Below are 66607 nucleotides of genomic sequence, written 5' to 3' on the forward strand. Positions count from 1 at the left end.
GTAGATGTAGGCAATGGTCGAAGAGTGGCACAAAAGTAGCCATAAAGATTCTTCGTTATCTCCCATTCATCAAAAGAATCCAGCGGCTTTACATGTTCGAGGAGACTGCCAAGCAGATGACATGGCATAAGACCGGGATAAGATTGCAAGACGAGAAGAAACGGGTACCCATGGTACATCCATCTGATGGTCAATCATGGAAGCACTTCGATGAAAAGCACCCAAATGAGGCAAGTGAGGCTCGGAATGTTAGAATTGCGATAGCAACCGATGGATTCAACCCATATGGTATGTCGACTGCCGCGTACAGACTGCGGCCCGTGTTTGTTATTCCGCTCAATCTCCCTCCCGGAGTCGTAATGCAAAGGAAGAACATATTCTTGTCGATGATCCTTCCAGGGCCCGAATATCCAGGGAAGAAATTGAGTGTCTTAATGCAACCACTTGTGGATGATTTGCACCACTCGTGGCATCACGGTACATTGACATACGACCGAGCAACAAAGAGAAACTTCATCATGAAAGTTTGGTTCCACTATTCGATGCATGACCTACCCGAGTACGCCCTATTCGTGGGCATAGTACATACGGGTAAGTTTCCATGCCCAAGTGTGCGTGCACGAACTAGAATTCAGCACCTAAAAGCTGGACACAAATATGTTGCCTTTGACAAACACCGCAAGTTCCTCGATCCAGGGCATCGGTTCAGATCTCGACAAGAAAAACTTCACGAAAGGCGTAGTTGTGCTTGAACATAAAGAAATACCAAAGTTCGATGGTGCAAGCTGTTGATGCCGAGCTACGTGCTCTCCAGCCTAGTAAGGAACCCGGCCACCAATTTGAGGGATATGGTAAAACGCACAACCTGGACTCACATAGCAGGCATAACGCAGCTCGAGTATTACAAGGACCTTGAACTTCCCCATAATATCGATATGATGCACACCGAAAAGAATTGTGGGGAGGCATTCCTTAACACCTGCCGCAACATACCAGGCAAGTCAAGGGATAATGTTTCAGCTAGAGTCGATATTGAGGAGATATGTGACAGGGTGGCTCTACACATGCAGCCTCCTGAGGGCAATCGAAAAGGTTGGTTAAAGTCGCATGCCAAGTACTCGTCTTGATAGCGCCGACAAGAAGGAGGCATTTACGTGGCTCAAATATGACGTGATGTTCCCCGATGGTTATTGTTCGAATATGAGTAAGGGAGTCAATCTTGCTACAGGAAAAATAAACGGGCTCAAGAGTCACGACTATCATATATGGATTGAGCGGCCGATGCCGGTGATGCTTCGAGGGTATCTCCCCGATCATGTCCGGCGAGTGCTTGCGGAGGTGAGCCATTTTTTCCGCACGGTACCGTGCTAGCGGATATGTACCGAGGTGATTGAGAAGCTGCGGAGCAAGTGCCGGACATGCTATGCAAGTTAGAGATGATATTCCCCCAGGCTTCTTCACTCCGATGTTACATCTCATCGTGCATCTCGCCAACGAGGCACTCTTGGGGGGACCGGTGCAGTATCGTTGGCGCTTTGTATTGAGAGGGAGTTCAAGTATATTCGGTACAAATGTGGAAACAAAAATAAGATTGAAGCATGCATAGCTGAGGCAACTCTCCTCCATGAGATGGCAGACGCCACGACAATGTACTATGCCAATGATGTGCCCACTAAGCATAACCCGGTCGCTCGGTACAATTCCGATGAGCCCAACCGTGACCCAAAGCTCTTGCTCTTCAAATATCCCGGTGGCAAGGCCGGTGCCTCAAAAGTGGAGAACATTTCGCCGAAGAGAAGGATTGCATAATGCTTTACGTGCTTATGAACATAGAGGAAGTGGTCGATTTCATGAGGTAAAATGATGAACCAATTACTTTGCAACCAAGTAACTTGGTTTTGGTCTAATACGTATTTTCTCCTTTCGACGAATTCCATGATGAAATGTGGTCGGAAGAAATGGTCCCACTCCCACGCAGTGGTACACTCTTCCGAAAGAGGGTGCCCCGCCCTTAAATAAAAGCTTCGTGAACTGGTTCCATGAAAAAGTAATTTCTCAAATGTTCCTCTTACTTTGCAATCCGTGACTTGTCTTATTACACGTAACTAATGCACAAAATAATCTGAACTCGAACTTGTAGGGAGCCGATCCCAACGTTGAGATGACAGATGAGTTGAGATGCGTTTCCCGGGGTTTTAACCGTAGAGTCCATACGCATGAGAAGTATGATGTAAATGGGTATCGCTTCCATACGGAGTTTCACCGAAGAACCGGCCTAATGCAAAAACAATAAATACCGGGGTCTACACCCGCGGAGCCGATGATCTTGATTACTATGGAAGGTTACAAAAGGTATACGAGTTGACGTTCAACAACGCAAACATAGAACTCAAGCTCTTTGTGTTCAAATGCCACCGGTTTGACCCACACGGTGGAATGAGAAGCACCCCTTCCATTGGTTTAGTTGAAGTTAGGCCTACAACCACCTACAACGGATCCGACGTCTATGTTGTGGCTCACCAAACCAAGCAAGTTTATTATTTGTCCTACCCATGTCGAATGAGGAACTCATGGGCTGGGAAGTCGTGTTCCGTGTATCGCCACATGGTAAGCTACCCATCCCCTCCGAGGACGATTACAACAACATTGACCCGGTAACATATGAGGGAATTTTCTATCAAGAGGAAGAGCAGTTCGGGGCTCTTCAAATAGACATAGGTCTTCGAGATCTCCACAACGATGTACAAATGCGTGGTGAGACCGTGGTGGACCCGAAGGACATAGCTATGCTCACCAAGCGCCATGCGAGCAAAGACAACATTGTCGAGACTCAACCGGAACCCAATGCCGACCATGAATACTCATATGATACCGATTTTGATAGTGAGGCTGAGAACCCAATGCCTAGAGATGAGAGTGGTGATGAATGGTGAGGGTCTTTTATGCTTAGTACCTACATTATCATTATGCTTAATACATACATTTGTCATTATGCTTAGTACCTACATTATCATTATGCTTAATACATACATTTGTCATTATGCTTAATACCTACATTTTTCATTATGCTTAGTACCTATATTTGTCATTATGCTTATTAATTTTCAACATGCTTATTAATTATTTTCTCTTTTTCTTATGCAGGTAATTGCCCAATATGAGCGGACGGAAGGCATCATCGAGCTCCTTGCTTGATCGATGCATCAGCGGAAGCCGTGGTCGGGTGCTTCCGGACGGAGTGGAAGACCCATTGTTCCCACCCGGCGTTACGAAGACGCGGACGGAGGGCGGGGAGGACGAGGGGGAGGACGAGCCGGAGGACGAGGGGAGGACGAGCCGGAGGACGAGGGGGAGGACGAGCCGGAGGACGAGGGGGAATGCACAGCCTCCTTCTAGCCGACATTCCTCTCGCTTCCGGCTCGCGTGGCTTCCGCGCCTATGGACGAGGAGGATGACACTAGGGAGGAGGAGGAGGACACTAGGGAGGAGGAGGAGGAGTCTAGGGACGAGGAGGCTTCGACGGAGATGGCTCCGAAGAAGTTGCGGATTCGTGGGGAAGCGCAGGTTCCCGATGAGAGTAAGGAACCCGCTACGGAGGATGAGAAGTGGCTCCTTGTCCCGGAAAGACAGAGTAAGTAGTAAGGTGATTTCATTTTCGTTATGACACTTAGCATTTTCTAATGTTTGATAATTGTGCAGGAATTTCACATACACGGGGAATGTCCGCGTGCCGGGAGTCCGATTGGAGCTGCTATTAGGAAGTACTGGCCGGGGATGTACACTCCGGTCCTTGGGGGCGAGTCCAAGCTAGCCTACACTTGGGAAGACTTTGAGATAGCGCCTTACCCCGGCTTTACTTCCACCGCCGACGCCGTGATCAAGAAGTTTTGGGTACGTAATGCATACTCTTTGGGTTTCGTTCATATGTAGTTGATAACCCCACCGTGATAACTCATGCCTCTCACACTTTCTGTTATGCTTGATTGCAGCCGCAATTATAGGGTGGCGACCGAGCATAAGGAGAGGGCGGACGTGATCCTCCGTAGCATGTGTCGGAAGTTGACACGGCAGCAAGCGGTACAACCAGAGGATCACGTGCATCGGCCACTTCTATGCTCGAGCGAGGCGTAAGGTACACAAAGCCCGAGATTGTGCAGGGACTCGCCCGGCTATGACGATAGAGCAATTCATGTCGGTAAGTAATTGTCAATGCGATTCTATGTACTCGCGGCTAACTTGCAATCGTATTGTTTGTTCTTCAAATGAGTTTTGATTTTGCAGAGTTGTACCACATTGGGCTGATAATAATAAGAGGGCCGCCTTCATGGAGTTGGTCAAGAATTGGGTCGGCGAAAACCCCGATTTCAAGGCCGTGAGCGACCGGAACAAGGCCAACCGTGGGAACCAGGGAACACACAGCAGGGGGAGCAGCAAGCACCGATCGCTATCGGGAGCGTCTGGTACATATAAAAATGGAACAAGCTGCATTTTTTTGATTTTCGATGATATGCATAACATTTGTTTTGTGATGCAGGGGAAGAAGCTCGGGAGGGAAGTTGGTGAGATGGAAGCGTGGACGCACATGAAGCCGGTGACGCCCGGTCCGAACGAGCCTCGGCCCGCGCCCGAGAGGTACTACGGCAAGGCCAAAGAGAGCAAGGAAAGATACCGCGAGGAGTACGCCAAGCTCCATCCGAGAGGTGGAGGACCCGATGACCGAGCCGGCCGACGAGGTGGCGATGATGTCGGCGGGGTACGGCCAGCCGCATGGACGTCTCCGCCCGCCTTGTCGGGGGTTTCAAGCCTCGGAGGAACTTCACGCAGATCAAGGCTACCCTCCCTCCGGCAGCCTACGCTACCTCCTCGCGGACTACATGCCGTTCTCGGTAGAGGTAGATGTAAGTCATCCACACTTTCATCCTCTCGTTTTGACTCTTGTTCCCGAATGGCTATGTTGATGAGACGCATTATTTCGAAATTGTAGACTCAGCTCGAGGAGGCCTATGCAGTAGCTTACGAGGAGTATCTCGAGAAGATTAAGGAGCATGACCTTGTGAAAGATGCCTATGTCCAGTGGACGAGCAACCGGATGGCGGTAAGTTTCAATCTCTATGGTTGCAAAACATCATAAGTCCCCATGTTTGAATCCGAGCTATTTCTCCCGTTTCTTGCGAGTTTCACTCGGTTCATGATGACCGGAGTGCGAGAGGAACCACTCCCGGAGCCACCTCATCCGGGGCCGACGCCGTTGTTCCCGTCCAAGGAGGAGTTCTATATCATGTACAAGCGTCGCCGTCGCTGACCCCGGTAAGTTGCTAACTTGGCTAAGTTGCTAACTTGGTGTGACATGGCTAAGTTGCTAACTCCCTCCAACATGTAGGGATTGGGAGAATCCGGGAACGACACTCCTTGTGGTACGCCGATGCACCCCGGTCGCCATTCTCCCGGTGCTTCGCCGAACCTCGGCATTTTTCTCGGTTCCGGTGGCTCTCGTCGTGGTTCTACCTCCCCGAGCACCGTCGAGATACAGCGGCCTCACTTCACCGACTCGGAGCTAGCTCGTCACCGTAGCTAGATCGTCACTCGGGTGGTGCACCACCATAGTTTCTACATTGTACTAGCACATGATGACACGCTCCATCTTTGTAGTGGATCCGGTGTATGTACCATGGTCTTGTATGCTATATTTGTGCTATTTGTGAGATTTGATGCTATATTTGTGAGATTTGGTGCTATACGGTGATATCTTTGTGCTATATGGTGCTATATATGTTACTGCATATTCAATCCTATAATATGTGCATTTTGTGCGATTTTTCCGAGCAAATGAGGCCAAATTGGCAAAAAACGAAAAAATCGAGCTGGCCGTGCCGACGGTGTCACCGTCGGCACAGGCCCGTAGCTGTGCCAAATGGCAGGGTCTGTGCCGACGGTGACACCGTCGGCACAGCCAGGCCTTTCGCGCGTTTTTTCCAGTTTGAATGCCACCGGTTTGCCGCCAGTTCTGGGAAAAAAAAAGGAAAATTGTGCCGACGGTTACACCGTCGGCACAGCTGGGGACGTTGACGGCGCCGGCGTGACGGCTGGTTGGCTGTGCCGACGATGAGGCGGCCGACGGCCACCGTCCAGCCGTCGGCGTACGGCTGTGCCGACGGTGACTTTCTCGTGCCGACGGTGCGCGCGCAGACCCCGACGCCGACTGTGCCGACGGGGAGACGCCGACGGTGACCGTCGGCAGAGACTGTGCCGACGGTGATCATGGTTGTGCCGACGGTGCGGGGCCGTCGGTGTAGCTGTTCGTCCCCGTAGTGTCTCGTTATTGTTGGGTTTGCCGAGGACAACAATGTGATGCTGGTATGGACAGCTAGTGGTGTCTTCATGGTTGATATCCAGTCTACGAAGATTGAGAAGCTATGTAATAACTCTGACCAGCAAGATTTTCCTGACCGCTTTTACCCACTTGCAAGTTTCTATGGTGCAGGTAATAGCATGCCTTCACAATAGTTATACTTTGCAGTGCTCCATATATTTCCAATAAATGCCTATCATATCCGTCAGTGGCGTACCTATCCCATATGGATATCAACTCTTTTATTTTACTGCTGGATAATTTGTTTTAATAATATAACAGAACTAAGTGCCATTGTTTGTTGTCTATTGGCTTTATATAGTACAAATTGTGTCATGGCAGTATTCATGTGTACATGGCTGTAGTACAGATGTTTTAAGAATGGCAGAACTGAATGATGTTGTTTGTTGTTGTTGCTGTGTTATTGGCTTTATATGCAAATTGTGTCATGTCCATATTCATCTGTGAATGGTCGTAGTGCAGATTTTTTCAGTGGATACCAGTCGAAATACTACCCCAAAAGCTAAGCCTGAACTAATTCGAATGTTAAACGAGCAAGTCATTTAGCACGTTTGGATTTTGGATCCTCGATCCATCCTTTCACATGTTCTTATGTATGCATGTGCCGCTTTTGATATTAGTCTTGAATCCACGATGATAATAGCGGATTGCTTGGAATCGTAACCATCACTTGTTGAAGAGCCCTGCTCAAGTGTCCCTGTAAGAAAAAAATAAATTGATTTTTTTTCTCTTAGCAGGCTAAACTTATTTAAATAATACCCATGAATACATATCCGGATATCCCTTTGTTTTTAGATTTAGTAGTCCATGCGGAAAAGCTGTAGACAGTATCTTACTATTGTTATCAGCTAAATTCTTATTTATGGGGAAATGCTCATCTGATCCCGAGCATAGCTGCTCCTGGAACGATGACCAATCACATCGCGTAGATCCTTGTATTTTTCTTTGTATCTGAGATAGCTGTGTGACATTTGGTACAGTGGCATGGCTCATGTCTGCCAAGAAATAAATGTAGGAGAGCGGAGATGCCGTCTCTCACGCCGTCAGCCTAAAGTTCATCTCATTCTTGGTCCCTCTACCGCTGCCAATCACTTCAGCTACTCCCGTCTAGTAAGCCATACTCTCAAGCGCTCGTCGGCCCGTGCTATCTCATTCTCAGCCGGTATAAGTTTAGCCACAGGTCGAAAACAATTGCGCCGCATGTTAACACCGGTAGCCGGTTGGCAAAGCTGGAGTCGCCGACGGTCTGGGAGGACTGCCGCTAGCTACCTGGTGCTCCCTTGCGTGTTGGGGTCCGCTCCAAGCTGGTTCTTGAGCTGAAGTGTTCTGTTGTGGTCTCCTGCACCTGGACAGATTGGAGCAAGAGCAGCTCGTTGAGGATGGATTTTATGGAGTCCATCGAGGTTAGATCGAAGCCTGCCATGGCAAATTCTGGGCACGCCCGACTGCTCTTGGAGGAGGATGAAAACGCTTGTTTGAGCCCCACTCGAATCTGCAGACCCAGGGTTGACTCTGCTGCCACCACAATCTCCTCCACGACAGCGGCCGTATGCACGCCGCACCATCCTGTCCAGTTCCATGGGAGCCAAGCTCTCTCCGGCGGTTTCGTAAACCGGTATCTTGCTACAGAATCGTCAGACAAGCTCCATTAGCCCTAGAACATCTGCCCGAAACCAACCGCATAGCAAAATTGCAGCGCACATCAAGATACCTGGCTACTGGATTCAGAGGCAAATGCATCTGCTTTCCCTCCCTCCGCGGTGTTCTCCAGATCGCCTCCTCCGCCAGCCGGAGCTAGGGGAACTTTCCCCTGCCGCTCAGATTCATTCTATGCAGAAAACCGACCATGGGACCCCGCCTCCACTAAGAATCCAGATTCTGTACCACGGGTCCATCATCCCAGCTCACTTGTACCACCCGAACAGATCAATCACGTCTATGCCCCGCTCCACTGTAGCCCATCGTAACCTACGCGTATCGTCCTGTCTCTCCCCTTTTCTCAGGATGTATCTGACATTTTCTGTGCCTGCAGGCACACATCTCCACAAGAATGGACGGTCCAAAAACGTGTGCAGTTGAGCCCGGGACCAGAAACACCTCGTCCTTATTTATGAGGTAACTTACTTATGACCTGATTTTTTTCTGTATATATTTCTAGTACGGTATATCAAAGTTTAGTTGTTTTGTTCAAAGTTCTAGATGTGGTTGAACCATGTAACTGTTTCCTTTTGTTCTCTATTTACTTAAAGGTTTTACTCATTGCTTGACTTGTATTCTTGTAGGTAAAGGCACCGCTGGTATAAATGATGGAGATGCATGTTGCGCAATACAGGAGGGTTAGATGTGTTAACATGCTCTATTAATTTAACAGGTAAGGATGCATCCCTAATATTTTTTGAGGATTTATTTTTTGAAACAAGACCATCATCGTCCCAGCTTATATTGAAAGCTTAAAGTAGTATCTTACAAGAAAAAGTAAAGGATCATCTGCAGTTTCTACAAATAAGAAGTCAACTAAGCCTCACACTTCAGACCGATCTCGGTGAGAACACTGCTCACAAGCAACAGAGTAAAATGCCTCAAAAGGAGAGAAACAACATAGAAAGAAAACAGCTCCGACGGCTACACTATTCTACACCAGCTCGGTCTCCCGCAGCCTACCGCACCCAGCTCCCGTAGTTTACCGTCGAACTTGGCTAGGACTTCTTTCGGCCGTAGCAAGTTGTTTAGGCGTGATCAAGGGCTTCCACCGCAACATGAGAGAAAAGGCTATGTAAAGCGGATGAAGAGGATTAAACAACACTTTATGCTGAAAAATCCTCTCATTTCTAGTCAGCCAGAGAAACTAGGCAACAACAGCAAACCAAAACCATGCTACCCCGTTGCATTTAGCCTTCCATGCAATAAGAAAAGTTTCAGTAAACTCTCCTCTCGAAGTAGGAACAACATTCACTCCAAAACAGTCCCTAATGAGCTACCAAACGTATCTGGCAATGGGGCAGTTGAAATTGATGTGATCAACATCCTTCACCACCCCACAAGACACACAAAACATATATAGACCTGGCTGATTTCTGGCCACCAGCTGCATTGCAGACTCGGATTGGACCTCTCGAAACACAACCAGATAAAAAATCTGTTTGAGAAGGCAATTAGCCCTCTACATAGCCATCATACTCAAGTCCCGAATACCAGGATTAAGGATGAACCTGTAAAAAGCTTAGTAGTAAATATCGTACTTTTCTCCAAGTCACAATGCACGATATTGTTTAGCAGCACATTACTTACTAAATTATTCACCACATTACCATGGCTCATCAAGACCATCGTACCATATAAATAGTGTTCAGTATTTTATGTTGACACTTTACAAAGTAATAAACTGGAATCCCAATAATAAGCTGCAGGAGCAAGTGCCGGACATGCTATGCAAGTTAGAGATGATATTCCCCCGAGCTTCTTCACTCCGATGTTACATCTCATCGTGCATCTCGCCAACGAGGCACTCTTGGGGGGACCGGTGCAGTATCGTTGGCAGTTTTGTATTGAGAGGGAGTTCAAGTATATTCGGTACAAATGTGGAAACAAAAATAAGATTGAAGCATGCATAGCTGAGGCAACTCTCCTCCATGAGATGGCGGACGCCACGACAATGTACTATGCCAATGATGTGCCCACTAAGCATAACCCGGTCGCTCGGTACAATTCCGATGAGCCCAACCGTGACCCAAAGCTCTTGCTCTTCAAATATCCCGGTGGCAAGGCCGGTGCCTCAAAAGTGGAGAACATTTCGCCGAAGAGAAGGATTGCATAATGCTTTACGTGCTTATGAACATAGAGGAAGTGGTCGATTTCATGAGGTAAAATGATGAACCAATTACTTTGCAACCAAGTAACTTGGTTTTGGTCTAATACGTATTTTCTCCTTTCGCCGAATTCCATGATGAAATGTGGTCGTGAAGAAATGGTCCCACTCCCACGCAATGGGTACACTCTTCCGAAAGAGGGTGCCCCGCCCTTAAATAAAAGCTTCGTGAACTCGGTTCCATGAAAAAGTAATTTCTCAAATGTTCCTCTTACTTTGCAATCCGTGACTTGTCTTATTACACGTAACTAATGCACAAAATAATCTGAACCGAACTTGTAGGGAGCTGATCCCAACGTTGAGATGACGGATGAGTTGAGATGCGTTTCCCAGTGGTTTTAACCGTAGAGTCCATACGCATGAGAAGTATGATGTAAATGGGTATCGCTTCCATACGGAGTTTCACCGAAGAACCGGCCTAATGCAAAAACAATAAATACCGGGGTCTACACCCGCGGAGCCGATGATCTTGATTACTATGGAAGGTTACAAAAGGTATACGAGTTGACGTTCAACAACGCAAACATAGAACTCAAGCTCTTTGTGTTCAAATGCCATCTGGTTTGACCCACACGGTGGAATGAGAAGCACCCCTTCCATTGGTTTAGTTGAAGTTAGGCCTACAACCACCTACAAGCGGATCCGACGTCTATGTTGTGGCTCACCAAACCAAGCAAGTTTATTATTTGTCCTACCCATGTCGAATGAGGAACTCATGGGCTGGGAAGTCGTGTTCCGGGTATCGCCACATGGTAAGCTACCCATCCCCTCCGAGGACGATTACAACAACATTGACCCGTAACATATGAGGGAATTTTCTATCAAGAGGAAGAGCAGTTCGGGCTCTTCAAATAGACATAGGTCTTCGGGATCTCCACAACGATGTACAAATGCGTGGTGAGACCGTGGTGGACCCGAAGGACATAGCTATGCTCACCAAGCGCCATGCGAGCAAAGACAACATTGTCGAGACTCAACCGGAACCCAATGCCGACCATGAATACTCATATGATACCGATTTTGATAGTGAGGCCGAGAACCCAATGCCTAGAGATGAGAGTGGTGATGAATGGTGAGGGTCTTTTATGCTTAGTACCTACATTATCATTATGCTTAATACATACATTTGTCATTATGCTTAGTACCTACATTATCATTATGCTTAATACATACATTTGTCATTATGCTTAATACCTACATTTTTCATTATGCTTAGTACCTATATTTGTCATTATGCTTATTAATTTTCAACATGCTTATTAATTATTTTCTCTTTTTCTTATGCAGGTAATTGCCCAATATGAGCGGACGGAAGGCATCATCGAGCTCCTTGCTTGATCAGATGCATCAGCGGAAGCCAGGGTCGGGTGCTTCCAGACGGAGTGGAAGACCCATTGTTCCCACCCGGCGTTACGAAGACGCAGACGGAGGGCGGGGAGGACGAGGGGGAGGACGAGCTGGGAGGACGAGGGGGAGGACGAGCCGGAGGACGAGGGGGAGGACGAGCCGGAGGACGAGGGGGAATGCACGGCTCCTTCTAGCCGACATTCCTCTCGCTTCCGGCTCGCGTGGCTTCACAGTCTATGGACGAGGAGGATGACACTAGGGAGGAGGAGGAGGACACTAGGGAGGAGGAGGAGGAGTCTAGGGACGAGGAGGCTTCGACGGAGATGGCTCCGAAGAAGTTGCGGATTCGTGGGGAAGCGCAGGTTCCCGATGAGAGTAAGGAACCTCGCTACGGAGGATGAGAAGTGGCTCCTTGTCCCAGGAAAGACAGAGTAAGTAGTAAGGTGATTTCATTTTCGTTATGACACTTAGCATTTTCTAATGTTTGATAATTGTGCAGGAATTTCACATACACGGGGAATGTCCGCGTGCCAGGGAGTCTGATTGGAGCTGCTATTAGGAAGTACCGGCCGGGGATGTACACTCCGGTCCTTGGGGGCGAGTCCAAGCTAGCCTACACTTGGGAAGACTTTGAGATAGCGCCTTACCCCGGCTTTACTTCCGCCGCCGACGCCGTGATCAAGAAGTTTTGGGTACGTAATGCATACTCTTTGGGTTTCGTTCATATGTAGTTGATAACCCCACCGTGATAACTCATGCCTCTCACACTTTCTGTTATGCTTGATTGCAGCCGCAATTATAGGGTGGCGACCGAGCATAAGGAGAGGGCGGACGTGATCCTCCGTAGCATGTGTCGGAAGTTGACACGGCAGCAGCGTGGTACAACCAGAGGATCACGTGCATCGGCCACTTCTATGCTCGAGCAGGCGTAAGGTACACAAAGCCTGAGATTGTGCAGGGACTCGCCCCGGCTATGACGATAGAGCAATTCATGTCGGTAAGTAATTGTCAATGCGATTCTATGTACTGCGGCTAACTTGCAACTGTATTGTTTGTTCTTCAAATGAGTTTTGATTTTGCAGGTTGTACCACATTGGGCTGATAATAATAAGAGGGCCGCCTTCATGGAGTTGGTCAAGAATTGGGTCGGCGAAAACCCCGATTTCAAGGCCGTGAGCGACCGGAACAAGGCCAACCGTGGGAACCGGGGAACACACAATGCGGGGAGCAAGCAAGCACCGATCGCTATCGGGAGCGTCTCGGTACATATAAAAATGGAACAAGCTGCATTTTTTTGATTTTCGATGATATGCATAACATTTGTTTTGTGATGCAGGGGAAGAAGCTCGGGAGGGAAGTTGGTGAGATGGAAGCGTGGACGCACATGAAGCCGGTGACGCCGGTCCGAACGAGCCTCGGCCCGCGCCCGAGAGGTACTACGGCAAGGCCAAAGAGAGCAAGGAAAGATACCGCGAGGAGTACGCCAAGCTCCATCCGGAGGTGGAGGACCCGATGACCGAGCCGGTCGACGAGGTGGCGATGATGCCGGCGGGGTACGGCCAGCCGCATGGACGTCCCGCCCGCCTTGCCGGGGGTTTCAAGCCTCGCAGGAACTTCACGCAGATCAAGGCTACCCTCCCTCCGGCAGCCTACGCTACCTCCTCGCGGACTACATGCCGTTCTCGGGTAGAGGTAGATGTAAGTCATCCACACTTTCATCCTCTCGTTTTGACTCTTGTTCCCGAATGGCTATGTTGATGAGACGCATTATTTCTGAAATTGTAGACTCAGCTCGAGGAGGCCTATGCAGTAGCTTACGAGGAGTATCTCGAGAAGATTAAGGAGCATGACCTTGTGAAAGATGCCTATGTCCAGTGGACGAGCAACCAGATGGCGGTAAGTTTCAATCTCTATGGTTGCAAAACATCATAAGTCCCCATGTTTGAATCTGAGCTATCTCTCCCGTTTCTTGCAGAGTTTCACTCGGTTCATGATGACTCGGAGTGCGAGAGGAACCACTCCCGCAGCCACCTCATCCGGGGCCGACGCCGTTGTTCCCGTCCAAGGAGGAGTTCTATATCATGTACAAGCGTCGCCGTCGGCTGACCCCGGTAAGTTGCTAACTTGGCTAAGTTGCTAACTTGGTGTGACATGGCTAAGTTGCTAACTCCCTCCAACATGTAGGGATTGGGAGAATCCGGGAACGACACTCCTTGTGGTACGCCGATGCACCCCGGTCGCCATTCTCCTCGGTGCTTCGCCGAACCTCGGCATTTTTCTGGTTCCGGTGGCTCTCGTCGTGGTTCTACCTCCCCGAGCACCGTCGAGATACAGCGGCCTCACTTCACCGACTCGGAGCTAGCTCGTCACTGTAGCTAGATCGTCACTCGGGTGGTGCACCACCATAGTTTCTACATTGTACTAGCACATGATGACACGCTCCATCTTTGTAGTGGATCCGGTGTATGTACCATGGTCTTGTATGCTATATTTGTGCTATTTGTGAGATTTGATGCTATATTTGTGAGATTTGGTGCTATACGGTGATATCTTTGTGCTATATGGTGCTATATATGTTACTGCATATTCAATCCTATAATATGTGCATTTTGTGCGATTTTTCCGAGCAAATGAGGCCAAATTGGCAAAAAACGAAAAAATCAGGCTCGGCCGTGCCGACGGTGTCACCGTCGGCACAGGCCCGTAGCTGTGCCAAATGGCAGGGTCTGTGCCGACGGTGACACCGTCGGCACAGCCAGGCCCTTTCGCGCGTTTTTTTCCAGTTTGAATGCCACCGGTTTGCCGCCAGTTCTGGGAAAAAAAAAAGGAAAATTGTGCCGACGGTTACACCGTCGGCACAGCTGGGGACGTTGACGGCGCCGGCGTGACGGCTGGTTGGCTGTGCCGACGATGAGGCGGCCGACGGCCACCGTCCAGCCGTCGGCGTACGGCTGTGCCGACGGTGACTTTCTGTGCCGACGGTGCGCGCGCTGTACCCCGACGCCGACTGTGCCGACGGGGAGACGCCGACGGTGACCGTCGGCAGAGACTGTGCCGACGGTGATCATGGTTGTGCCGACGGTGCGGGGCCGTCGGTGTAGCTGTTCGTCCCCGTAGTGTCTCGTTATTGTTGGGTTTGCCGAGGACAACAATGTGATGCTGGTATGGACAGCTAGTGGTGTCTTCATGGTTGATATCCAGTCTACGAAGATTGAGAAGCTATGTAATAACTCTGACCAGCAAGATTTTCCTGACCGCTTTTACCCACTTGCAAGTTTCTATGGTGCAGGTAATAGCATGCCTTCACAATAGTTATACTTTGCAGTGCTCCATATATTTCCAATAAATGCCTATCATATCCGTCAGTGGCGTACCTATCCCATATGGATATCAACTCTTTTATTTTACTGCTGGATAATTTGTTTTAATAATATAACAGAACTAAGTGCCATTGTTTGTTGTCTATTGGCTTTATATAGTACAAATTGTGTCATGGCAGTATTCATGTGTACATGGCTGTAGTACAGATGTTTTAAGAATGGCAGAACTGAATGATGTTGTTTGTTGTTGTTGCTGTGTTATTGGCTTTATATGCAAATTGTGTCATGTCCATATTCATCTGTGAATGGTCGTAGTGCAGATTTTTTTCAGTGGATACCAGTCGAAATACTACCCCAAAAGCTAAGCCTGAACTAATTCGAATGTTAAACGAGCAAGTCATTTAGCACGTTTGGATTTTGGATCCTCGATCCATCCTTTCACATGTTCTTATGTATGCATGTGCCGCTTTTGATATTAGTCTTGAATCCACGATGATAATAGCGGATTGCTTGGAATCGTAACCATCACTTGTTGAAGAGCCCTGCTCAAGTGTCCCTGTAAGAAAAAAATAAATTGATTTTTTTTCTCTTAGCAGGCTAAACTTATTTAAATAATACCCATGAATACATATCCGGATATCCCTTTGTTTTTAGATTTAGTAGTCCATGCGGAAAAGCTGTAGACAGTATCTTACTATTGTTATCAGCTAAATTCTTATTTATGGGGAAATGCTCATCTGATCCCGAGCATAGCTGCTCCTGGAACGATGACCAATCACATCGCGTAGATCCTTGTATTTTTCTTTGTATCTGAGATAGCTGTGTGACATTTGGTACAGTGGCATGGCTCATGTCTGCCAAGAAATAAATGTAGGAGAGCGGAGATGCCGTCTCTCACGCCGTCAGCCTAAAGTTCATCTCATTCTTGGTCCCTCTACCGCTGCCAATCACTTCAGCTACTCCCGTCTAGTAAGCCATACTCTCAAGCGCTCGTCGGCCCGTGCTATCTCATTCTCAGCCGGTATAAGTTTAGCCACAGGTCGAAAACAATTGCGCCGCATGTTAACACCGGTAGCCGGTTGGCAAAGCTGGAGTCGCCGACGGTCTGGGAGGACTGCCGCTAGCTACCTGGTGCTCCCTTGCGTGTTGGGGTCCGCTCCAAGCTGGTTCTTGAGCTGAAGTGTTCTGTTGTGGTCTCCTGCACCTGGACAGATTGGAGCAAGAGCAGCTCGTTGAGGATGGATTTTATGGAGTCCATCGAGGTTAGATCGAAGCCTGCCATGGCAAATTCTGGGCACGCCCGACTGCTCTTGGAGGAGGATGAAAACGCTTGTTTGAGCCCCACTCGAATCTGCAGACCCAGGGTTGACTCTGCTGCCACCACAATCTCCTCCACGACAGCGGCCGTATGCACGCCGCACCATCCTGTCCAGTTCCATGGGAGCCAAGCTCTCTCCGGCGGTTTCGTAAACCGGTATCTTGCTACAGAATCGTCAGACAAGCTCCATTAGCCCTAGAACATCTGCCCGAAACCAACCGCATAGCAAAATTGCAGCGCACATCAAGATACCTGGCTACTGGATTCAGAGGCAAATGCATCTGCTTTCCCTCCCTCCGCGGTGTTCTCCAGATCGCCTCCTCCGCCAGCCGGAGCTAGGGGAACTTTCCCCTGCCGCTCAGATTCATTCTATGCAGAAAACCGACCATGGGACCCCGCCTCCACTAAGAATCCAGATTCTGTACCACGGGTCCATCATCCCAACTCACTTGTACCACCCGAACAGATCAATCACGTCTATGCCCCGCTCCACCGTAGCCCATCGTAACCTACGCGTATCGTCCCGTCTCTCCCCTTTCTCGGGATGTATCCGACATTTTCCGTGCTCGCGAGCACACATCTCCACAAGAATGGACGGTCCAAAAAACGTGTGCGGTTGAGCCCGGGACCGAAACACCTCGTCCTTATTTATGAGGTAACTTACTTATGACCTGATTTTTTTCTCGTATATATTTCTAGTACGGTATATCAAAGTTTAGTTGTTTTGTTCAAAGTTCTAGATGTGGTTGAACCATGTAACTGTTTCCTTTTGTTCTCTATTTACTTAAAGGTTTTACTCATTGCTTGACTTGTATTCTTGTAGGTAAAGGCACCGCTGGTATAAATGATGGAGATGCATGTTGCGCAATACAGGAGGGTTAGATGTGTTAACATGCTCTATTAATTTAACAGGTAAGGATGCATCCCTAATATTTTTTGAGGATTTATTTTTTGAAACAAGACCATCATCGTCCCAGCTTATATTGAAAGCTTAAAGTAGTATCTTACAAGAAAAAAGTAAAGGATCATCTGCAGCTTTCTACAAATAAGAAGTCAACTAAGCCTCACACTTCGGACCGATCCGGTGAGAACACTGCTCACAAGCAACAGAGTAAAATGCCTCAAAAGGAGAGAAACAACATAGAAAGAAAACAGCTCCGACGGCTACACTATTCTACACCAGCTCGGTCTCCCGCAGCTACCGCACCCAGCTCCCGTAGTTTACCGTCGAACTTGGCTAGGACTTCTTTCAGCCGTAGCAAGTTGTTTAGGCGTGATCAAGGGCTTCCACCGCAACATGAGAGAAAAGGCTATGTAAAGCGGATGAAGAGGATTAAACAACACTTTATGCTGAAAAATCCTCTCATTTCTAGTCAGCCAGAGAAACTAGGCAACAACAGACAAACCAAAACCATGCTACCCCGTTGCATTTAGCCTTCCATGCAATAAGAAAAGTTTCAGTAAACTCTCCTCTCGAAGTAGGAACAACATTCACTCCAAAACAGTCCCTAATGAGCTACCAAACGTATCCGGCAATGGGGCAGTTGAAATTGATGTGATCAACATCCTTCACCACCCCACAAGACACACAAAACATATATAGACCTGGCTGATTTCTGGCCACCAGCTGCATTGCGGACTCGGATTGGACCTCTCGAAACACAACCAGATAAAAAAATCTGTTTGAGAAGGCAATTAGCCCTCTACATAGCCATCATACTCAAGTCCCGAATACCAGGATTAAGGATGAACCCGTAAAAAGCTTAGTAGTAAATATCGTACTTTTCTCCAAGTCACAATGCACGATATTGTTTAGCAGCACATTACTTACTAAATTATTCACCACATTACCATGGCTCATCAAGACCATCGTACCATATAAATAGTGTTCAGTATTTTATGTTGACACTTTACAAAGTAATAAACTGGAATCCCAATAATAAGCTGCAGGAGCAAGTGCCGGACATGCTATGCAAGTTAGAGATGATATTCCCCCCAGGCTTCTTCACTCCGATGTTACATCTCATCGTGCATCTCGCCAACGAGGCACTCTTGGGGGGACCGGTGCAGTATCGTTGGCAGTTTTGTATTGAGAGGGAGTTCAAGTATATTCGGTACAAATGTGGAAACAAAAATAAGATTGAAGCATGCATAGCTGAGGCAACTCTCCTCCATGAGATGGCAGACGCCACGACAATGTACTATGCCAATGATGTGCCCACTAAGCATAACCCGGTCGCTCGGTACAATTCCGATGAGCCCAACCGTGACCCAAAGCTCTTGCTCTTCAAATATCCCGGTGGCAAGGCCGGTGCCTCAAAAGTGGAGAACATTTCGCCGTAAGAGAAGGATTGCATAATGCTTTACGTGCTTATGAACATAGAGGAAGTGGTCGATTTCATGAGGTAAAATGATGAACCAATTACTTTGCAACCAAGTAACTTGGTTTTGGTCTAATACGTATTTTCTCCTTTCAGCGAATTCCATGATGAAATGTGGTCGTGAAGAAATGGTCCCACTCCCACGCAGTGGTACACTCTTCCGAAAGAGGGTGCCCCGCCCTTAAATAAAAGCTTCGTGAACTCGGTTCCATGAAAAAGTAATTTCTCAAATGTTCCTCTTACTTTGCAATCCGTGACTTGTCTTATTACACGTAACTAATGCACAAAATAATCTGAACTGAACTTGTAGGGAGCTGATCCCAACGTTGAGATGACGAGATGAGTTGAGATGCGTTTCCCGGGGTTTTAACCGTAGAGTCCATACGCATGAGAAGTATGATGTAAATGGGTATCGCTTCCATACGGAGTTTCACCGAAGAACCGGCCTAATGCAAAAACAATAAATACTGGGGTCTACACCCGCGGAGCCGATGATCTTGATTACTATGGAAGGTTACAAAAGGTATACGAGTTGACGTTCAACAACGCAAACATAGAACTCAAGCTCTTTGTGTTCAAATGCCATCGGTTTGACCCACACGGTGGAATGAGAAGCACCCCTTCCATTGGTTTAGTTGAAGTTAGGCCTACAACCACCTACAGCGGATCCGACGTCTATGTTGTGGCTCACCAAACCAAGCAAGTTTATTATTTGTCCTACCCATGTCAGAATGAGGAACTCATGGGCTGGGAAGTCGTGTTCCGTGTATCGCCACATGGTAAGCTACCCATCCCCTCCGAGGACGATTACAACAACATTGACCCGGTAACATATGAGGGAATTTTCTATCAAGAGGAAGAGCGAGTTCGGGGCTCTTCAAATAGACATAGGTCTTCGAGGATCTCCACAACGATGTACAAATGCGTGGTGAGACCGTGGTGGACCCGAAGGACATAGCTATGCTCACCAAGCGCCATGCGAGCAAAGACAACATTGTCGAGACTCAACCGGAACCCAATGCCGACCATGAATACTCATATGATACTGATTTTGATAGTGAGGCTGAGAACCCAATGCCTAGAGATGAGAGTGGTGATGAATGGTGAGGGTCTTTTATGCTTAGTACCTACATTATCATTATGCTTAATACATACATTTGTCATTATGCTTAGTACCTACATTATCATTATGCTTAATACATACATTTGTCATTATGCTTAATACCTACATTTTTCATTATGCTTAGTACCTATATTTGTCATTATGCTTATTAATTTTCAACATGCTTATTAATTATTTTCTCTTTTTCTTATGCAGGTAATTGCCCAATATGAGCGGACGGAAGGCATCATCGAGCTCCTTGCTTGATCAGATGCATCGAGCGGAAGCCGGGGTCGGGTGCTTCCGGACGGAGTGGAAGACCCATTGTTCCCACCCGGCGTTACGAAGACGCGAGACGGAGGGCGGGGAGGACGAGGGGAGGACGAGCCGGGAGGACGAGGGGGAGGACGAGCCGGGAGGACGAGGGGGAGGACGAGCCGGAGGACGAGGGGGGAATGCACAGCTCCTTCTAGCTGACATTCCCTCTGCTTCTGGCTCAGTGGCTTCACAGTCTATGGACGAGGAGGATGACACTAGGGAGGAGGAGGAGGACACTAGGGAGGAGGAGGAGGAGTCTAGGGACGAGGAGGCTTCGACGGAGATGGCTCCGAAGAAGTTGCGGATTCGTGGGGAAGCGCAGGTTCCCGATGAGAGTAAGGAACCCGCTACGGAGGATGAGAAGTGGCTCCTTGTCCCGGGAAAGACAGAGTAAGTAGTAAGGTGATTTCATTTTCGTTATGACACTTAGCATTTTCTAATGTTTGATAATTGTGCAGGAATTTCACATACACGGGGAATGTCCGCGTGCCGGGGAGTCCGATTGGAGCTGCTATTAGGAAGTATCGGCCGGGGATGTACACTCCGGTCCTTGGGGGCGAGTCCAAGCTAGCCTACACTTGGGAAGACTTTGAGATAGCGCCTTACCCCGGCTTTACTTCCGCCGCCGACGCCGTGATCAAGAAGTTTTGGGTACGTAATGCATACTCTTTGGGTTTCGTTCATATGTAGTTGATAACCCCACCGTGATAACTCATGCCTCTCACACTTTCTCGTTATGCTTGATTGCAGCGCAATTATAGGGTGGCGACCGAGCATAAGGAGAGGGCGGACGTGATCCTCCGTAGCATGTGTCGGAAGTTGACACGGCGAGCAGTGGTACAACCAGAGGATCACGTGCATCGGCCACTTCTATGCTGAGCGAGGCGTAAGGTACACAAAGCCCGAGATTGTGCGGGGACTCGCCCCGGCTATGACGATAGAGCAATTCATGTCGGTAAGTAATTGTCAATGCGATTCTATGTACTCGCGGCTAACTTGCAACTCGTATTGTTTGTTCTTCAAATGAGTTTTGATTTTGCAGGTTGTACCACATTGGGCTGATAATAATAAGAGGGCCGCCTTCATGGAGTTGGTCAAGAATTGGGTCGGCGAAAACCCCGATTTCAAGGCCGTGAGCGACCGGAACAAGGCCAACCGTGGGAACCGGGGAACACACAATGCAGGGGAGCAAGCAGCACCGATCGCTATCGGGAGCGTCTCGGTACATATAAAAATGGAACAAGCTGCATTTTTTTGATTTTCGATGATATGCATAACATTTGTTTTGTGATGCAGGGGAAGAAGCTCGGGAGGGAAGTTGGTGAGATGGAAGCGTGGACGCACATGAAGCCGGTGACGCCCGGTCCGAACGAGCCTCGGCCCGCGCCCGAGAGGTACTACGGCAAGGCCAAAGAGAGCAAGGAAAGATACCGCGAGGAGTACGCCAAGCTCCATCCGGAGGTGGAGGACCCGATGACCGAGCCGGTCGACGAGGTGGCGATGATGCCGGCGGGGTACGGCCAGCCGCATGGACGTCCTGCCCGCCTTGCTGGGGGTTTCAAGCCTCGGAGGAACTTCACGCGGATCAAGGCTACCCTCCCCTCCGGCACCTACGCTACCTCCTCGCGGACTACATGCCGTTCTCGGGTAGAGGTAGATGTAAGTCATCCACACTTTCATCCTCTGTTTTGACTCTTGTTCCCGAATGGCTATGTTGATGAGACGCATTATTTCCGAAATTGTAGACTCGGCTCGAGGAGGCCTATGCGATAGCTTACGAGGAGTATCTCGAGAAGATTAAGGAGCATGACCTTGTGAAAGATGCCTATGTCCGAGTGGACGAGCAACCGGATGGCGGTAAGTTTCAATCTCTATGGTTGCAAAACATCATAAGTCCCCATGTTTGAATCCGAGCTATCTCTCCCGTTTCTTGCGAGTTTCACTCGGTTCATGATGACTCGGAGTGCGAGAGGAACCACTCCCGCGAGCCACCTCATCCGGGGCCGACGCCGGTGTTCCCGTCCAAGGAGGAGTTCTATATCATGTACAAGCGTCGCCGTCAGTTGACCCCGGTAAGTTGCTAACTTGGCTAAGTTGCTAACTTGGTGTGACATGGCTAAGTTGCTAACTCCCTCCAACATGTAGGGATTGGGAGAATCCGGGAACGACACTCCTTGTGGTACGCCGATGCACCCCGGCCGCCATTCTCCTCGGTGCTTCCGCCGAACCTCGGCATTTTTCTCGGTTCCGGTGGCTCTCGTCGTGGTTCTACCTCCCCGAGCACCGTCGAGATACAGCGGCCTCACTTCACCGACTCGGAGCTAGCTCGTCACCGTAGCTAGATCGTCACTCGGGTGGTGCACCACCATAGTTTCTACATTGTACTAGCACATGATGACACGCTCCATCTTTGTAGTGGATCCGGTGTATGTACCATGGTCTTGTATGCTATATTTGTGCTATTTGTGAGATTTGATGCTATATTTGTGAGATTTGGTGCTATACGGTGATATCTTTGTGCTATATGGTGCTATATATGTTACCGCATATTCAATCCTATAATATGTGCATTTTGTGCGATTTTTCTCGAGCAAATGAGGCCAAATTGGCAAAAACAGTAAAAATCGGGCCTGGCCGTGCCGACGGTGTCACCGTCGGCACAGAGCCCGTAGCTGTGCCAAATGGCAGGGTCTCGTGCCGACGGTGACACCGTCGGCACAGCCAAGTCCTTTCGCGCGTTTTTTCCGGTTTGAATGCCACCGGTTTGCCGCCGCCTCGGGAAAAAAAAGGAAAATTGTGCCGACGGTTACACCGTCGGCACAGCCTGGGGACGTTGACGGCGCCGGCGTGACGGCTGGTTGGCTGTGCCGACGATGAGGCGGCCGACGGCCACCGTCCGGCCCGTCGGCGTACGGCTGTGCCGACGGTGACTTTCTCGTGCCGACGGTGCGCTGCGCAGACCCCGACGCCGACCGTGCCGACGGGGAGACGCCGACGGTGACCGTCGGCGAGAGACCGTGCCGACGGTGATCATGGTTGTGCCGACGGTGCGGGGCCGTCGGTGTAGCTGTTCGTCCCCGTAGTGTCTCGTTATTGTTGGGTTTGCCGAGGACAACAATGTGATGCTGGTATGGACAGCTAGTGGTGTCTTCATGGTTGATATCCAGTCTACGAAGATTGAGAAGCTATGTAATAACTCTGACCAGCAAGATTTTCCTGACCGCTTTTACCCACTTGCAAGTTTCTATGGTGCAGGTAATAGCATGCCTTCACAATAGTTATACTTTGCAGTGCTCCATATATTTCCAATAAATGCCTATCATATCCGTCAGTGGCGTACCTATCCCATATGGATATCAACTCTTTTATTTTACTGCTGGATAATTTGTTTTAATAATATAACAGAACTAAGTGCCATTGTTTGTTGTCTATTGGCTTTATATAGTACAAATTGTGTCATGGCAGTATTCATGTGTACATGGCTGTAGTACAGATGTTTTAAGAATGGCAGAACTGAATGATGTTGTTTGTTGTTGTTGCTGTGTTATTGGCTTTATATGCAAATTGTGTCATGTCCATATTCATCTGTGAATGGTCGTAGTGCAGATTTTTTCAGTGGATACCAGTCGAAATACTACCCCAAAAGCTAAGCCTGAACTAATTCGAATGTTAAACGAGCAAGTCATTTAGCACGTTTGGATTTTGGATCCTCGATCCATCCTTTCACATGTTCTTATGTATGCATGTGCCGCTTTTGATATTAGTCTTGAATCCACGATGATAATAGCGGATTGCTTGGAATCGTAACCATCACTTGTTGAAGAGCCCTGCTCAAGTGTCCCTGTAAGAAAAAAATAAATTGATTTTTTTCTCTTAGCAGGCTAAACTTATTTAAATAATACCCATGAATACATATCCGGATATCCCTTTGTTTTTAGATTTAGTAGTCCATGCGGAAAAGCTGTAGACAGTATCTTACTATTGTTATCAGCTAAATTCTTATTTATGGGGAAATGCTCATCTGATCCCGAGCATAGCTGCTCCTGGAACGATGACCAATCACATCGCGTAGATCCTTGTATTTTTCTTTGTATCTGAGATAGCTGTGTGACATTTGGTACAGTGGCATGGCTCATGTCTGCCAAGAAATAAATGTAGGAGAGCGGAGATGCCGTCTCTCACGCCGTCAGCCTAAAGTTCATCTCATTCTTGGTCCCTCTACCGCTGCCAATCACTTCAGCTACTCCCGTCTAGTAAGCCATACTCTCAAGCGCTCGTCGGCCCGTGCTATCTCATTCTCAGCCGGTATAAGTTTAGCCACAGGTCGAAAACAATTGCGCCGCATGTTAACACCGGTAGCCGGTTGGCAAAGCTGGAGTCGCCGACGGTCTGGGAGGACTGCCGCTAGCTACCTGGTGCTCCCTTGCGTGTTGGGGTCCGCTCCAAGCTGGTTCTTGAGCTGAAGTGTTCTGTTGTGGTCTCCTGCACCTGGACAGATTGGAGCAAGAGCAGCTCGTTGAGGATGGATTTTATGGAGTCCATCGAGGTTAGATCGAAGCCTGCCATGGCAAATTCTGGGCACGCCCGACTGCTCTTGGAGGAGGATGAAAACGCTTGTTTGAGCCCCACTCGAATCTGCAGACCCAGGGTTGACTCTGCTGCCACCACAATCTCCTCCACGACAGCGGCCGTATGCACGCCGCACCATCCTGTCCAGTTCCATGGGAGCCAAGCTCTCTCCGGCGGTTTCGTAAACCGGTATCTTGCTACAGAATCGTCAGACAAGCTCCATTAGCCCTAGAACATCTGCCCGAAACCAACCGCATAGCAAAATTGCAGCGCACATCAAGATACCTGGCTACTGGATTCAGAGGCAAATGCATCTGCTTTCCCTCCCTCCGCGGTGTTCTCCAGATCGCCTCCTCCGCCAGCCGGAGCTAGGGGAACTTTCCCCTGCCGCTCAGATTCATTCTATGCAGAAAACCGACCATGGGACCCCGCCTCCACTAAGAATCCGGATTCCGTACCACGGGTCCATCATCCCAGCTCACTTGTACCACCCGAACAGATCAATCACGTCTATGCCCCGCTCCACTGTAGCCCATCGTAACCTACGCGTATCGTCCTGTCTCTCCCCTTTTCTCAGGATGTATCTGACATTTTCTGTGCCTGCAGGCACACATCTCCACAAGAATGGACGGTCCAAAAAACGTGTGCAGTTGAGCCCGGGACCAGAAACACCTCGTCCTTATTTATGAGGTAACTTACTTATGACCTGATTTTTTTCTGTATATATTTCTAGTACGGTATATCAAAGTTTAGTTGTTTTGTTCAAAGTTCTAGATGTGGTTGAACCATGTAACTGTTTCCTTTTGTTCTCTATTTACTTAAAGGTTTTACTCATTGCTTGACTTGTATTCTTGTAGGTAAAGGCACCGCTGGTATAAATGATGGAGATGCATGTTGCGCAATACAGGAGGGTTAGATGTGTTAACATGCTCTATTAATTTAACAGGTAAGGATGCATCCCTAATATTTTTTGAGGATTTATTTTTTGAAACAAGACCATCATCGTCCCAGCTTATATTGAAAGCTTAAAGTAGTATCTTACAAGAAAAAAGTAAAGGATCATCTGCAGTTTCTACAAATAAGAAGTCAACTAAGCCTCACACTTCAGACTGATCTGGTGAGAACACTGCTCACAGCAACAGAGTAAAATGCCTCAAAAGGAGAGAAACAACATAGAAAGAAAACAGCTCCGACGGCTACACTATTCTACACCAGCTCGGTCTCCTGCAGCTACCGCACCCAGCTCCTGTAGTTTACCGTCGAACTTGGCTAGGACTTCTTTCAGTCGTAGCAAGTTGTTTAGGCGTGATCAAGGGCTTCCACTGCAACATGAGAGAAAAGGCTATGTAAAGCGGATGAAGAGGATTAAACAACACTTTATGCTGAAAAATCCTCTCATTTCTAGTCAGCCAGAGAAACTAGGCAACAACAGCAAACCAAAACCATGCTACCCTGTTGCATTTAGCCTTCCATGCAATAAGAAAAGTTTCAGTAAACTCTCCTCTCGAAGTAGGAACAACATTCACTCCAAAACAGTCCCTAATGAGCTACCAAACGTATCTGGCAATGGGGCAGTTGAAATTGATGTGATCAACATCCTTCACCACCCCACAAGACACACAAAACATATATAGACCTGGCTGATTTCTGGCCACCAGCTGCATTGCAGACTGGATTGGACCTCTGAAACACAACCAGATAAAAAAATCTGTTTGAGAAGGCAATTAGCCCTCTACATAGCCATCATACTCAAGTCCTGAATACCAGGATTAAGGATGAACCTGTAAAAAAGCTTAGTAGTAAATATCGTACTTTTCTCCAAGTCACAATGCACGATATTGTTTAGCAGCACATTACTTACTAAATTATTCACCACATTACCATGGCTCATCAAGACCATCGTACCATATAAATAGTGTTCAGTATTTTATGTTGACACTTTACAAAGTAATAAACTGGAATCCTGTACTTTTAGTTGCAACTCTTGAGAACATGCCAAACAATATAAATAGAAGTTATTCCGGTACAATAAACTATTTACCCGTTGTCTGTTTGTAGTGGTGGTTTTGTCAAACAGTTGTGAAGATTTTTCTACTTCGAAGATTAGCTATGAATGTCACAACGCTGACGCTGATGTTCACTGCCTGAATTGGACGTAAATTGTCACACAACTTTTTGCTCAGTGGGTAACGAAAAAAATATGGTTCGACTGACGAGTTTATTTTTTCCGCAGGAACCTGAATTTCCAATATTATCTTCGGGTTTCTAAGATGAAGAAAGGGCTTGCTGGTGAAGGATCTACATTTTGTGTTGTGTTATGTGATGTGGTTCGTATGGAAATAGACCATCTATTTAGTAGAGCAGTATGTACTGCAATTGTTGAAACTGCCGTTTTAACTTCTGGTGTTCCATACGTGATCTCTCTAGGACTTGTCCGAAATGAACTTATTAGATTAACGCTTTACTGTTGGGTGCTGCAATTGATTTGTGCTCCTCTTTTTTGCGTAATTTATTTGTTATATACTAGTGGTAAGGTACCTTGACGCACGCCCCTAATCCATCATTGGGTTGTCTGTTTTCAAGCAAGAATGCCTTTCGTGGAAGGAATTCGCTGTAAGCAAGAATGCCTTTGGTGGAAGGGCTTCGCTGTTTGCTCAGTGATGATGCTCTTGCGGGCCTTTGACTCTGTCGCTTGGTTATTTCTTCCTAAGATTCTTCATCACCGTGGTTTTGGCCCGAGGTGGTGTGGTATTCAGCAGTCTCTTCGGACTTACACGTCATTGATAAGGTAAAGTACAGAATTCTCAGAAACACAGCAAAATATTCATTGATTCAGTAGCAACCCGAGTGAATTAGCTGCTTTCAGAGGTGCCTCTTGGGTCTTCTGAGGTATAGAGCATCCTCAGAGCATCTCTAGTCGCCCCCCACCCCCCAAACGGCTTTGGGCGATGCCGATGCTTATTTTGCTTCTACTCAGCCTTGGACCGGCAGTAGCCGATTTTGTAGCCGGCACCCTCAGCCCACTCCCAACCACAAGAGGGCCCACTCCCAACCCACAAGAGTGCGAGCAGGGGCGCCGTAGGAGGCAAAAACGCCGCGGTCTAGGGTTGTCAGTGAGACAACCCCAAAAAATCCCCATGTCGCCTCTTCGCTTCCCCTTCAGCCCAATTCGCCGCCGTTACCACCCCTCGCCACCCCGCCGTTCCCATCGCTCGAAAGGCTACGCCGCCGGCAAACGACTTTTCTCGCTTCCACAGATCCGCCGCTCCGTAGCATCCACCAACCGCTCCGGCTATCATCCACGCCGTCCTGCCCGCGAGGTGTTCGGCGCATTGCCCAAATGGATTCTGACGACGAGGAGATGGCCGTGTTCCTCGAGGAAGAGGCCGAGTTTGTTGTTGTTGAGGAAGAGACTGAGGCTGACGACGAGCACAGCATGATCCTCGTGTCTCTCATGGCCATCTACGCTTGGGATACGAAGCCTCCGCGTGGAGGTTCCAAGAAGGGGCGGATGAAGAGCAAGCCGAGGCAGAGTGTCGAGTGGTACTGCATGCTCTACCCGGACTACTTCGCCGATAATCCATCACACAAAGCAGATACATTTCAACGGCGTTTTAGGTAAATTGGAAGCTGTTTTTGGATATTGTGGCTGTCCAACTGTACGACCCTTGGTTCCAATGCAAGATGGATTGTACATGCACAATTAGGTTTTCCTCGCTTCAGAAGTGCACAGCTGCTCTTAGGGTGCTCACGTATGGAGCTCCTGCTGATACACAAGATGATTACATGCATATGTCCGAGTCCACTGCCCTAAAAAGCATGTATAGGTTCTGCAGGGCAGTAGTGGTAGTGTTCGGGAAACTATACTTGCGATCACCCACTGGTGAAAACACTACTCGGATAATTACACGTAATGAAGTAAGAGAATTCTCTGGGATGCTAGGAAGCATTTACTATTTCTCTACTATGGTTTATGTGGGCGGGAACTATTTATATTCAAATTGCCGGTTTGGGAGGCCTTACGGGGGCCGTGGCTAGGAAAACGCCCCCCAACCCATAAAAATTCCAGCCCCCCATTTGATCGACAAAACGGCATCGTCGGACGCGAATGGGGGAGGGGGGGGGGTGAGTGAGTGGAGATGCTCTTAGAGCTTACAAGACAAACAAGTCACATGCCTGAAAAACGGGGCGTTGGGGTTTAACTGAAAGGGAAAAAAGCAAGGGTTTACATGCTTGGATCGCGGCTAAATAGCATGGAGAATGTTGACAAACGAGTATGCATGTGAGGAAAAGTAGACCGGACCCAAAAGTGATCTTGATCTTGTCGGATTTGAAACAGTTACCGTTGCTTCCTTTCTGATCGTCCGACAAGGATGTGCGGATTGCTTCGTCTTTGGCATGAACCTGTATCTTGCATAGTGAGTCGTTGGATCAAGGGTGTACGGCCACGGATTACCATGTTTAGCGAGATAGATCGCTAGTTAATTGAATAAGCTACAATTCCTAACAATCATCGGGAAAGTGCCTTTTGTTTTATTCTACTGTGTCTCGGGTCTCAAAATGAATTTTCCTGAGATCATATCAGATGTGGTCCCTCTTCGGTGTTTGCTGGCACTCTTCATTTGCGGAGGGCGGAGGCTTTCTTTTTGTCACATCCTTGCACGATTTCAACCCTTCTCAATGAACCTAGCTCCAATAATTTGATATAACTTTTTACCGCCACCAACCTCCCTTTTGTTAGCACCTAGCATTACAATTCACGAGTCACCTGTGCTCGCAAACATCCACTTTCAGACCGCTATAAGACAATAGTAATCGCTGACCCGAACCCTAACCCTGGACCGCTTCTTCGCCGCCACAGATGGTGCCGCTATGCCCCCTTCACAGAACATGTGAACCACATGCAACTGGCGTTTCTCCCATGTTGCTTCGCCGCCTAGCCCTCCTCAAATATCCTCGTAAAGCGTCCTTCTCTGGCTGGCGAGCTTTCGGAATTATGCAAGAACAAATTCGTTTGAATGGAACACATGAAACGTGCATCAACCCTACGCGATCATGTCTTACAGATAGATAGAATGGATGTTCAAAATCCTATGGGATTGGGCATGGGAATCTAAGTAGCACCATTCTTTTGATCCAAACGTAACTCATAGGAGACAAAAAAAAATCCTAAGTCCTACAAAAAAAACCGTGTAAAATTCCTTCAATTCAAGGCAAATAAATGTATGGATGGAACTTTGAGGAATTTTGGAGGAGGACGCCCATTTATCCCATCCCATCAAAACAAGCCAAATCAAACCAAAATCCCCGTACAGCGCGCGGGTCCCATCAGCCAGGTGGACAGGTGCGGACAGCAGCAACGTCCGGGCCGGGACAATTCGAAACACCGATCCGACCGTTGGAGCCTTCCTCTCCCCTTAAAACCTCGTCACCCACCCGAGGAGAGAGAATCCACCCCCAAATCCCCACCTCGCCACCGCCGCCGCCGCCGCAACCGGTAGGTGACGGATCCCTTCTGTCCTCGACGGTTCCTCCGCATCGCCTCCTCGATCTGGCGTTTTTGGTTCTTACAACTCGTCTTTCTCCTTTGCCTGCCCCTCGCAGATCCTCCTCCGTCTACGTCTGCCGATCGATCCATGGACCGCCGGCCGCCACTCGCCGTCTCCCCGCGCCGACTCCGCCCGCGGCCCAGTCATGCCGCCGCCGGCCGCCCACCCTTGGCGTCCTCCGTCCACATCACCTCACCAGGTATTATTTCTGCCTTCTGCTACAGATCTCCTCGTCCCGTTGGATGGATGCGTCCAGTTTCTTTTGTCTGCTCCGTTTATCTTGCGGTTGAACTGGTTAACCGCATTGAAATCCGGTTGTTTGGTGTACGATTTGTGTAATCTTTGTTTTCTGAACCGATTTTCTCATGGATCTGAACCCGTCGTCCTTAACAACAGGATTTTCACATCTCTTCAGAAAATCCAAGCTAGTTCTTCATGGCTAAAAGATCGTTGGTCACAGAGTTTTTGTCCTGATTCATTATGTTATTCTCCTGCTGTTTTAATTCTTAGACGCTTTATTTTAACCATAGATTTCTACCCGGCTCCTTTCTGCGGTAAGTTAAAAAACCGGAACTGTTCTTGATGACCAAATGGGATCGTGTTTAACCCCTTTTTTCAGTTCTGTTTCTGATCTGATAATTAACCCCCGTGTTCTGATTTCCGAAGTTCTGCTTTCCATCGCTGTAAACTTGTGAACTTTTAAACATTGTCCGTGTTCTGATGCGCTCTTTCTGTGACTACCCCGTTGTGCAGCACTGAGCAAGAAAGCCCGTACCCCGATGCGTTCGTCCATCAGCGCTCTCCCGCCATCATCCTACTCCAAGCTTGAAACCAGCCCGCGCCCGAAGCTGGATTTCGCCCTCTCGCCACCGCCAGCAGCAAGAGCGTCTGGGAAGGAGAACCTGCACTTCCACGACGATGACGAGGCCACTTTCAGCATCGCCGACACTAGCATGGAGGACTGGAGGGCGACGGTGAAGCCGACCAGCCCGATGTTCGAGAGGGGCAGGCTGTACGACCTCTACTCCGCGCGGCGCAACGAGCGGCTGAAGCGCAAGCACGGGTGGTACGCCGCCGCCGAGGAGGAGGCGGGAGCGATGGCCGAGGACCCCTGCGTCGCCGTCGAGCTGTCCAAGCGGCGGGGCGCCAAGAAGACCGGCGCAGAGTCGGTGGTGAGGAGGTCCATGCCGGCGGCAGCAGAGTCCAAGCTGAGCTACAGGGCCGGCGGCGGGCTCAGCGCCATGAGGTCATCTCTGAGAAGCAGCAAGGAGATGAAGAAGCCCTCTGCTGCGTCGTCCTGCGCCACCGCCACCAAGCCTTCTGGGATCAAGGATAGGAGGGTCGGCATGCGGTCTTCGTCGTCATCGTCGGTTCGCAGGATCTGATGATGGTATATCCTTGGTGGAGCTGGCCGATGGGGTTCATCGTTTGATGGTTGGAGTGTTGATAAACAATACTGCTAGTGTGGAGTTTGGAATTGGTTTGGGGGTAATATAATATACAGTAGCTGCGTATTATGTTTACAGAATGTGTGGTCCATTATTCGTACTCCGTGCTGCTCCGTGTTAATTCCGTATGTGGTTGTGATGCAGATGTTCGTAAGAATTTGATCTGGCGTGCAGCCATGTCATTCATGTGGATCACTTTCTTGCTCTAATTCTGAACCTTGGTGGAGGAGCTGGCCGGTGGTCATCGTTTGATGGTTGGAGTGTTGATAAACAATACTGTTACTGTGGAGTTTGGAACTGACTTGGGGTAATTCATTGTTTGAGGTTTTGCAGTGTCGATAAACAATAGTGTTACTGTGGAGTTTGGAACTGGTTTGGGGGTAATATAATACAATACAGTGGCTGCTTACTATGTTTACAGAATGTGCGTCCATTTTTCATACTCCGTGCTCCGTATTTGCCCATGTGATCGTGATGCAGATGCAAATCACCAAGGGCACTTGATGTTCAGACAGCATTAAGAAATTGATCTCGCGCTCATCTGGTGTGCAGCCATGTCATTCATACGGAGAGATATTGATGTGGATCACTTTCTTGCTCGAATTCTAAACATTTTGTTTAGAAGCACTGAATTGAGAGTTTCTTTTGTTTGCTTGTCTGAATATTCTCAGTTTGTGACTAGCGGAGTGGTAATGTTATGACTTCTGAGCGACTCTTTTTTGCACTGAATAAAGGCGAGTTAGCAGCAACATACACTGATGTTCAGGTAACAAAAAAGAAAATCATCTGGCGCTTATGTAGTGTGCAGATACGGATAGAGATAGTCATATTGTCAAAATCATATCACAAATTGATGTGGATCACTTTGTTGCTCAATTTCTTAACCTTTTTCTTGCAAGCACTGAATTGAGAGTTTCTTTTGCTGGTTGCTTGGCTGAATATTTCAGTTTGTGACTAACGAAATCGTAATGTAATGAGTGATTCTGAATAAAGGTGTGTTAGCAGCAACATTGCATTTCCGTGCAATCCGGTCTCAATCATATCTGTAACTTGAGGAATCTGAAAGGGCAGGAGGTTGTGCGGCTCAAATAGGAACGAGCTGCACGTACAAGATCACTGCTGAACCCGCATTTGCTGCCTTTGCTTGTGGTCACTAGTCGTTAGTGGTCACCAGTACACCACTCACAAGCAGACAGGTGTAGGGATAAGGTCGGCGACATGGCATGGCTGCTGCCACCGCTCCTGCTCCTGCTCGCCGTCGCCACCGCGGCAGCAGCGACGGAGACTCCCGAGCGGCCGGCGCCGTGGCCGGAGCAGTTCCACGCGGTGCTGTTCACGAACCTGACCAACGTGTCGACGGCGTCGACGGGCCCGCCGCTTCGTCTGACGGACCTGTACTACGACTGGCCGCGGCGGCGCAACCTGAACCTTATCCGGTACCAGCTCTCCGGCGACCCGCTGTACGACGTGGAGTGGAACAACGGCACCAGCTTCTACTTCGACTCGGCCACCTGCCGCACGGAGCATTTCCCCGTCGGTGTGCTGCGACCGGACTGGCTCGTGGATTGCGTCTACCTCGGCCGCGAGAGCACCGGCGGGATCGACTGCCACCTCTGGGGCAAGGAGGGGTTCATCGTCTACTACGAGGACGTGCTCACGGGTCGCCCCGTCCGGTGGAACTTCATCGATGGTACGCATGGCCACTCGATCTCCGTTGCTACTGCTTGTCCCATACTAGTTCTCTGAAAGTTACTAAGAATATACTACGAGTAGATAGTTCTGAAATCTCGACTATAAAAAAAACGTGCAAGAAGGCAGAAAATTCTGTCTCCTCACTAATATACTACGAATTTGCTTTGCATTTTGCAGTGACAGGGATACAGCAGTTCGTGATGAGCTTCGAGGTCGGTGTGGTGCTGGAGGACGACTCCCAGTGGCAGGCGCCGGCGCACTGCTTTCTGGACGATGGCGAAGGGAAGAACAAGGTAGACGGAGATCATGTCACGATTTCGAGTGGCATGGACGCGGCAAGGATATTGAGGAAGTTTGCCGGAGCCGCAGCGTTCTGATGGATCATGGATGGATGATCGATGTGTATACGTGGCCCATATGTGTACGTGCTGCTAATACCTCCGGCTCCTAGCTAGTGGTTTCTTCAGTTGAGAGTTGTGACTTCGCTACGGCTGGACATAGTTCATACTTGTTCTTGAATCAGTACTCCATCTGATCCACAATAATTGTCGAGCGAGTAAGACTTTTGACAACAACTACGGGCTTTCTTAGCCGAAAATGGTGAATGGAACCTGGGTACGCATGCACCCGTTTACGAAAAGTTCAAAAAAATACTATGTAAAAGTTTCCAAAAAATGTGAAGTAAATTTTTGCATGTAGATATTATGTTGGTACTTACTCATGTGTGTTTTCACGGAAAAATACCATTGTGTGTGACCTACACAAAAATCACAAAATGCAAATTCCTATTCCTGTGAATAGTACAAATTCCTGTTCACTATTCTCATTTGAACATTTTGTCATTTTTATACAGGCCACACACAATGGTATTTTTTCGTGAAAACTCACACGAGTAAGTATCAACATAATATGTACATGTAAAATTTTACTTCACATTTTTTGGAAACTTTTAAATAGCATTTTTTTTAACTTTTCGTAAACGGGTGCGCGCGTACCCAGGTTCCAATCCTCCGGGTCGCTTTCTTAGCACTATATTCTATATACGATTCCTGAACATGTTAATTAAAAATAGAGCGAGGGTTATTTTATCTTAGCAAAGATATAACCTCTGCTCTCGGTTAGAGCATGAACAATGCTTGATAAGATTGTCTTATCTTAACTAATTTTTCTAGGCGGCGTTGCTGTCATCAATTCTGAAATGGCAAGTAACAACATTCCAAATATTGGTGTGTGAGAGAGAGATTGCTTCTATTATCAATTATTATAGGTGACGTTGCTAAGATATAACCATTGTACATGCTCTTATGGGCTAAAAATTTAGCTAGTCCAATCACACACATGCATGCATAAGTCAAAGCTCATTAAATACATCATCTTTAAGGAAAAACAATTTAAAAACAATGCATTGAGATGGTTGTCTCCTAAATTTTAATTTCTCCTATGAAAACGTGCTAAAAAACTATGCACTGAAAAAAAACCTAAGATTCTTAATTTTATTTTTTTGTTGGGTGGGGGCTGTTGTTCTTTTTTGACGAGTTCTATTTTTGACACAGCTTATAGGTCCACCGAGAACCTCCAGCATGAGACATGGGCTAAACATTATATTCTTGTTAAGTGGGTGAGACACGAGGAACTTTATGAACGTGCAAACAAATGTTTACTAGACCGAAACAAATACTAATTGTTGGGCCAGAGTAGCCGGAATGTCATACTCCTTGAATCGTTCAGCCAAAACACATTAGGTAATAGAGCCTACCAAGAAGAAAGTAACATTAGAATTCTCAAGAAAAAACTAACATCAGTTCCAAATATTCGACCATTATTCATTGCGACTCATGCCTTTGTTGTTACCTAATGCGATTACTAAAGCGAGCCAGTGTGCTTATAGTTCTATCCTGCACGGGATCGAAGAGCATAGAAAGGATATATATCGATAAGGTCATATTTGTTCATGAGAAGAGAGAGCTTCCAATTGGGACGCTCATATTCTTGTTAAGAGCACCCTTTCTCTAGAGTGTGGTTGACATGTTTTGGTATTAGAGCCTTGGGATAATGCTTGCACTATGACGTTGTAAAGACGAATATTAGAAAGAATAAAACAAAACACATGCTAATTATCCTTACCCTCCATGAATTTCAATCCTACAACATATATCTGTTGATTTCTCTAAATCCTTGGATCACATCTATGGCTTGCTTGGAAACACTATATATGACTCATCACGGGCATCATGGTGCCACTAAAAACGTGCATCCATGGCCTGACTCCATAGGAGGATGTACTCATGTTAGGGGCCAGTGGGTTAGAGCGCTGGATGAACATATAAGTGGTGGAGGTACAGGTTTGAGGGGACAGAGGAAGGGGTGACCTCACCAGCCCATTACGACTCGGGAGATAAATGTAACAATTACTCATAGTGGTGTCAAATCTTTATACAGCGCCATACTTCATTCTGATATATCAGTTGATAATAATAAGAAAATTTGGAAGATGAAGATACCATTAAAAATAAAAATATTTGGATGGTATCTTCGTCGAGGTGTTATCCTCACCAAGGACAATCTTGTTAAGCAGAATTGGCACGGAAGTACTCGATGTGTTTTTTTTCATCATGATGAAACCATTAAACATCTTTTCTTCCAGTGCCAATTTGCGAGATCTATTTGGTCTGTCATCCAAGTAGCGTCTACCTTGTATCCTCCTACTAGTGTGGCTAATGTCTTTGGCAATTGGCTTCATGGTATAGATTCAAGGTTCAAATTGCTTCTTAGGGTGGGGGCGCTAGCAGTTATCTGGGCGCTTTGGTTGAGTAGAAATGACAAGATTTTTAACGATAAAAATTGCTCTATGTTGCAGGTCATCTATAGATGTACATGTATTCTCCGTTTGTGGTTACCTCCTCAGCGCATGGAGAACCGAGACCTATTTACGGAGATCTGTACACGGTTAGAGGCTACGGCGAGGGATACTTTTTTCCTACATGGGTGGCAGCATAGCCTACGGATTGAAGCTCCACCCACACCCTAGGCGTTATATGATTCATCGTTGCGATATGTATTCCGCCTAGTTTTTTCGTTTTGACTTTGTTCGGACTTAAGACTCGTAAACGGCTGTGTGCATCCTGGTTATGCAGAGGCTGGATGTAATTGCTTCTCAAAAGTAATAAAGCATCTTTTATCAAAAAAAATACTCATAGCGGTGTCTCGTGCACTCCAATCTTAGAGCATTCGGCTGTTCACAATGGATGTTTCTAGACACGAAATCATAGGTACAAATCTGACGTGGCACCTCACTAAATGAAGAGAGAGTGTGTTGTTGTATGTAAGTGGAGAACCAGCTCTTAGCGCTTCACCGAAACGAAATTAATACAAAATCGATCCGGTGCACCATGCCTTTGGTCCTGCGGTCCTGCCTCCTTAATACACCTTTTGGAGGCTGCTGCACATCAATGTGATTGGGCCACACAGTAAGCTATAGTATAACTATGGCATAAACTGATCTAACGTAGATACAATAGCTAAAAACGGTGCATTGGGACAATCGTTTGTTAGATCCTCGTTTCTTAACGGGATATGGAGCTAGGAACCAGCGCACTGTAAGGCTAGCCATAGTGCTAGTATCATAGCTAGTATCATGTACATTGGTCCCACAAAAATACTGATGTGGCAGCTAATTAAGGAGGAGAGAGGAGATTAGAGTAACATAGGTAGATACTGTATCATAGCGCATGTCACGAGAAAAGTTAATGCCAAACAAATCGTGTGCACAAATTTGCATTGATATTCCAAAAAGCAATAAATATAGCATGCTTATGATACTACTTCATGATCTTAACCACTATAGAGATAGTATCATACACAAGTATCATATGCATGATACTACTACATGATACTTACCACTATGAGAGCAATTCCAATAGTGTAGTCAGCTGCTGGCTATAAGCCAAGTATCATGTCATCTATAGCCATCTTAGAGCCAACATATACAATAGTGAGCTATAAAAATGTAGTACTTTATCAATGTATGGTCCACCTTTCACTCTCACAAAGTGCCTAGGAGCACGTGCTAGAGCTGACTCTTGTATAAGAGCCCACTCTCCTTCTCTTTCCTCTTCTCTCTCCTCCAACTAAGCAATAATATATTATTTCAATTCTTATAGCCAGCTGACTAGGACTTATTGTACTTGCTCTGACTAGCCTGAAAGGCCTCAGAGGCAAAGTTGGTCGAATTTGGTTGGTTGTGAGGGCAGTGGGGCAGCAGTTGGCAATAACATAAATGGCGAGTGGGGCGAAAATACGGTGGTGCACTCGGGTGCACCATACCCTGATATAAAAAAACATTCGAAAATCCATATTTAAATGTGTCAAAAAAAATTGAAATAATTCACGCACATACATGTCACCAGGCTACTTACTCGTGTAAATTTTCAAGAAAAAATTCGAATTTTTCTGACCTACACAAAAAAGAGAAGATAGATTTTCGCTATATTGTGAATAGTACGTGTATACTGCTATATTATGAACAGTACATCTTGTCATTTTTGTGTAGGCTATGTAACTTAATATTTTAGTTCCGGATTTGACGTACGCATATCTGCATACATTTCCTACCAATTTAATTTATGACACATTTTTTTTGTAAATTTCTGACGTGTTTTCAATATAGGGTGCGCGCGCGCACCTGAGAGCCAAAAGTGCGCGTCAGCGAGTGGGGAGGATATATTATGGTGGTAGGAGTTGATCTTCACCAAGTATACAGAGAATACATTAACAAGCCACGAATAGTACTTAATAGCGATGGGTTGCATTGGAAGATCCATATACATACATTGTTGGTCTGTGCAGTGCAACCCCGTCGCTTGACACTATGAGGGGTGTGTTGAGGTGCCATCTTCTTCCATAAACGTTGGGGCACAAAGCTAGGTATAGACATATTATAGGTGATCCTAGTGGAAGATCCATGAACTATAACTGCAAAGCCTAGGTAAACTTCAAAAAGAAAGCATATACTAATTGGATTTCGTGTGCATTGTCATAAAAGTTCACAAGAGTTACTATGTGGCGCTGCTAATAAAGCTAGGCAAGCCAGCCACATGAGGAATATTGAAATTAGGCTTGTGCTTACATAGACCCCCAAATCTCAAAACAGTGTAACCCTCCGAAGACGTATCGTAGTATTATTTAATTTCAGCCATCCTACCCCTAATTCCGAATAGATATGGTTTAATCTCAACCCTTTTTGTGTTCCACTCAAGAAGATAGAGGTTTACACTCTTTTGAGATTTGAGGGCTATGGAAACACAAGCCTTCAAATTATTGAAGTATAAATGTATTCTCCATCTTTCTCGAATCAACTTGAGCTTTTGGGTAAATTTGGAGCTGCATATGAATTCTACGTAGCAGTATTAGTGCCAAGAAATCTGGTGTTAAAAACCTAGATAACGCAATTTTAAAAAGTACAATACACCTCTGGTCACCCTAAAGAGATCTTATAGATGTGAGATGAGTGCTCAAGTAGAATGGCATCGTACCTTGCTCCGTCACATCGAAAAATGATTATATATTTATTTTGAATGCCATAGCTAGCAAATTTGTTGTAACTAACTCTTACTAGAGAAGCTAAGAACACACCTAAGACAGGCGAACTTTCGCATTTCTCTAAAACCCTTTGTAATTATAGAACCACCGCTTTAATCTAAGTGGCTTCGGGGTTCTTTTCCCCTTTGTTAAATAAAAAAGAAAGAAGCAAATTCTAGTTTTGGTGCACATCCTCTACGGGGCTTTCCATGCGATTGAGGAATTCTGATATTATCTCGTTGTCTAGTGAGTTTGCGATTATGTTTTCTAGCTAGCAAGAGCGTGTTTTTGTTAGAGTTTGGTGTAGATGTGCCTCTTATGGTAGCTATATATACCCTATAGATTTCGTGCTTAGTATGTCCTCCTAAGAGCATCTGCAGTTGCATCTACAAATATTTTGGTCATATTGTACACGGTTGATATTATTAGATTCTATTTTAAAACTTTTTCATAGTACAAATCGTATATAAATACTAAATATGGGTTACACATATTTTAGGCTACCCAAACTAAACATGGGTAAAGTAGAGGGAAAGTTTGAATAGCCCCCAAAAAAAATCAACTTGTCAGCAAATCCGAAACAGGATAGGCCTACTTTTTTTTTTGAGAATAGGATACGCCTACTTAATTGTGCATTTTTTGCGATGCCCGTACCGGTTTGCAGTTTTTTTTTTTTTTTTTGAAATCATGTTTGCAGTTATCTTCATTGAGACGTTTTGCACGAAATGCGAGTCGGCAGTGAAAAATCGCCCACGACGGCAACGGCTCCGCTGCGCTCAGGCGAGCAGCGAGCCGGCATACGGTGGAGGCGGCTGGACCGCGCTCCTGCACGAGGAGCTTGTGCGCAACGGCGGCGGCAAAGTGGCTCAAGGTCGAACTAGTAGTACCTAGGCGTAGGATCATGGAATGGACAAATAGTCGTAGCGTGCATGCACCCTTCCCAGAATCAGGTCCTTTGTTGTTGGACGGATGGAAACTTACAAGCGTTGCAATCACACGCGTCCCTGTCGACAAAAAAGCCAGCCTATGTTGCGACAGAGCAATAGATTATCAATAATCTCCGGCTGCTAGTGACATGTTATTGAGGCAACTGGCAACACCCGTGACACCGGCCGCATGCAGATTTGCGAGGAAGATTTGTGGCGCCAGGCTCGCAGAAGTCAGATACCGCAGGCGGGTGCACGACATGATTTTCCATGGTTTCTAGGAAATTCTTGGACGGCTCATGGGATGATCGTGTGCGTTCCTGCTGAGATTCTGAATGAGGCAACTGTCATGCAAAATCAATCACGCCAAGTACAAATGACAACAAGATGTTGGAATTATCTTGTCTAACAGCCAAGAGAAGAAACATGGGGGCATGTCAACCACCCGCTATCACGATTGGTGCCTGATCGCGGCACCCAAAACCACCCCCTTCCTCCTCCTCCATGGAGGCAAAATTGGTGAGGGCACCTCAAATAAGCTTGCGGGTTGATATGGTGCTCGCTTACTGGTCTCCACGTTGTAGGATACTTTGGCTGATGGGCGGCTGAAAAATACTTTCCTCCTCACCTACAGTGGAACCCCCCCACCCCCCGCCCGCCCTGAAGATGGCATCATGCCTCATCCCGGCGGCCACTCGGTAGTCGGTACCTTAATGTGCTGGAGGAAGAGGTGGGCTGGTGTCGCAACCCCAATTGGTCTAGTCGGACTTACGGTCACAATATTGGGTCCTTGATGTAGACCTGGAGCTATTAATGGTAAATCCAGTGAAGATTTGTGGGTTTTTCAGGAAATCCTGTCAAGGAAAAAATGTGTACATTTTTTGTCACAAGTTGCTACACAAGCTTTGTACTTTCTCCTGCATGAAATGGCTAACATACACTGACAAGAGCTACATTTTGTGCTGCCCAACACAGTTGACAGAGCTAACACCACTACAATTTAGTACTTAACCATGACAGCTTGATGCCCCTTGGAAAGAGAGAAATACAGAACAAAATGCTCTTATCTACAAGTTCTTCTCGTTTCAGGAATTCCTGGTGGCACCAATTATTTTTAAAAATATTCCTGATGACACACACAGGAGGCACACCATAATTTTATTACCAGGCCAGTAAAAAAAGAGATGAGCATGGCTCTGCAAGTTAAGCCAAAGCAGATCTATTTGAATAAAAGATTTCAAGGCAACAAAGTAATAGTGTATGCCAATTTTATTCCACCCAAACAGATCAACAGTTTAACTAATGATATAGGACACACAATGATATCGACTTCATATTTTAGTTATACAGGAGTTCCTCAACTGGAAACTCCACTTGATATCCAACTAGCTTAATATGCATCAGCTGATTACTTATCACCAATCTTCAGCAATGCAGCTAGACCCAGTGGCCAGTTAAACTTCATTGACGGCTCCTGCCTTGGAGGCCCTAAAAGGAGTCAAATTAGGCATCAGGATAATCCTACTGAACAAATGGTTAACCAATAAGAATTCAGGACATGGACCCAAAAGCAGAAACTTATCGCAGACTTATTTTTTTACATCCTAGCTGCAAAGAAGACCTAATCATGATAACCTTTTCCCAAAAGGGTCGTCCATATAAAATATAAGGACAGGATTTTAATTTCCTCTTCTTTGTTTCCTACATTGGGCTGTGAAATATTCTTTGATCTCTTTTTTATAGGGAAACCATGGCACTTATTTTTAGGGGAATCGAAAACCATGGCATTTTATTGATCTAAAATGTTAACAGGGATATAAATTCTTTGATCTTATTTAATACAGTCTGGGTTGTTCTGGGCCTTTGTTAAAAGAGAGATCACCGACTTATTAGCTCCAGTGACCTGATATTCAGGGCTCGGTGATTGACTGATGACTAGTCCTACATAAACTACTCAGCTCAAGGGGTTCGGGGAACTGTCAAGCTGAAATCAAGTCGATCTGACTGATAGCAGCCTGTCGACAAGGGCAGCGGGCAATAAAATTTCGTACTCCATCCGGTTCATATTAATTGACTTTAATATGAATGTATCTAGACATATTTTAGTTTTAGATACATCCATATTGAAGTCTATTAATATGAATCGGAGGGAGTACTAGATTTTTTGTTTGTAAAGTGGAGAAGAGCTAACGAGTATGTGGTCACAAAATTACGGTTCATAATCACCAAAATCCTTACGATAGTTAGGGTGTCCCGTCTTACCTTATCTCAAGCTGAGGCTGAAGCACTGAACTACTGTGAAGGGTTTTGGGTGGTGTGGCCTGGTCGTAACTCTTGGAGAGTACATTTTCCACTTGGAATAGGGACGCATGGCATCCTTGCGTGTTTCCTTCGACCCAATTTTCCGGTTGCTATTTAGTTTTCTACGTGCTTTGGTCCGCATGCAGATCAGCCCGTAACTTCTGCGTTTGGCGTGTGGCCGGAGGCCGGGAAGTCAATCGAATGATTTGGTTGATGATACTAGAAACAAGAAAGATTGATATCGAAGTGATGGGTAGTGCCTGTCATTATTCATACACATGTATGTACCTTGTTTGACGTTTTAGAAACCGTCTAATTGGACCGAGCTAGTTTCCAAAATAAAAGAGAACCACCAAAGACATACAAGGTCGAGCAGTGATGTGGCAACAACTAGTCCGGCAACTGTTTGTGAAGTATAAATGTATTGTCTAGTACTACTTCTCATTAGATTGATATTTTGGTTGCATTGCCTAGAGCATATAATTTTAAGAGCTAACAAGTTTTGAGTTTTTACAATAAAAATATTGTTGACCACTTTCGGTCCACGTGTAGATCGGAGGGAGCCCAATGTTGTCCACATTTAGATTTGAAGTCGTCGGATGTAAGTGGAGGGTTGAAGCATAAATTTGTTACCCTAGTTCCTTTTAATTTTGTTCAACTTGCTACAGCATGCAGTTCTACAACAAGCACCTCTAAACTATCAATCATATGTACAACTAGCTGTCGTGCATTGTCATGGGCTCATGGCAGCCTAATATTTCTTTCACCGTATGTGTAAACATAATATACATGAAATTTATGTATAAGAGCATAATATACATGCATGTGTGTGATTGGACTAGCTAAATTTTTAGCCTATAAGAGTATGTACAATTGTTATATCTTAGCAACGCCACCTATAATAATTGATGATAGAAGCAATCTCTCTCACCACACCAATATTTGGAATGTCGCATTACTTGCCATTTCAGAATTGATGATAGCAACGCCACCTAGAAAAATTGATGATAGCAGAACTTGTACATTATATTTTATCGTTATATCTGGATTACGGCTGAATTAATATAAGACAATCTTATCAAGCATTGTTCATGCTCTAACCGAGAGCAAAGGTTATATCTTTGCTAAGATAAAATAACCCTCGCTCTATTACATGTTCAGGATCGTATATAGAATACAGATAAGAAACCCAGTAGTTGTTGTCAAAAGTCTTACTCCCTCGACAATTATTGTGGATCAGATGGAGTACTGATTCAAGAACAAGTATGCGAACTATGTCCAGCCGTAGCGAAGTCACAACTCTCAACTGAAGAAACCAGTAGCTAGGAGCAGGAGGTATTAGCAGCACGTACACATATGGGCCACGTATACACATCGATCATCCATCAGAACGCTGCGGCTCCAGCAAACTTCCTGAGTAGCCTTGCCGCGTCCATACCACTCGAAATCGTGACATGATCTCCGTCTACCTTGTTCTTCCCTTCGCCATCGTCCGGAAAGCAGTGCGCCGGCGCCTGCCACTGGGAGGCCCATGCGGTTTCCTTTTAATTTTGTTCAACTTGCTACAGCATGCAGTTCTACAACAAGCACCTCTAAATTATCAATGATATGTACAACTAGCTGAATGATCGTGCATTGTCGTGGGCTCATGGCATCCTAATTTTTCTTTCACCGTATGTGTAAACATAATATACATGAAATTTATGTATAAGAGCATAATATACATGTCCTATTCACTTGTTAAAGAAATGGCTATAAAGAACGAATTAACCTTTTATCCCTTTTTCTTTTTAAATACCCCTACCCAGGGAAAGAAGAGTAGGACAAAAGATATGAAGTGCAATCCAAAAAAATTGAAATTATTCCTTCCTCTAATACATATTCATACCGAATTCCTTATAAACTAATGCCTAAATCTTTTCATTTATTAATTTAATTGTGTGTGATTGGACTAGCTAAATTTTTAGCCTATAAGAGTATGTACAATTGTTATATCTTAGCAACGCCACCTATAATAATTGATGATAGAAGCAATCTCTCTCACCACACTAATATTTGGAATGTCGCATTACTTGCCATTTCAGAATTGATGATAGCGACGCCACCTAGAAAAATTGATGATAGCAGAACTTGTACATTATATTTTATCGTTATATCTGGATTACGGCGGAATTAATATAAGACAATCTTATCAAACATTGTTCATGCTCTAACCGAGAGAAAAGGTTATATCTTTGCTAAGATAAAATAACCCTCGCTCTATTACATGTTTAGGATCGTATATAGAATACAGAGCTAAGAAACCCCGTAGTTGTTGTCAAAAGTCTTACTCCCTCGGCAATTATTGTGGATCAGATAGAGTACTGATTCAAGAACAAGTATGCGAACTATGTCCAGCCGTAGCGAAGTCACAACTCTCAACTGAAGAAACCAGTAGCTAGGAGCAGGAGGTATTAGCAGCACGTACACATATGGGCCACGTATACACATCGATCATCCATCAGAACGCTGCGGCTCCAGCAAACTTCCTGAGTAGCCTTGCCGCGTCCATGCCACTCGAAATCGTGACATGGTCTCCGTCTACCTTGTTCTTCCCTTCACCATCGTCCGGAAAGCAGTGCGCCGGCGCCTGCGGTTTCCTTTTAATTTTGTTTAACTTGCTACAGCATGCAGTTCTACAACAAGCACCTCTAAATTATCAATGATATGTACAACTAGCTGAATGATCGTGCATTGTCATGGGCTTATGGCATCCTAATTTTTCTTTCACCGTATGTGTCAACATAATATACATGAAATTTATGTATATTGACCGTCTAACCCTCCTCGTGTAGTTAACATGCCCGTTCGTAGCTAAGATTTAATTTAGAATTATTTTATGCCATGGAAAATTTCAATTCTTTCTTGAGAGCTCTAAGAAGGAATTTGAAACCCTAAATCGGCGTTTCTTCCCAGTATTTTAAATGCCATTCAAAAGATCTCATTTTTTAGTAAAACGGTTTGGAACTTCCCTGGTATGCTTAGAATGTCCATGGTTATTTCTAGAATTTTCATACTATTTTGAATCTCTAGATTATTCAAAACTCCGCAAACCTATTTTGGAAAACAAAAAAAGGCAATTTCCTCTCTCCTATGTATTTCTTCTTATTTGAGTTAAAATACTCGATCTTTATTATTATTTAAATTGCATAAAATTTTATCCAAAAACCACACATATCTTCCATGATACAAATCAGCCGAACTCCTAGCAATATTCCGTGCATCTATATTTTTCTTGCCTCCCTTCACGACGAAACATCACTTCTCCAGCGCCTTCTCTTCTTCTATTGACTTCATGATTGTGTTGCTCAACAAACATACGAGGGTTTCAGCGTACGTTATTTATTAAGATCCTTTTTTTTAGAGGATTAAGATCCTTTCAGTATAGCAACTTTCTTTTTAAATTGGGGAACATAGCCCCAGCCTCGGTAGCATATACGATTGGATGGCAACAGGCATAAATCTGCCACTGTGTTTAGTAAGCATGGATGTAGCCCGTGGCTCACGTCGCGCGTGAACCGATCAAATTGATGTTTGAGCGACCAAAGTAACAGCCCGTGCCAACTGCCAGAGACGCATCGATGTCGGTTTGCGGGACAAACTCGGTTTGTGGTAACCTTGCCCGTGATCGAGAATGGAATCTTTCCATGCAAATCGCTTGTCCACTTCTTCAATTTTCTTCTGTGAAAGCAGCTGTACGATCGACCACATTCAACACTTCAAGCTTGACCTCATGTCAGCAAACTCTGAACACGGGAGTTATCCCTTGTCACTGCAATCAAAATTTATGAAATCTTTTATTCGATAAGAAGTATATATTAATATCAAGAAGATATCAATTACATCCAGGCTCTGCAACAACGCAATACTCTAATAGCATTACGGATGCACACAGCCAATAAAATAAAGAAAAATACATAAAAAAAAGTCCTGCTACGGCATTCCAGCCCTAGCAACAACAATACATCCACCACCAAAACAACACATGAACTCTAGGCTCTCCAAAAGCGATGCCTCCAAGAAGGTAACAGTGCACAAACACTATCGTCGCCCGATCAAAAGACCTTAGGTTTTCACACTGAAGATAGTCTCCGCTTTCAAAATAATGCCTCCAACAAGATCATTGCCAGGCACAATCAGTTAAGGCTAGACCTTGAATTTTCATCCTGAAAGGTAAGACTCTGGATTTTACTTGTATTGCCGCTCCCTCTTGCATACCGCTGTTGCAAAACGCATAATTATGGCAATCTCTTAGAGCATCTCCACTGGCGTGCTCCAAATAGTCGCCGGCAGGGGTGCCGGCACTGCTTTATGGGGGGCGTTGGCACTGCATCCTCTATTTGGGGATGTTGTTCCGACACCGGCGCCCCCCCCCCCCCCATACGGCGGCCCCCAATTTTTTATTTTTACAGTATTTTGAAACAACATATCAATTATATTTTATTTATACTATATTTAATTATTCATACAATCAAACAAATGGAAATTAAATTATTCATACAACCAAACAAATAGAAATTAAATTATTCATACAATCAAATAAATATAAATTAAATCATGCTTGTTGGCGGCTCCTCTCCTCGCCCACAAATACGCAGTTAGATTCGTCTGAAGTTGACCATGAACACCTACATCTCGAATTTCATGATGCATGTGAAGAAAAGCGGCAAATTCATGGGGTTCATGCTCTACCTCAGCAAGAGACCCTTGATAATCAAATTGTTGATCATCATGCACAGGTCCATTACGCTCGCTCTCAATGATCATGTTCTGCATGATCACACATGCGTTCATCAGCTCCCATATCTGAGACTCGGACCAAGTGAGAGCTGGGTACCTGACAACGGCGAAACGCTATTGAAGCACCTCAAAAGCACGCTCAACATCCTTGCGAGCTGCTTCCTGGCATGTTGCAAAATAAGCGTCCATCTCCGAAGCTGGAGACGGGATTGTCTTCACAAATGTTGTAGCATACTTCGGGTAGGTACCATCAGCTAGGTAGTACCCCTTGTTGTATGTGTGGCCGTTTACCTCAAAGTTCACGGCAGGAGCTAGTCCCTCAGCTAGCCTGGAAAATATCGGAGAGCGCTGCAGCACGTTGATATCATTGTTTATTCCTGCCATGCCAAAAAAGCATGCCAAATCCAGAGGTCATGGTCTGCCACCGCCTTTAGAATGACACTGTACTCACCAGTATGCCTCTTGTACATCCCATGCTAAGAAAAAGGGCAATTCTTTTAGCCCAATGCATACAGTCAATGCTCCCGAGCATCCCAAGAAACCATATTGCTACATTGTTTTTCCAGGATCCAAGCTTTATCATCCGCCCTTGGTGCTCTCAAATAGTCTTTAGCAAACGCCGCTACGATGGCTCGGCAAAACCTGTAGAGAGTCTGTGAACATATCGACTTCGCCATCCGTAGGTAGTCATTGGTTGTATCTGGAGGAGCTCCGTATGCAAGACAGCGCACTTCTGCATTGAGGTGAAGCCCCACAAACATGTGCATCTGATGTGTTCCATGTTTTTCTTCACTTTCAACATGTTGAACCTATTCCTAGTAGAAAGATTTTACATGTTGAGACGACTGGGCGGTGAGTACCATAGGTTATCTTCTATGGCGGTAACTTGGTCGCTTCGAGTGCTAAAAAATAGGCTACAATATAGTATAGAGTCTGAATAGAAAACCACTCGCCAACACCACTGCTTAACTTATTTGGGTGCAAGCTCCTGTTGGTGAACTTAAGAGTTTCTCAAAGTGATCCACCTATTCTAGGGTGTGACCCTGCTTAACTTATTTGGGTGCAAGCTCCTGTTGGTGAACTTAAGAGTTTCTCAAAGTGATCCACCTATTCTAGGGTGTGACCAGACCTCTGGGTGTGACAACATTGAAGCAACGTACATTTCTCCCAACCGAGTCTTGCACCATCATACAAAACATACTGAGGTGATTTTTTACATCGTTATGGAACAGTTTGGTTAGAAGTTGCTCAAAATCAAGTTCGTTTTATTCAAGGATGAGTTAGCTGATATATTCATCAAGCCACTACCACTACCATTATTCCAAACTTGCAAGCCTAATCTCAACCCTCATGGATCGGCTTGTTAGAGTAGATATGTGTGTATTATATTTTGCCCATATGTTAGGGGCCCTTTTGCATATTGCACCTGTACATTGTACTATATATTGTGGCCTTTTGGCCCCCAGTAATACAACACAGATTATTCTCCTATCATGGTATCAGAGCCGTAAGGCTTCTTTTTCGCATCGCAGCCGCCGCCGCCGCCCGCCTTGGCATCTCGCCGCCGCGCCCGGTCGCCGCCGCCGCCTCTCCTTCACCAGCTCCGGCCGCCCGCCCTCCAGGCCGCCGCCTCCAGGCCGCCCGTCCGCTGTTTCCTGGCCTCCCGCCGGCTGTTCTCGCCGTTCCCGGCCGCCTCCCGTCGGCCGCCCGCTTCCCGCGCCCTGCTCGCCGGCCGCTGCTCCGGCCGCCCGCCGGCTCTGCTCGCCGGCCGCTGCTCCGGCCGCCCGCCCTCCAGGCCGCCCGCCCGCCTCCAGGCCGCCCGGCCGTCCGTCCGCCTCCAGGCCGCCCGTCTGAGCTTCTGCTCCCGATCGATTTGGAGATCGATCTGATCTCCTGATCGGCTCGGCTCGGCTCCTTCGGCTCGGCTCCTGATCGGCTCGATCTGAGCTTCGGCTCGGCTCGGCTCGGCTCCGTCAGTTAGTTAAAAAAAAAAAAAAAAAAAGCAAAAAAAAAAAAAGCAAAAAAAAAAAAAAAAAAAAAACCGACAGAGCTATGTCTTCCTCGTCGGGTTATGTTGCGATTCCTCGCTGCCCGGTGACTTTTGATGGCGCGAATTATCCTGATTTCGCTGCCTTTATGCGCGTCCACATGCGCGGTCTTCGTCTTTGGGGTGTGCTTTCTGGCGAGGTCCCTTGTCCGTCGCGCCCCGTTGCTCCTACGGCGCCTATCGCACCGACGCCCGTTTCCCTTGCCCCCGATGCTTCTCGGGAGGACAAGGATGCAGCCAAGAGTGCCGCCGATGCTCGCTCCGGCTGATTATGACCGGAAGGTTGAGGAGTATTCTACTCGTCGTTGCGACCTACCGGCTGGATCTGACTGACTACACTCAGTGGATCGATGATGATGCTCGTGCTGCTGCTGTTCTCACTTCCAGTGTTCTGCCTCAGTATGCTGCCGAGTTTATGAGTCTTCCCACTGCTGCTGCTCAGTGGGCTTTTCTTCGTCAGCGCTATCAGCCGTCTGGGGATGCTCTTTATCCGTCCGTGGTTCGTCGGGAGCATGATCTTCGAGCGAGGGTGATTCTACTATTGACGAGTTCTATACTCGGAGTGCTGCTATTTGGCGTCGGCTTGATTCTCTTCGTACAGCTGTGTGTGGCACCTGTCCTCGTCGTTCGACCGTGCGCGCGGATGCGGAGTTTCAGCGCGTTTTTGAGTTCTTGTCGCGGCTCCGCACGGAGTTTGAGCCGCGTCGTGCCCAGCCTGCTTGCCCGTGGTCGTGTTCCGCTCTCCGAGGTACTCGCTGAGCTGCGCGCGCAGGAGACTCGTCTTCGTGGTGCTGGTCTTCTTGCGGTTCCCTCTGCACTTGCTGCTCGTGGTCCTCCTGTGCCGTCTGCTCGTGGTTCTCCTGTGCCGTCCCCTTCGTTGCGGTCTCCAGCACCGCCGTTACTCTCTCCTCCGCCGGTCCAGGGCTAGAGTCAGTCTCAGCAGCCTCGTGGTCCTCGTCCTCCCTGCGCCTTCTGTGGCAAGGCTGGCCACGACGTCTCTGGCTGCTGGAGGAGGGACCCCAGCTTACGTCAGCAGTACCTTGATAAGCTTGCTCGTCGGCGAGGCTGGTTCTTCGAGCTCGTCTCGCTGTTGCGCTGTCCGATCGGGACATTATCCGTGGTCTTCGTGGTCTCGCTCGCTGCTACGGGCTCTTCTTCGACGGATACTGCTGGTTCCGTGTCCGGCTCTTCCGGCACCGCGCGACCACCACCTTCTACACGATCGAGTACGTCATCCCCGTGGTATCTGGATTCTGGAGCTTCTTTTCATATGACTTCTGCGTCTTCTATCCTTTCCGCTCTTCGCTCTCTTATTTCTCCTGTCCGTGTTATCACGGCTGATGGTTCCTCTCTTCCTGTTTCCAGTCGAGGCACCCTTTCTACTTCATCTTTCTCTGTTCCTGATGTTTCTCATGTTCCTAGCCTTAAGATGAACCTGTTTTCTGCTAGTCGACTTATCGATTCCGGTTGTCGCGTCATTCTTGACGCCGATTCTTGTGCTCGTTCGGGACCGCCGTACACGGGCCCCGGTTGGAGCCGGCCCTCGCAGCCTTGAGTCCCCGGGCCTCCGGGAGTTAGACCGGCTTCGCGTTCCTTCCGCCGACACTTCATCCGCCGGCTCTCCTGCAGCTTGCTCGCTTCGTCACTAGTTCTTTTCAGCGGTGGCATCATCGGCCGGGTCACCTTTGTGGCTCCCGTTTATCGTCATTAGTTCGTCGTGGTCTTCGGGGTCTGTCTCGGGAGATGTGTCTTTACATTCGTGTCGGGGTTGTAGGTTAGGCAAACGGATTCAGCTTCCCTATCCTACCAGTGCGTCTGTATCTCAGCGACCTTTTGATTTAGTTCATTCTGATGTTTGGGGTCCGGCTCCCTTTGCTTCCAAAGGGGGCCATCGATACTATATTTTGTTTATTGATGACTTTTCCCGGTACACCTGGTTGTTTTTTATGCGCTCTCGCAGATGATGTGCTTTCTATTTATCGGCGTTTTGTGGCCATGGTTCGTACTCGGTATTCCACTCCCATTCGTGTGTTTCGTGGCCGACTCGCAGGAGAGTATATCTCCCAGACACTCGCGTGGTGTCCTTGCCGAGCAGGGCACGCTTGCCCGGTTCTCGTGTCCCGGCGCTCATGCTCAAAATGGTGTCGCCGAGCGTAAGCATCGTCATATTCTTGAGACTACCCGTGCTATGATGATTGCTTCCTCTCTTCCGCCGCATTTACGGGCGGACGCTGTCTCTACGTCCACTTATCTTATTAACATTCAGCCTTCTGCTGCTCTTCAAGGTGGCATTCCTCTCGAGCGTCTCTCTGGCAGCTTGCCAGACTACTCGACTCTTCGTTTATTTGGTTGCGTTTGCTATGTTCTTCTCCCTCCTCGCGAACGCACCAAACTGACTGCTCAGTCTGTTGAGTGTGTTTTTCTCGGATACAGTGATGAGCATAAGGGCTATCGCTGTTGGGACCCCGTTGGTCGTCGGATGCGCATCTCTCGTGACGTCACGTTTGATGAGACGCGTCCTTTCTATCCTCGTCCCACCTCTGGTACATACCCGGTGGATGATCTCTCTTTTCTTCTCCTTCCCGATGCACCACCCTCTCGTCCCTCCTCGTTTCTCCTCCTGATGCGCCCCTCCGACTGCGGTGCCATCGTCGCCTCCTAGTTCTCCTTCCTCTTCTTCTTCCGATTCCACCGGTCCTCCTTCTCCCTTGTCTCCTTTTCCCTTCCACTATTCTCGGCGTTCTACGATTCCGGACTCTTCGCTCGATGATCCTTCTCCCTCCTCTTCCGATGAGTTGTCTTCTTCTGATGATTCTCCTAGTTCTCCACCTCTTCCGCCTGTTCGTCAGCGTCGTGCTCCTAACCGTTTCTCTCCCAGTCAGTACGGTCTCTCTGTCGTCTCCGAGCCGACTTCTTATCGGGATGCTAAGTGCCATCTCGAATGGCAGCTTGCCATGGCTGAGGAGATCGCTGCGCTTGAGCGCACCGGCACTGGGATCTTGTTTCTCCTCCTCCTGGTGTTCGTCCTATCACGTGTAAGTGGGTCTATAAAATTAAGACCCGCTCCGATGGATCTCTTGAGCGCTATAAAGCGCGTCTTGTGGCACGTGGCTTTCAGCGAGGAGCACGGCCGTGATTATGATGAGACTTTTGCTCCCGTGGCCCATATGACCACCGTGCGTACTCTTCTTGCTCGTTGCTTCCGTTCGACGCTGGTCCGTCTCTCGGCTTGATGTTCGAACGCTTTTCTTAATGGCGAGTTGAGTGAGGAGGTTTACATGCAACCTCCTCCCGGGTATTCCGTTCCCGATGGGATGGTTTGTCGTCTTCGACGTTCTCTTTATGGCCCGAAACAGGCCCCTCGTGCCTCGGTTTGAGCGCTTTGCCTCCGTGGTGACCGCTGCTGGTTTCTCTCCTAGTTTTCATGATCCAGCGCTATTTGTTCACACTTCTCCTCGTGGACGCACTCTTCTCCTTCTCTATGTTGATGATATGATCATTACTGGTGATGATCCTGAGTATATTGCCTTTGTCAAGGCTCGTCTTCGCGATCAGTTTCTTATGACCGATCTTGGTCCTCTTCGCTATTTTCTTGGGATTGAGATTTCCTCCACTTCTGATGGTTTTTATATCTCCCAGGAAAAGTATATTCACGATCTCCTTACTCGTGCTGCTCTTGTGGATGAGCGCACCGTTGAGACTCCTATGGAGCTTAATGTTAAGCTTCGTCCTACTGATGGTGATCCTCTTCTCGATCCCACACGCTATCGCCATCTTGTTGGGAGTCTTGTTTATCTTGCTGTCACTCGTCCTGATATCTCTTATCCTGTTCATATTCTGAGTCAGTTTGTCTCAGCTCCTACCACCGTTCACTACAGTCATCTCCTTCGTGTCCTCCGTTATCTCCGTGGCACGATTACTCGTCGCCTTTTCTTTCCTAGTTCCGAGTTCTCTCCGGCTCCGAGTGCTACTCGGATGCTACTTGGGCGAGTGATCCTACGGATCGTCGTTCACTTTCCGCTTCTTGTGTGTTTCTTGGTGGTTCGCTTGTTGCTTGGAAGACGAAGAAACGAGTAGCGGTTTCCCGTTCGAGTGTTGAGGCTGAGCTGCGGGTTATGGCTTCGTTGATTGCTGAGGTGACCTGGTTACGGTGGTTGCTTGCAGATTTTGGGGTCTCTGTTACGACACCCACTCCACTTTTGTGTGACAAGACAGGTGCTATCAGTATTGCACGTGATCCGGTCAAGCATGAGCTGACCAAGCATATTGGTGTTGATGCCTTTTATACACGTGCTCAGGTGCATGATCGGGTTGTTGCGCTTCATTATGTGCCTTCGGATTTACGAGTTGGCGGATTTCTTTACAAAGGCACAGACTCGCGCGCAACATGACTTCTTACTCTCCAAACTCAGTGTTGTGGATCCACCCTGAGTTTGAGGGGGGGTGTTAGAGTAGATATGTGTGTATTATATTTTGCCCATATGTTAGGGGCCCTTTTGCATATTGCACCTGTACATTGTACTATATATTGTGGCCTTTTGGCCCCCAGTAATACAACACAGATTATTCTCCTATCACGGCTAACATGGATGGTGATAAACTACCTAGTGTGTTAGATACTAGTTGTAGTCTATACAGTTTGGGTCTTGTATAAATCTATCGTATATATATACTGTACCTGATGTAATACCCTTGATATAAATACTAAGAGCCGACCCTACTTGTGCCGTGCTGTTCCCCTCCAAAATCTAACCTACCGTCACATTTTCATGGCTTGTGTATAGGATTGTGCTTTTAAGTGCCAAATGTATAGTAACAATTTAGTATATCTTTCTTCCTTGTCATATTGCTCACCCATATTCACACTGCCATAATATTTGGTTTCTCTGACGTGACGAATTCTGTTCCACTTCATTCATGCTGCCGCGATATAACTATTTAAACATGTTAAAAATATTCCAGATTTCCCTTGGAGAGATCAGAATATCCACACATTGATGAGAGAAGAAAAGGAGGATCAGCACTCAAAGGCCCTCACACTCTCACTTGCTAGCGAAACAGCTAGGTTAGGTAGGCGCGTGAAGTTCCAAAGATAACAGGAGACAGAACACATGTGCCAAGAAAAAATATAGCACTATGTTCACTAGTTATTCTATCAATTAGCAGGGACGTAGGTAGCTCATTTGTTTTACATACATCTCTTATATGCAGGCATGGTTCACTCAACTTGTACATGCATGCATATAGGAAGAAACAAACTCAAGGGCCAGCAAAGATCGACGGCAGCTATCCCCCCACAAACGCATACCCATCTCTTTTTTGACAGCAAGAGGAGGCTGCCCTTTTTCAACCCACTGCTGTCCTTTCACCCTCTCATGACTTGGTGTTTGCTGTTGATATCTGCATCTCAAGGTCATTGCAATACCAGATACGCCAGGTATAGCAACAACTTCTTCATTGTGTTAAGCCACTTTCATTTCCTAGTCCAACCTCGACCTCGCGCAGCCTATACAGCTCTCCCTTGCCACATCATCGATTCGGGCACCAGTGTCGTAAACCTGACCTGGCTGCCAGTCAGCCGGAAGGACCTCTTTGTCGGCCCAGACCCACTTGCCATCATACCCTCCTGTCACCACCGCCCGTAACTGCAGCGGCCCGGTCGGTGCCCGGTCCATGGTCCACACGGGCCCGTGGACTCGGCTCATGAACCGCCAGTCCGATGAACCCACCTGCATAGGCATACAGACATGGTCCATCAAGTTGATTACACAAATTCGGTCTATGTGCTAGATGATATATAATAGTGTCCCTATTTTTGCTCTGGTTTGATCAGGTCTTGCTTTTACCTGAGCAACATCCACCGCTAAGATATCAGTTTGACCACCTTGGTAAAGGAACTTGATGACCAATTTGCTTGGCTTCTTGCTCTGCTCTTCCACTAATATGGACAGGTTCTTGCCATTGTAGTCACAAGGAATTCTGCAACCAAACAATACAAAAGATATTTAGGGTACTGCACTAGTGTAATAGGAGCCACTATTTTGGATGCATCTATACACTCTCTGAAATCCAAGGTTTTGTCTTTGCCTTATAAAGCATTGAAAAACCTCTCCATCTCACTCATACTATACATGTTAACCTGAACTTGTTTCTTTTTGCAAGGGAATCTGAACTAAACTATATCTGCATTTAAGCTAAACAGTATATATACAGTAGGCGATGGCTGGAAAATTAAACATGAAAAATCTTGTTTTGGGGGATTTTCTATTTTAAGCAATATTATTTGAGATTAACGCAGAATGTAGGTTTTTTCATTCAGTGGAAGTCAAACCGGAAAGAGTGTTTAAGATTCTAATTTCTAAGATATTATCCAGATATTTTTTTAATAAAAAACTACTCCATCCGATCCTTAATAAGTGTCGTGGTAGTTCACATACTAAAACCTCGACCCTTGTTATGGATTGGAGGGAGTACAACTTAACTAAAAAAATTACCAAACTAGAAAAAACACATTAAATAAAAATATAACTTTTGGGAGTTGAAAATTGATCGTTACAGCTGATAGGGCTAAATTATACTCCCTCTCTCACAGTTTATTAGGCGTGCGCGTACCTCTAGATCGCAAATTTGATCAAGTTAGCTTAGTTATATGTTATAAAAATTATATCATTAGAAAGTTTAGATGTTCTATTTTCTAATGATATAGTTTTTGCATCATATAATTTAAATTATATAGGTCAAATTGAAGATCTAGGGATACGGGGAAGACTAGTAAACTAAGACGGAGGGAGTATTTCATTTCCACTATTTAAGAAAATCAAATGCCATAATTTGAAGGACAAAGTTAAATAACCAGTATAGAAATAAAGATACCGATTTCCATACACCTAATAAGAAAATTCCCATCAGTGTTATGCAAAATTATTTCATTTTCACAATTTGGGTAGCGTACTTTTAAAAAACAGATATAAATGATCAGGTATAAATATAGATAAACAGTATTACTTCAACTCCTTCTAGCTGTCAACATTTCCAAATATCTTCTTATAAAAAATCAGGTCAGTTTTATGGAAATTATGAGGCATTGCTTCTTCTTTTGTGAGAAGCATAAGGAATTATTGGTTTTTACCTTTTGTACTCTATGGGCAGAGCGTCCAGCCTGGTGAGCTGCTGGGCCATCCCGGGCTTGGCCAGGCCCACAAAAGCCGGTCCACCCAGCAGGAAGTCCGTACGATTGTTCCTGTGGAAGTCGGTGAGCACGACCCGGACGCCCCTGGTGCTGCAAATCTTTGCATCTCTGCATCTCATCTGTTTCCGAAAACAAAAGTAAAGATGAGTAAAAATCTCAGCAAGAATGAATAACACAAGAGGTTAGAGCAATGACACATCGTTTGTACAGTATAGTCTTGTTGGAAATCAAGAAAAAAAATTAGCAAGCAAAATATGCCAGCATAGACATAAACGGAGGAGAGCATATGCATTGGTCACATGCCACTTAAGTTTTGTGATAACTTTATTTAACTACTACTAGAATTGGAACACACATAGAGTAAGAAGATGCGCCTAACTTGGTGTCTTTGTTAAAGGTTAAGATGATATAAAATGAAACGGGCAAGCAGGTCTCATAATTACTATGTACACATGTCCTTTTACTTGTTCAGGTGGCAAGGGATATATAAGTAACAAGGAAATTATCACTCAAGAAAAGGATATGTTTGTTTTTGGTGAAGGAAAAGAAAAGAATATGTTTTAAGAAAAGCCTAAGTTCTTGATTGAAACAGTGGGAGATAGAGGAATCGGAAATGGGAGCAGAAATGAAGAGGTAATCTGGAGAAATTTGATTGTTGTGAGTACCTGGAAGCACCTTCCACAGCCGAGCCCTCCTCTGTGCTGCCTGGGACCCCCGGCGGCGAGGAATCCCCCATTGGTCTCGACGGCCATGGCTCCATATCCACAAATCCCACCGCCTAATCAACCAGGCCGAGAAGCATACGCCAGTCAGGATCTTTTCAAGAAGAAAACAGATTCCACAGTCTAGACTGATGTGCGAGGAATGAACATAGCTCTTACCGGTAGGGATGGTGGACGGCGAGTAGGCAGCCTTGCCCTGACGCACGCACCTCTCGCAGGCCGACGCACGGGAGGAGAGGAGGAGCAGGAGGAGGATGCAGGAGGAGAGGGCGGGGAGCAATACAGCCATGGTGGCGATTGATGTCCAGCAGCCGGGATAGCTGGAGCGTAAGAGATGAAGAAGAGGAGTGTAGATGGGGGAAGAATGGCTGGTTTTGCTTTTGCCTTCAGCACATGCCCGCTGCTCCTGCTTAGGACGGTGTGTGTGTGTTAACTAAACTAAAAGCGCCGTTATTATATAGGCAACCAACAAGGACGAGGGTGTGCGTGTTGTGTACTCTCTGTCGAAATGGTCGCCGACGCGCGGCCCCCGGCGACGGCGAGGCCGTGAAACCAAGCAGTGCCCGCCTAAGTATCGTGTGCATATTTTTCGGCCGGAATATAGTTTTTAACTTTCGTGTACACTTATACGTGGCAGCGACTACTCGTGATGGTTGCCGTCGTGAAAGCTGGATCATGCTTGCTCCCTTTCCCGTGGAGTGTTTTTTTTCTCCTACTGTAGCTGAGTGTGTGGGGCACGAATGTTTTTGCCCTTTTTATCGCGCTTTTTGCGACTTTTTCCACCAGGGCACTAGACAGTGGACTGGACTGGAGTGATGGTACGAGCAAATGCGCGTGTTTGCGACGAACCGGTCATAGGAGAAACTATGCAGCGATCAGTGTCCCACTACCCATCCAATCCATCATCAGTTGGAGACTTGCCAATTGCTGTAGTTTACTTTATTTTTCCTTTTTTGCAACAGCAGTTGCAGTTTACCCGGGTCGCGGGGCATGGTTAACTCACGGTCACCCGTTTAGGAAGCAACAAAAGATCAATTTCTGACAGTATTCGTGATGAATATTTTCTCATTAAATTCACGCATCAATTCCGTACCCGCCACACGAACTCGCTTAACTGTGAGATGGAATATCCGAGCATCCTAGCATACCACCAAGTGAGCAAAAGTTCCTTTATACAGTCGCTACACCATCGTACCATTTTTCGTATTGCGTTAAAAACAAGAAAAACAACACCGCAACATTTCTAAAACACTTGTGAAGCTAACAACTGTTTGTATGCAGCATAATCATTTGGTCTCACTGAGAATAACTGTCGCAATATACATCATGGAAGCAAACGCTTGCAGCATGGAGCTTAGGTGGGGAAATAAAATTAATTCACCAAATAAGATCCCCAAGAAAATCACAAATCTAAGAAGAAACATGGTTGGGAAGCAATTGTGGAACTATTAGAAAGAAGATGGCAGAGGAATCTAGATGATGAGGATAAGGACGGGTAAATGGCATTAGATAGCATGGTCACATGCGTTTTCCCTCTCTTGGGAAAGAAACGCTAGTAACTAGTACTTGCCGCTGTCAAAGGGTAAAACAATGCTTTTATTGACAGTATTTCATAACCTCAGAATGGCAGGTGCTGTAAGTGAGATAGGGTTAAGTTTTTTCGAGCTTGAGCCAATAGAGTAGAAAGCTAAGTCTGAGGACTAGGGTGCACGTGTGCAAGAGTGTCTCCAAATGAAGATGTAGAGCTAGGCCAAGAAGTAGAACTTCTGAAATTAAATGGTGTCTTCGTTGACGGGGAATGGTGTTTTGGCACATGGGAGCATATGCTCCCTTTATTTTGAAATGCATGTTACATATATTTTGAAATTTCAAAAAATTGAAACGAAAAATTCGAACGTACATCTTCACGTGCTACACGCTCACAAAGTTGTTTCATAAAAATCCGACTTGTCGTGTGACGTGTGTAAAAAAGACAAAATTCAATGCTGAAAATAAGGCTTTTCAGGAGATAAATTTTCTCTTTTTTACACAGACCATAAAACATATTGGTTCCTGACGAAACTTGACGAACTTACGTATATTGTGGAGATGTACATGTAGAATTTTTTGTCAAAAATTTTCGACATTTCGAAATATAACTTTTTGATAGAGGGAGCATATGCACCCGGGAGGCGAATTGAATTTCCGCTTCGTTGACACTCTTTATAGTTCAATTTTTTTATTTTTTTTGTTTACATATTGCTATGTTTATCTGCTTGAGGCATCAGATCCATTTTAGGTATCTATGTTTATATCCTATTGCCTCATTTACTACTATATTTGATCTATTTCAGCTCTTAGTACTTATTAGTTTGTTTGAGGTATCTATTTACTTGTTTCATTTATTAGCTATATTGATCTTTCATGGCTTTTAGGCAAAGTTTTATAGATTGACACAACATAGCTATCTACTTCATGCGGCCTAGGGGGTTTCATAGAGAAACAGATTTGCGACCCAGTCAATTTTCGAAATGTTATCAAGTTCAAAGTAGTAGTTTATCATGGTTGGGAAGCATTAACATATGACTTCAAAATTATGTTATGTACTCACAAAGTATATATTGTTCCACATAACTTGTTAGAAACATCCTACGGTCAGATTATCCTTCTGGCATTTTTGTATATTCACCCATTACTACTTTTTCCCAATTAGATGCACCATACTAAGATAAAATAAATTAGTTATTTTCCAATTCTTAACTGTTACTACTTTTCCCATTTTAATGGACCATATTGTAAATAAAATAAATTAGCTAGAAAATTTGTTCTGCATTTTCTATACGCAACGGCAGTATAAACTCGTGTTTGCCCTCTTTGTAGGGAAAGCCTACGATATGCTAACTAGTGGCTTGTTTTGGTTGCATGGTCCGTCCTATTTCAATACCACAAGTGATATATGCAATGTAAAACACTAGGGGCATGTTTGGTAGCTCGCATGCTTCCCAACCAGGTCCGGTGGAGCAGAAAGTGGGCTGGTTGGATGTCTGGGCTTCCTCCTTGTTGTGGCCCACACTCTTATTATAGCACCTCGAGGCTAGGCCCACTAGGAACGACCGAATCAACCGTTTCCGCGAAGCCACCCTCGCCTCGCCTTGTGCTGATGCAAAAGGGAACCTATTCCCGCACGACCGGCCCTAAGCCAACCATGGAGATGGCGGGAGCATGCATGCATTGTAGCAAAAAGGGGGAAAGGAGGGGAGAAGGATTTCATCACCTCTCACCAAAACCCCTCCCCAATTTTTACCCCCACCCTCACCGCCCGATTCTCAATGCCCCCCCCCCCCCTCAAGCTCCATTGCTGGGTCGCAGAGCAGGTAAGTGGCTGATGCATGTAAAATGCATACATGAACTTTGTACTATATTAACATATATTCCCACATATTTTCAACATATATGATGTTATTTCTATGTATTATATTTATTTATGGGGATTTACAATGATCCCCTTTATTTGGTTTATAACTCTACGAATAGGAAATCCATGTTTTGTGTATTTTCACTTCAAGAGACTTATACGGAGTCAAACTGAGCTAGGATTTATGGGATGTCATTTTTTCATCAAGAGAAGCATCATGGACTTTTGTACCTGGCCTAGAGGGGCCTGAGGCCCAAAAGAGAGGTGGTGGCGCGCTCAGCAAGGGGGCGCTCCACCCACCCTCTTTCCACCATCGATCGTCTGATTCGCTTGATTCTTTTGCGAAACGACTTCTTTTGCCCTAAAAAAATCCTATATATATGACCCCCGAGATTTCTCTTGAGGAGGGGCGAAAAAACATAGAAACACGGAAACGGAGGCTACATCAGCAAAGATTGAAACTCCGACGGAGCTGCCACTGGAGGGTTCTCCACCTTCTCCAACATCTTCCTCATCAACAACATGATCAAGGGGGAGTAATCCACCTCTGGACTACGGGTTTGTGGCAGTAGCTTGATCTATTTATGTCATGTTCTTCATAGATTTTAGTACCATATTTCTATGTTTTATATTTATTTATGGGGATTTACCAATGATCCCCTTTGTTTGGTTTATAACTCTACGGAACAGGAAATCCATGTTTTGTGTATTTTCACTTCAAGATACTTATAAGGAGTCAAATTGAGCTAGGATTTATGGGATGTTATTTTTTTCATCAAGAGAAGCATCATGGACTTTTGTACCTGGCCTGGAGGGGCCTGAGGCCCAAAAGAGAGGTGGTGGCGCGCTCAGCAAGGGGGCGCTCCACCCACCCTCTTTCCACCATCGATCGTCTGATTCGCTTGATTCTTTTGCGAAACGACTTCTTTTGCCCTAAAAAATCATATATATATATATGACCCTAGATTTCTCTTGAGGAGGGGCGAAAAAAACATAGAAACACGAAAACGGAGGCTGCAGCAGAAAGATTGAAACTCCGACGGAGCTCCACCGGAGGGTTCTCCACCTTCTCCAACATCTTCCTCATCAACAATATGATCAAGGGGGAGTAATCCACCTCTGGACTACGGGTTTGTGGCAGTAGCTTGATCTATTTCTGTCATGTTCTTCATAGATCTTAGTACCATATGAGCTGCCCAACATGATTATGGTCATATATGTAATTCCTATGTGGTGGATCTTTAGTCTATGATATCGTGCTATAAGATTTGACTATACTTTGTGTAAGATGTATTGACAGATGCATATTATGTACCTCGTTCTTAAGTATTGGTTCAGATACAACTTGTATGCAAGAACATGTGTGGGTTGTTGTGTGTGTTAGATGGAATAGCATGGGTTTAGTGATTGAATAGTGACAACAAATTCATGATCCATCATGGCTTTGCCTTTTCTTTTGCTATCTCAATAGGGATAAAGTGAATGCATGTGCTATGTTGTCACGTGACAAAAGTGATGATCTTTCTTGGTCAAGGTAGCATATTTTTTGATATTCAAACATCATGTCAAAATACTTATGGCTATACTTTGTTAATTCTTAATACAAGATTGCATGAAGTTTTTCCTGCCTTGTGGAGTATAAGAGAGATGTTGCATCATTTCTATGTTAGGATGTGATGCCCATACGAATGCGTATCTTACACATGTTGAAGTTATTTTCTTTATATCTCATTTACGAATTGTTATTGTCCACTACAACTTTAAAGAGAGAGTAGACAAGTGAACCCATGAACCCGGTCCAATTTTAATCCTTTACATTGCATTTATCTTATTTTCTATTTGCAACACTAGTTTAATCCGAAAATACAAAAATATTTAATTATCTTATTTGCTCACAAAACCCAAAAACAATCAATCCTTTACTACTTTTACTTAGTTTACTTTACTTGTCTAGTTTGTCTTACTTTTGTTACTAATTTATTTTACTATTACTAATATGAAAACTTATGCTTGACAACCACATAGTGGAGCTGGGGACACAAGGATTTATATTACTCTGCATGATTGCTAGAAGAAGAGAGGGAGAGACAACTCTTTACCCATTTCCGGAGACTTCGATATAAACCCTCGAGTCACTCTTGTAGGGAAAATACTCTGCTGACATAACACTTTGCACTTGGAGTCCCAACGTTATCAGTGGCGCACTCATCTTCGATCGGCGGTGGCAAGCCTACTTCTTATTTATCGGGTACTCTTTCACCTGCACCGATGACTAAAAGTAACCACACCTCCATCTTGGTAAACTATGGTCATATCTTGGTGTGCTAGCGCAGATCAAGTTAGGTTTTGCATGTGTAGTGTTTGCTTCATCAAATGTGCTTCTAGTATGGAGGATGATGCAATATATCACTAACATATCTTGTTTACCTTCATTGTATAGACGTTTGAGAGAGTAGGCGAAAAGTGTTCATCATCGTCGGCCTGATTGTGGTGACTGTCAACATTCTTTTCTTCTAATTTCTCTATAATTAGTTATAACGAATGAAGCTCGGTAATCACATGGGTACGTGAGCACGCACCCGCGAAGTGACACGTGTTTAACGACGTTAGTCTGCCCCGTGAGGTTAATAGTTTATTAAAAAAAGCAAAGCTCCATGCCATGTGGTTAAACCAACCTAGAAAATGCGCTTTACCCACCGAACGACGCGACCTGTCTCCTACCTCCGTCTGCTCCTCCTCAGTGATTTCCCAACCCCACCTCCCACCACCAGCGAGCTGCCGCGCGCCGTCCCTGCTTTTACACCAGTGAGAGCATCCACTGCAGCTTGCCCGCGCGAGCCTACGTGCTCATCGACGTCGCAGCTTCGTGTGACCATTCAAGGACCGGTCTAGAGCGGCGCTTGTGCGGGACCAGAGAGAGGGCGGATCCCATGGAAGTCTAGATCGAGAACGAGCGGCTCCCAATCCCTCACCTCTCGGCCGGTTTCGGGAGGGATGACAAATGAGCTGGGCTAGACAGATGAAAATATCGAGTTTGTTCTACAAAACAAAGAACAACAAACGACAGTCCAATCCTAACCAATTTCTCGCCGGCAGAGGGCGGTAGCTAGATGCCAATCCACACAAGTTTGCTTGCGGTAGTGCGGCTGCCTACGTGACCTTCCGCGTAGGGGATTTCTTCTTCCCCGAACTCCAATCTTCCAGATCTGATAAAACAAGAAGAGGCAAAGTGAATCAAACACAAAAAAGAACTGCTGGCGAGCGTGAAGGAAATTACCTAATGAAGAGCACATGGCCGAACGCAGGAGTGCGATTGCGATTGAGGTGGCAAGGGGCCAGGAGAGCTGTTGGCGAGCGTCGATGCGGGCGTTGACCAAACACCGCCCTCCCAAAGCTCGAACTCCACCCTCCTGAAGCATGACCGCCGCACCTCCGGCCGGCCATGGCCGTGCACATCCTTGGCGTTGCGCCGCCGCCTGCTCCGCCTCCCGTTCCTTGCCCCTCGCTACCCCACCGCATGGTTGAAGGACTACAGCTCCGCCCCCATGCGAGTTCCCTGGTGTATTCGAAAAAGTCTGGAGCAGCGTGTAGAACAGAGCCTTGATTTTGAGGAAGAGGAGCCGAACTTCTTGGGGAAATCAGTAGATCAGTTGGAGGTGCTGCAGATCCGACCAACGGAGGACCGTGGGGTGGCCGGATGGCAAGGGGAGTAGGCACGCCTGTCACTGCAGTAGACCTCAATTGTCTTCTCCGCCAGTCAATTGAAGAGCATCAATGGCAAGAGCAGACGGCAAAATTGGGGAAGCAGAGCAGTAGTGGAAGAGGTATCGCAGCGGCAAAAGGCGCCGACCATCCTCCACACACGCAGCACCGTCCGTCCTCGACGGCTATGCCTCGTCCGCCGGCCGGAAGTCATGGCTCACGGGATCTCATATGCCACACCAGCATTAGTGTTAATACATATCCTGTTGTGCTACGATTCGGAGCAGATGAATTGCTGGGCCACACGCGCACATGTTGTCACGCGGGGCAAATGGGGATCGACGTGTTTCAGCCAACCAGAAACGGACACGTCCCTAACAATAACAAAAAAGGCACAAACGGACGTTTAGTGGCTGTTAGTCCATCCAACGGTGCTGGCATGCATCCAACGGTGACGAATGCATGCACACGTACCCACCTGATCACCAAATCCACTCTCTTAGTTATAATATATAATGACATGGCAAGCTCAACATATTTGTACCACGTAACAATATGCAGCCTCATGTGTGCAACAAAACACATATGATTTATGTCGACCGAGAAAAAAAATTGTCTGTAACCTTCTAAACAAAGGGTGAGAGTGGCCCTCCCGGTGTAGGAAAGGCCTTCGCGAGCTACCAAACAAAGTGGAGAACATGGCCCGAGTACCGTTTCGAGACGGAAAATGCCCTCCGAGCCTTCCCTCGGGAGCCCCAAAATAGGTGCAGCCTACAAACACGCCCTAGAATGTTGTGGCTAGACTTTAGACATGAGAGGGACCTCGGTTGCAGTGACGGGACTACGGGTGTGCCATAATGGGTTGTGGCCCGCACTTCGGTGCCATATTTACCTTAGTATTTGGCTTAAATGTGGCCCATGATGAGCAAATAGCCTACTTAAGACCCACTCTCCACTCACCGGCCCATCCATTGTTATGGCCACACTCCGCCACATGTCGGCTGGTTTTTATTTCCTACTCCTTTGTTTAGAAGGTTTCTCACAAAGTCTTTTTGTGAAATATCAAATTGTCGTTTGGGTTGTGCAAAAAGACAAATTTTGGTGCTAGTTTTTTTTGTGAGACATGTTTTATCAACATTGATCACAAAAAATATCGGTTTTTCGCGAAACTATACGGACGCACATACATTGTCGAGATGTACATGTGAATTTTTTTTGTTAGAACTTTTTGACAATTAGATATATATCTTTTGGGTGGAGAGAGAATATGCACCTGGGAGCCGATTTGAATTTCCATGGGATACCATGTCCACTTGAATTTAAAGGAAGACGATTTATTTTGTGAAGGAATTTTCCATGAGCTCGAGCCTCATGATGTTTCCTATAAAATTTACACTATCAATATGTCATGTGAATATTTCCTATGGAATATGATAATATGAGTCAAATAGCTTCTGAAGGAAAATATTCACGACAAATCTTTTGAAAATCCTATGAATCACAGGAGCCCTAAGTAAGATTAAATTTCCACACGCCGGGTAGATGTCAACATCATCTTTAACTTATTCCATATGAGCTTATTTACAAGTTCCGCAAAGCCATGTTTCATCGGAATCTTTTTTTGGAGTTACCAAGCTCTGTTTTGAAAATTTCTTCCTAGAAGATTCATGGCTGGGGAAGGCACCCTGGTAGCCTTGAGGCAGGTTACCTCCTTCCACGCGAGGCGTAGACGTTGGAGCCTAGACTAGACATTTTGTTGGTCCCTCACCTCACCCATGCCGGTGAGACCGAAAGTGACACTCTCTAGAGGCTCCTCGAATTTGTGTTCCGCTTTGATATAGTGGGCATGCTCTGCCTAACAAGGTGATCGTTTGCGAAGAATGAGGTGGGACTGACGAGGGTTAACCTCAGCAATGCCCATAAGTATGGACTTGGGTTTTTAGGAATGAGAGCTAGCTGGTGGTTACGGAGACTTGTAAGACAAACTAGGTATCCTAAGAAAAACAGATTGGAGGCTATAGTCGCTGAGATTATACTAGAATTAGGGTTTGCAACAACGTGTGACGTTACAAGAGTTTGATGCCCTCACCGATGGATCCTCCTAGCCCTTATATAGTGGGCTAGGTCCCAGAATCCATACCCGGGTCGGTTACAATGATCTATGTCGGTTTACCCAATATGGCTAATACTTGCCCATTTTCGTGTAGTCTCTAGTCTTGGACTCTTCTTGGGCTTCATGGGTCTTGTATGCTCCTTTTTGAATCTGCACCAGGGTTGGCCATGTCAAGTACCCAATATGGTATACCCATGTCAGGGACCGTTTGAGATATACAATCTATGCCGCTTTTAAGGGGATACAATACCCCTTCTCGGAGTTCATCTAGGGGAGTTGGGAACCCTTGAGGGTGAAATACTTTTGTGATGGGATTTGTAGCATAGAAAACAAAAAATTTCCTACCGCAAGAACGAAAACCAAGCCAAGATGCAATCTAGAAGATGGTAGCAACGAGGGGATCACGAGACTAACCCTTGAAGATTTCCAAAGCCTACGAGATTAGATCTCATTGTTGCAGAAGATGATCACTTGCCACTTTCAAAAGCGCGTAGAAGATCTTGACGGTGCCACAATCGGGCAGACACCTCCGTACTCGGTCACACGTTCGGTGTTGATGAAGACGACGTCCTTCTCCC

General features: G+C 46.2%; 3 protein-coding genes across 3 annotated transcripts in view; 1 reads left to right on the forward strand and 2 right to left on the reverse strand.

Moving 5' to 3' along the window:
• The first annotated feature begins 32744 nt into the window (after positions 1–32744).
• Positions 32745–33900, forward strand: LOC124677055 (uncharacterized protein At4g14100-like). Its single transcript, XM_047213053.1, has 2 exons — positions 32745–33277; positions 33457–33900. Exons 1-2 carry the CDS (start codon positions 32806–32808, stop codon positions 33654–33656), a joined length of 672 nt encoding a protein of 223 aa, XP_047069009.1. The 5' UTR covers positions 32745–32805; the 3' UTR covers positions 33657–33900.
• Positions 33901–54101: 20201 nt separating this feature from the next.
• Positions 54102–57221, reverse strand: LOC124678676 (expansin-like A3). The gene is made up of 5 exons (XM_047214553.1): positions 56980–57221; positions 56764–56876; positions 56039–56217; positions 54756–54888; positions 54102–54638 (listed from the first exon to the last, which is right to left on the reverse strand). The coding sequence occupies exons 1-5, from the start codon at positions 57107–57109 to the stop codon at positions 54390–54392; spliced, it is 804 nt and encodes a 267-aa protein (XP_047070509.1). The 5' UTR covers positions 57110–57221; the 3' UTR covers positions 54102–54389.
• An 8877-nt stretch (positions 57222–66098) lies between these two features.
• The window catches only part of LOC124672528, a 3485-nt gene continuing 2976 nt past the window's right edge, over positions 66099–66607 (reverse strand). The window contains exon 5 of the mRNA XM_047208746.1: positions 66099–66179. Coding sequence (XP_047064702.1) covers positions 66099–66179 — 81 coding nt within the window. The remainder of the gene's footprint in view (positions 66180–66607) is intronic.

The sequence above is a fragment of the Lolium rigidum genome, chromosome 7 (genome assembly GCF_022539505.1).
Source record: "Lolium rigidum isolate FL_2022 chromosome 7, APGP_CSIRO_Lrig_0.1, whole genome shotgun sequence".
Taxonomy (NCBI): domain Eukaryota; kingdom Viridiplantae; phylum Streptophyta; class Magnoliopsida; order Poales; family Poaceae; genus Lolium; species Lolium rigidum.

Excerpts from the sequence above, each read along its gene's own strand:
- LOC124678676 (XM_047214553.1), bottom strand. The coding sequence starts at position 57,109 with ATGGCTGTATTGCTCCCCGCCCTCTCCTCCTGCATCCTCCTCCTGCTC. Across the intron at positions 56,218-56,763 it reads GCTGTGGAAGGTGCTTCCAG|ATGAGATGCAGAGATGCAAA; the intron begins GTACTCACAACA and ends TTTCGGAAACAG. Across the intron at positions 54,889-56,038 it reads CTGCCCATAGAGTACAAAAG|AATTCCTTGTGACTACAATG; the intron begins GTAAAAACCAAT and ends GTTTGGTTGCAG.
- LOC124677055 (XM_047213053.1), top strand. The coding sequence starts at position 32,806 with ATGGCATGGCTGCTGCCACCGCTCCTGCTCCTGCTCGCCGTCGCCACC. Across the intron at positions 33,278-33,456 it reads CCGGTGGAACTTCATCGATG|TGACAGGGATACAGCAGTTC; the intron begins GTACGCATGGCC and ends TGCATTTTGCAG.